Consider the following 60,948-nt stretch of genomic DNA (forward strand, 5'->3'; position numbering starts at 1 on the left):
ACACAGGACAAGAAGTATCACACAAGACACAGGGCAAGAATTATCACACAAGACACAGGGTACAAGACACAGGACAAGAATTATCACACAAAACACAGGGTACAAGACACAGGACAAGAGGTATCACACAAGACACATGGTACAAGATACAGGACAAGAGGTACCACACAAGACACATGGTACAAAATCAGGACAAGAAATATCACACAAGACACATGGTACAAGATACAGGACAAGAAGTATCACACAAGACACATGGTACAAGACACAGGGCAAGAAGTATCACACAAGACACATGGTACAAGACACAGGGCAAGAAGTATCACACAAGACACATGGTACAAGATACAGGACAAGAAGTATCACACAAGACACATGGTACAAGATACAGGGCAAGAGGTATCACATAATACACATGGTACAAGATATGGGACAAGAGGTATCACACAAGACACATGGTACAAGATACAGGACAAGAGGTATCACACAAGACACATGGTACAAGATACAGGACAAGAAGTATCACACAAGACACATGGTACAAGACACAGGACAAGAAGTATCACACAAGACACAGGGTATAAAACTGAGAACTCAGGAGCAGAAGTATCACGCAGGAGACAGGAGACAGGACACAGAGCAAAGGATGTGTGGCAACGAATCATCATGACACAGCACCAGTTCCTCACTGTGGCTTTGGCTTTTGAATATCAACAAAATATCAGCCGATTGACTGTGTTAGTGATCATGATATGGCATGTTGTTGGTAGTCATGGCATGTTGTTGTTAGTCATGGCATGCTTTTGGCAGTCATGGCATGCTTTTGGTAGTCATGGCATGTTTTTGGTAGTCATGGCATGCTTTTGGTAGTCATGGCATGTTGTTGGTAGTCATGGCATGTTGTTGGTAGTCATGGCATGCTTTTGGTAGTCATGGCATGTTTTTGGTAGTCATGGCATGCTTTTGGTAGTCATGGCATGCTTTTGGTAGTCATGGCATGTTGTAACATAGTTGTTGGTAGTCATGGCATGCTTTTGGTAGTCATGGCATGTTGTTGGTAGTCATGGCATGTTGTAACATAGTTGTTGGTAGTCATGGCATGCTTTTGGTAGTCATGGCATGCTTTTGGTAGTCATGGCATGCTTTTGGTAGTCATGGCATGTTGTTGGTAGTCATGGCATGTTGTTGGTAGTCATGGCATGTTGTTGGTAGTCATGGCATGCTTTTGGTAGTCATGGCATGTTGTTGGTAGTCATGGCATGCTTTTGGTAGTCATGGCATGCTTTTGGTAGTCATGGCATGCTTTTGGTAGTCATGGCATGTTGTTGGTAGTCATGGCATGTTGTAACATAGTTGTTGGTAGTCATGGCATGCTTTTGGTAGTCATGGCATGCTTTTGGTAGTCATGGCATGCTTTTGGTAGTCATGGCATGTTGTTGGTAGTCATGGCATGCTGTAACATAGTTGTTGGTAGTCATGGCATGTTGTTGGTAGTCATGGCATGCTTTTGGTAGTCATGGCATGTTGTTGGTAGTCATGGCATGTTGTTGGTAGTCATGGCATGCTGTAACATAGTTGTTGGTAGTCATGGCATGTTGTTGGTAGTCATGGCATGCTTTTGGTAGTCATGGCATGTTGTAACATAGTTGTTGGTAGTCATGGCATGTTGTTGGTAGTCATGGCATGCTTTTGGTAGTCATGGCATGTTGTTGGTAGTCATGGCATGTTGTTGGTAGTCATGGCATGCTTTTGGTAGTCATGGCATGCTTTTGGTATTCATGGCATGCTTTTGGTAGTCATGGCATGCTTTTGGTAGTCATGGCATGCTTTTGGTAGTCATGGCATGTTGTTGGTAGTCATGGCATTCTTTTGGTGGCAATTACACATTGTTGATCTTGGCATGACACGACAGATAGACAGTATTCTATGCGATATTAATTGTTAACGTTCATTTTCGAGAAACAAAGTCAGATACCCTTCTCCGAATGCGTCGCTCGTACCATGATTGTAAATATTAGCGACAAAACCCTTTCCTCATTCCTAAGAAATCTCTGCAAAAAGCAGTCGTTTTTACGATTCCAACTATATCAGGGGCGGTCAGGTAGCCCAGTGGTTAAAGCGTTCGCTCGTCACGCCGAAGACCCGGGTTCGATTCCCGACATGGGTACAATGTGTGAAGCCTATTTCTGGTGTCCGCCGCCGTGATATTGCTGGAATATTACTAAAAGCGTCGTAAAACCAAACTCACTCACTCCAACTATGTCATGAGCATGTGTTTATGAATCCCTATCAAACAGAGATGATACCAGATGTTCGCGAAAAGGTAGCGTATCCTGTCCCACGTGTGACAACCGTCACAAACACATGCAAAGGCAAGTCAATTGTTTACCTGAAAAAAAAAACCCACAGGGACATATGGTTGTCAAAAATGGGAATTGCATCAGACATCATTCTTGTCATTGATGCGTCAAATTTGGAAATGTCCTCCACATGTCTTCCATTGAAAGCTTTACTACGGCCTTGAATGTTGTAACAAGAGTCGTATGGCGCTCTTTGCATCCACGTTGATTGGCTTATTGTATAGTAAACCTGATGTGATCTCGAACGCTGGGTTAGCCAGACACATCACAGAGGTAGCTAATCAGATTAGAAGATCTGATTAAAGGGCTTTTAGAAGACAGCTTTGTCTGAGACAAAATACTATTTCGGCGACTGCGTCAAAAACCTTCAAAACCGAAACATGTCGGGAGAATGATTATTTTTGTGTAGATCGAAAGTCATTGATAATACAATATAGACTGATCCAGTGTTCTGAGAAAAAAGTCATTGATGACACGTTCAAATGCTTTAACAGTTTATTCAAAAGTTCTATGTCACGACCAGGAATAAGCAATGAGTACTATATCTTTTCATAATAACAAATGAGGGAACATAGAAGTGATGACAACATTGCTACCGATGAAACGAATGCATTTTAAATAAACATTTTGCACAAATGATAAATTAATAATATCATAAACAAATGAGATGTCAAGAGCAAAGACACTTAAGGTATACATAACGGCAAGTGGAAATATACATCTTAGCTGTTCTGTTTACAGCCAATGTAATGGTAATGATTATGCTAACTGATAATCAAAAGATGGCTTTATATCCGAAATTGACTATAGACAAATATGAGTGTAATAAGAATGCAGGATGTTACGTGTCAGCGGATCCTGAGAGCCAAGGGAGACAACTATGCATAGGGGTTATCGAGACCCAAATGATATGTGAAACAATGTTATATTTTCTGTATGTGTGGGGACATGGTTGCAACAAAGTGATCATTTATAATGCTGCACCTTAACTAAGGATGACCACGAGTCAACAATATACGTTATATGGAGTTAGTAAGTGAATTGGGTTTAACGCCGCTTTGAACAGTATTTCAGTTATATCACGGCAGGTCAGCTTGGTGTAGGAGGAAATTCCAAAGCATTGTTTTGACGTTTACCATGGTATGGGGGGCAGTCGGGTAGCCTAGTGGTTAAAGCTTTCGCTCGTCACGCCGAAGACCCGGGTTCGATTCCCGACATGGGTACAATGTGTGAAGCCCATTTCTGGTGTCCCCCGCCGTGATATTGCTGGAATATTGCTAAAAGCGGCGTAAAACCATACTCACTCATGACCATAGTATGGCGCTGTAAAAAAATAAATAATGATGATGATGATGATGATGATGATGATAATGAAGTAACGAATGATGAAGAAGTTACAAGTGGTGATAAAGGTTATTGCCTGTATGTCCTTGATGCTGAATATGTTGGTTGACAAAAACAATTAATTCAACAATGTTCGATATGTTGTGATCTGAAGTCCCCAGCAAAATGAGTTGAATTTAATCACTGTCGCCGTCGTGACGTCCGTTGACGTGGCCACGATGTTGGTGGTTCTGTAAGAAGTGGTTAGAAGATGAATGATGGCAATACTATCGGTATAGTTGTAGCTGTCATCGTTGTCGTTGTAGATAGAGAAACATGGGGATAGCTTGGCCTTGAGGCAGTAGCTGCTGTCGTCGTAGTCGTTGTAGTTCTAGAACAAAGGAAGTAGAAAAGGTCGTTGAGGTTTTAATTAATCGTGGGTCGCTCAATGATGCATTCTGAATGCGAATGTGGATGAAATGTGGACATTCAAGTTCACACGGGCGATGTCGTTCCTCAGTCAGCACAACCCCATGCTCCACATGGATCTGGTGTTGTGGCTGCTGTCGTGGTCAATGGCGAGGGATTACTTTCAAGGCGGCGTCCCACACAGACACACCCGACATGGTGCACCTTCAGCTTAGCCGTGTAGGTATGGAACCCACCCACGCACCCAGTCTCCTTCAGGACTCGAACCATGGTGGACACCCTCTCGCATCCGCTGCGGTTGTGCTGGACACAATGACTACATTTACACGTGGCCTGGGGGATTACGGACGGGTAGTGACCGACAGGCATTTCTTCAGCCTCATAATACCACGGACACAGCGAGCGTTCAGACAAGGGAGCGCTGACGTCTTCTGTCACAACATCCGGGCAAGTTGTTCCACCGTATCTATGCATGCTGTTTAAGACCAGGTTGGTGTTGAGTTCACTCGGAAGGTAGCGTCTTAAGGCACCGTTCATTCGGAGGAACGTGGATGTGTTCAGGTGAGTGTTGAGCTCCTCAAACATAGTGTTGATATCTTCAGGAATGGTACAGTTGACTGAAGTTCGCCTGAGCCTGAAAACCCGCCTCAGGGCAAAAGCGTGGGTCATCGACCCATACAGCAATACAAGCATCATTATCTTCTTGCTGAACATGACTAGGGTATCTGAGCACAGGGGTGGTATAGACGTGTGAGTCAATGGTCTAGCAGAATATACTTGTTGCCAAACACACAAGCCCTTATATAAGCGAGTTGGTCCTCATATGTGACAAAAAATCCCTGTTATAATTGGATGTAGGAAGTAACAGCTCGTTCGGCATAGCCACTTGTTAGTCTACAATGACCACAAGGCGGAAGTGTGATATTAAGGAATTGTGGGTAGTTTGTTTATACGCGGACTGTCATAAACATTAAGAGAGACCTTAATGGCCCATAAACTAAACTTTATGGTCCAGATCTGTTAAAGTTATTTACAAAACTTTTTGTTGAACAATGACGGCTTGCTACACCCTTGGCCCACGCATCAGGAAGACTTCAGCATGAAGTGATGTTTTCGCATTGCTATGGCAAATTAGCACCAACAAATTATAACAGATTTCGTAAAAAATATTATTTGTGTTAAATATTTGGTTAATTGAAGAAATAAAATACATGTGTAGTCTGAAAGCTTTTTGTTTTGGATATGGTAAATATTATTTTTGGGCTGAAAGTAAAATAGTGTTAATTACAGTTCTGGCTTTGCGATGAACAGGGTTTTAACATCTCGAAAAGTTTCGAAATGATAGGTATTTTACTTCGAGAGAAATTTACAGTTGAATACTGGACACGAGGGTTTGAGGGACGTGCGTCCTTGCGAGTGAGTGAGTGAGTGAGTGCCCTAACCATACACAATCGAACATTTGTTTTATAAATTTTATATTTATTATTTTACATCGATGTCATATATGTGTATAGATTTTAAATTATTGAAAAAGATCCACACATTTAATAATTATGTTAAGGAGCTAGAGTTTCATTGACAAATTATTAACAAACATCAGAAAATGGCCCATGTAATGATAGCGTGAATATTCGAAGCTCTGCCCAAGTAATGTCTACTAAACCTGAACATACTACGACCCTTTAGACTAGTCACGTGGCCCTGTTGGATCGGGTGTAAAGTCGTAGCACATAATGTGAAAGAATCCGAGATTATATCATCGTTTGACTGAAATACAATCCAACTTGACGTCACATACTGAGTAACAATCAAGCATGACCTCATCTATTGAGTAACAGACACTCCAACATGACGTTACATACTGAGTAACAATCAAGCATGACCTCATCTATTGAGTAACAGACACTCCAACATGACGTCACATACTGAGTAACAATCAAGCATGACCTCATCTACTGATTAACAGAAAATCCAACATGACGTCACATACTGAGTAACAATCAAGCATGACCTCATCTACTGAGTAACAGACAATCCAACATGACGTCACATACTGAGTAACAATCAAGCATGATCTCATCTATTGAGTAACAGACACTCCAACATGACGTCACATACTGAGTAACAATCAAGCATGACCTCATTTACTGAGTAACAGACACTCCAACATGACATCACATACTGAGTAACAATCAAACATGACCTCATCTATTGAGTAACAGACACTCCAAACATGACGTCACATACTGAGTAACAATCAAACATGGCCTCATCTATTGAGTAACAGACACTCCAAACAGGACGTCACATATTGAGTAACAATCAAACATGGCCTCATCTATTGAGTAACAGACACTCCAAACAGGACGTCACATACTGAGTAACAATCAAACATGGCCTCATCTATTGAGTAACAGACACTCCAAACAGGACGTCACATACTGAGTAACAATCAAACATGGCCTCATCTATTGAGTAACAGACACTCCAAACAGGACGTCACATACTGAGTAACAATCAAGCATGACCTCATTTACTGAGTAACAGACACTCCAACATGACGTCACATACTGAGTAACAATCAAACATGACCTCATCTATTGAGTAACAGACACTCCAACATGACGTCACATACTGAGTAACAATCAAACATGACCTCATCTACTGATTAACAGAAAATCCAACATGACGTCACATACTGAGTAACAATCAAACATGACCTCATCTATTGAGTAACAGACACTCCAACATGACGTCACATACTGAGTAACAATCAAACATGACCTCATCTACTGAGTAACAGACACTCCAACATGACGTCACATACTGAGTAACAATCAAACATGACCTCATCTACTGAGTAACAGACAATACAACATGACCTCGTATATTTGTATTCAGAGTGTATAGTTCTACAGAACAAGGTATAATCCTTACTTAACTTACTCGTCAAGTGATTAAGTAATAATAAACTTGCACTTGCAAAAGATTACAATATTCTGATCAAAGAGTTAAAGGGAGGGTCAGTGATTTTATTGCATTATTAAGGCTAAATAATTTAACGGTGGGTCATTGCATGCATTAATATATATATATATATAAAGTATTGAGATGAATTCGTACAGTAACCATATCATCGGTTGATCTATGGGTTTTTAGAGTTCCGCCCTTCATGACTTTCACGAGTAAATATATTGTAAATTCAAGACAATTACCAGAGACAACAGGGACGTATCAGGCATTAACACGCGGATATCGTGATTTTCAAACATTGTGATGCTGGTTTAACCCGCTACTGAAATATCGTGATTCGCCGACCTGCTCCTGAAGTTGTACAGGACACGTCGACAAGGATGCAACGAATCAGAGGCTGGACCACCACTATACGATATCTCAATGGGCAGTTTCCGCCACCCCCTCATCTTGACCAATCCGTCGTAACAATCCAAATGCGCTGTCGGCGAGGAGGAAGGATGTTCTCCTTCGCCAAGTGGTATTTATGAGAACTAAATGTCAGAATGTATGTTGTGCTCCGGACATTGACACTCGGTCTCAGTCTTTTTTACCCTGTTAATAGGTTTTTTGAATTTCCGTATATATAAATGTATTCACAGTGCGTCTTTCTGTTCTTTCTGTAAGTGCTGACGTCAAGTGTTGTTGTTTTTTTCTTTACTTCCGGTTTTATCACGGCGGCCTGTAAATAACCGAGTCTGGGCCGATGACGCACGATCAACCTATTAGCCAAGCCCGACCAATCGATATGGAAGTATTGATATATTAAATTTCATAACTTTAAAAAAACATATAGTGAATAAAAACTATTGATTTCTTATTTTCATAAAAAAATATGGCCTTGTTGTGTTGTACATACTTTTATATCCATGCCGCAACTCGAAACTAGTTAAATGGTTACATGTTGTTTATTGCCGCACTACAAGGATCATTATCGCTATGTTGTTTGTTTGTTTGTTGTTTTACGCCGCACTAAGAACTATTCCAGCTATATGACGGCTGTCTGTAAAAATATTCGAGTCTCGACCAGACAGTTTAGTGATTGATATCATGCGCATCGATTTACGCAGTTGGAATACGATGATATGAATCAAACACGTCGGCGAGCCTGATACGTTAGTCGCCTCTTACGACAAGCATAGTCGCCTCTTACAGCAGGCATGGGTTTCTGAAGATCTATTCTAACCCGGATCTTCACGGGTTCCGGGTATACTCGGTGTTCGGCAAGTGTTCGGGGTAGGAGAGAGGACTCTTGAAAGAGTTTATAAGCGTATCAGGGTGGAGTTGAATTAAGCTGAAGTATGCAACACATTCCGGTGAAATAGTAGTCGCTTTAAAAAACCCGATTCGTAGTCTATCCTATCCCGTCATAGAGGACTTCGAGTGTTGAGTGTTGCAGAAAGTTTACCGCACGGCGTGTATTCCGCTTTGTAATGACCTCGGAAGACAGTGAAAATAGTATTTAATGTAAGCGGGAAATCGGGGAATTTTCCAGCGAATATACTCGGATTTCCGCTACACTGGTCATTCCCTGAAGATTGTATCTGTGTATTCAAGTGACGACGTGTAAAGTTCCTGTTGTAGCCACCTTGTCTCACATTTCGACTATATGTGAAATATGTTCAGTTCGGAATGACACCAATTTGTTGCTACATCAGTGAAAAGTTTCTTCTCGCGTTTTTTAGGTTAACAATTGACTTGGCTGTGCATGGGTTTGTGGCGGGTGCCATCAATTGGGCAGAATACGCGCACCTTTTCACGACTAGTTGATAGTGAATCATACACACATGTTCATGACATTGTCAGAATCGTTCAATTTACATTTCTTCTGATTACTGAAATGACTTCTGTTGATTTTATTTACTAAACAGAGGGTGAGTATCCTGCACAGGTCAACTAGAGTGAAAGAGTTTCTTACTGGGTTACCACTTCTATCATACAGGGCACCCGAGAAGATGAGGGTTAGATGCTTGCTGTAGAAGGCGACTATGCTTGTAGAGTAGCGGCCAACCCTTAAAAAGAGGTTTATTTCAGGAGTAACTCCTCCCCACAGTAGAACAAAGCACAACCACATTTTCATGCACAATTAATGTAGGTATAATATAATGTATGAAAATTTAGTAAATGTGATCCCAAGCATCTTCTATAGGTGGAACATTTGTAGCTGCCTTGTCAGTGTTGGAGGCCTGGACATAGCCTAGGTCATCCAGGGTGTTGCATGAAACCATCTTCTATAGGTGGAACATTTGTAGCTGCCTTATCAGTGTTGGAGGCCTGGACTTAGCCTAGGTCATCCAGGGTGTTGCATGAAACCATCTTCTATAGGTGGAACATTTGTAGCTGCCTTGTCAGTGTTGGAGGCCTGGACATAGCCTAGGTCACCCAGGGTGTTGCATGAAACCATCTTCTATAGGTGGAACATTTGTAGCTGCCTTGTCAGTGTTGGAGGCCTGGACATAGCCTAGGTCATCCAGTGTGTTGCATGAAACCATCTTCTATAGGTGGAACATTTGTAGCTGCCTTGTCAGTGTTGGAGGCCTGGACATAGCCTAGGTCACCCAGGGTGTTGCATGAAACCATCTTCTATAGGTGGAACATTTGTAGCTGCCTTATCAGTGTTGGAGGCCTGGACTTAGCCTAGGTCACCCAGGGTGTTGCATGAAACCATCTTCTATAGGTGGAACATTGTAGCTGCCTTATCAGTGTTGGAGGCCTGGACATAGCCTAGGTCATCCAGGGTGTTGCATGAAACCATCTTCTATAGGTGGAACATTGTAGCTGCCTTATCAGTGTTGGAGGCCTGGACATAGCCTAGGTCATCCAGGGTGTTGCATGAAACCATCTTCTATAGGTGGAACATTTGTAGCTGCCTTATCAGTGTTGGAGGCCTGGACATAGCCTAGGTCATCCAGGGTGTTGCATGAAACCATCTTCTATAGGTGGAACATTGGAGCTGCCTTGTCAGTGTTGGAGGCCTGGACATAGCCTAGGTCATCCAGGGTGTTGCATGAAACCATCTTCTATAGGTGGAACATTTGTAGCTGCCTTGTCAGTGTTGGAGGCCTGGACATAGCCTAGGTTACCCAGGGTGTTGCATGAAACCATCTTCTATAGGTGGAACATTTGTAGCTGCCTTGTCAGTGTTGGAGGCCTGGACATAGCCTAGGTCACCCAGTGTGTTGCATGAAACCATCTTCTATAGGTGGAACATTTGTAGCTGCCTTGTCAGTGTTGGGGGCCTGGACATAGCCTAGGTCACCCAGGGTGTTGCATGAAACCATCTTCTATAGGTGGAACATTTGTAGCTGCCTTGTCAGTGTTGGAGGCCTGGACATAGCCTAGGTCACCCAGGGTGTTGCATGAAACCATCTTCTATAGGTGGAACATTTGTAGCTGCCTTGTCAGTGTTGGAGGCCTGGACATAGCCTAGGTCATCCAGGGTGTTCAAATGTATAGCAGGAGGGCGAATGCTCCAGCTGAGTTTAGGGACATTTCTACGGGGCTCAATCCAAACTGGCAACTTCTTCAACATTTCAACATGTGTCAGCAATGTCGAGAAAGCTGTCTTCTTTGAATTTATAACCAAACATCATCATAAGACTATCACGTTTCATGTTCTTCTAGATCACAATTACCAGCGTGCAACTGCCTTTCACGATTCACTTACAAATACATAACAGAGAATACCCAGTCTCGATTATCTCAGCTCAGTGCATTTACGCTATTGAAGCTTGGGTCCAAAGCAGTATATCGTCAAATTGTGAGTTCAAATAAGTTTCATAAGATCTTATCCTTATCATTATCTCAGCTAATATTTAGTCAACTTATATGATCTCTGTCTTCATATTAGAGGTGGACACACTCCACCGTTTAAACATTTTGGGTACTTGGTGTATCTTACTCTGCTCACAATACGACATCAACACCAAACAAGAGCAGAAACATGTCCGTTCAAACATGAACAGTTCTTCAATCCCTGCCCGACTCTTGCTTGCTGCTGTATTTATCAAAGCAGAGTGATGAAATATTCAGGTAATCAAGTATTTGATGTCTAAATGTGTTTCGATTGGACACCGAACAACAGTTGACATTTCTCGTCTGACTCTTCTTGACTCTAGATATAACGATTGTTATAGATGTTATAGACAGTAGATGTATGTAAACGTACCTCGTGTTGTCTCGCGAGCGGGGGGAGTAACTAGTGAGTGACACCAGTAACTATGTTCCACACTTTTCATGAACATGTTGTGTGGATATTTTGGGATATTGAGTCCCTGACATGTCATTAACGTGCAGAGTTAAAACACACAAAGATTTTGTTCCTTTCAGCGACATACATCCAAAGCCTGTTTACAACTAAGAGTGTTTAACACCTATTTCATACCATAACACATTATTACAGTCTATAAATGTGGTAACATCTTAAAGACACGACCCTTAAAATTCAGTATTGCAGCAGATAACAGAACAAAATATTTTTCAAACTGCTAAGTGTTGGCTTCCATTTGTCCATTGCTAACCACCTATCAGGGCTTATGAACTGCTAAGTGTTGGCTTCCATTTATCCATTGCTAATCACCTATCAGGGCTTATGAACTGCTAAGTGTGGGCTTCCATTTATCCATTGCTAATCACCTATCAGCGCTTATTAACTGCTAAGTGTGGGCTTCCATTTATCCATTGCTAATCACCTATCAGCGCTTATGAACTGCTAAGTGTGGGCTTCCATTTGTCCATTGCTAATCACCTATCAGCGCTTATGAACTGCTAAGTGTGGGCTTCCATTTATCCATTGCTAACCACCTATCAGCGCTTATGAACTGCTAAGTGTGGGCTTCCATTTATCCATTGCTAACCACCTATCAGCGCTTATGAACTGCTAAGTGTGGGCTTCCATTTATCCATTGCTAACCACCTATCAGCGCTTATTAACTGCTAAGTGTGGGCTTCCATTTATCCATTGCTAACCACCTATCAGCGCTTATGAACTGCTAAGTGTGGGCTTCCATTTATCCATTGCTAACCACCTATCAGCGCTTATGAACTGCTAAGTATGGGCTTCCATTTGTCCATTGCTAATCACCTATCAGCGCTTATGAACTGCTAAGTGTGGGCTTCCATTTATCCATTGCTAACCACCTATCAGCGCTTATGAACTGCTAAGTATGGGCTTCCATTTGTCCATTGCTAATCACCTATCAGCGCTTATGAACTGCTAAGTGTGGGCTTCCATTTATCCATTGCTAACCACCTATCAGCGCTTATGAACTGCTAAGTGTGGGCTTCCATTTGTCCATTGCTAATCACCTATCAGCGCTTATGAACTGCTAAGTGTGGGCTTCCATTTATCCATTGCTTACCACCTATCAGCGCTTATGAACTGCTAAGTGTGGGCTTCCATTTATCCATTGCTAACCACCTATCAGCGCTTATGAACTGCTAAGTATGGGCTTCCATTTGTCCATTGCTAATCACCTATCAGCGCTAATGAACTGCTAAGTGTGGGCTTCCATTTATCCATTGCTAATCACCTATCAGCGCTTATGAACTGCTAAGTGTGGGCTTCCATTTGTCCATTGCTAATCACCTATCAGCGCTTATGAACTGCTAAGTGTGGGCTTCCATTTATCCATTGCTAACCACCTATCAGCGCTTATGAACTGCTAAGTGTGGGCTTCCATTTATCCATTGCTAACCACCTATCAGCGCTTATGAACTGCTAAGTATGGGCTTCCATTTGTCCATTGCTAATCACCTATCAGCGCTTATGAACTGCTAAGTGTGGGCTTCCATTTATCCATTGCTAATCACCTATCAGCGCTTATGAACTGCTAAGTGTGGGCTTCCATTTATCCATTGCTAACCACCTATCAGCGCTTATGAACTGCTAAGTGTGGGCTTCCATTTATCCATTGCTAATCACCTATCAGCGCTTATGAACTGCTAAGTGTTGGCTTCCATTTATCCATTGCTAATCACCTATCAGCGCCAGTTAACTGTTGGCTTCACTTGTGAAGTTTCCATCTTTGCTATTTTATTACTTTGTTGTTCTTACAGGAAAATATATATGTTCTCTGCTTCCTCGCATTAATTCACCTAATGAAGGAGTATGTCTGTGCTCTGAAACGTTGTATTCCTCCTCATAAAAAGTTGACCTTTTTTCCCTATACCTTATGTGTGTTGAGATTGAGTCCACAGTATCATCTGCTAGTCTATTTTGAGGGGAAGCAGTTATTTTGATCTTGTTGTGCACATTTTTTGTTTGTTTCTTCGTATATTCTACAGGGCTTTACCAAGCATGCCCAGAACCAGTATTGATAGTTGCATTTGCATTTGTAGCATTTTCTTATACTATTTATGTATTAATTTAGAAATTGACCTTCTCGGTGGTTTAAATAATCATTTGTTTTTAGGGAAGCCTTTAATAATATCCTATATAGAAAAGGTATTTGCAAACGGTGATAGGCATGTGTTGCATTAATCTATTATTAATAAAATTAACAATGTGAATAAAAAAATGCACATTTTGACAAAATGGGGGGTCGGATAACATATTACCAATTTTTTCAAAAATCCTAAAAGTTATGTGATTATGAACATTGTCATCTCATCATAAGACGTTTGGCTCGTTTTGAGATATCAAATGGCTTGGTTGATAATACTAATAATTAATTACGGACAATATATGGAAAATGAAAATATAGCAAAATTCACCAAATGTTGGCTTATTTTTACTTAGAACTCAATTTGTGAGAGGCTATAACTAAAAAAGTAATAATATTTTAAGTCTACAATGTGTTAACGATTACATAAATGATACAAATAAGGACTCAATGCATACACTACCTTTTGGGGGGACTTTATTTGATTTTCTCTATTTTAACAACAGAAAAGTGCATTTTGACCCCAAAACAGTATCTGCCACCAAAACATTTGACTACAACCACCATTTTCTGGTCTGTTGGACACAAAAAGATAAGGAAAACCTAAGTTTGCTTTGTTCTACGATGGGGAGGGGTATGTCGGCAGTTTGAGGGTCTGGCCACTATTCTGTTGTAAAAGGCGACTAAAGGGATCGGGCGGTCGGGTATGCTGACTATTTGACCGACCATCGTCACGTGTGACGTCGCATGCCAATAGCGCCAGAACGAGGCCGCGCGTATGTATATTCACTAATGCATAAATAAGTGCGACGATATATTGGTCACAAAATATTTCCAAAAACAATTTTAACCATTGTTCTTGTGATCATATGAACATTGAATGTACCTTTTCAAACAACTTCTGGCATTGTTAGCATCTACTGTTTTAGTTCAGATTATGTTGGCAATAGTCCATATTCCGGTTTTCCGAGATTCTGACTGCTTCACGTGACACTGGTTACAGTCGAAATTAAACATTTTTGGAATTCGTTATCATTATAAATTCAAGGTCACAATTTGCAGTCAATTTGTAAAATTACAAAAAAATTAAGCGTTTTGTAAATTGCCAAAGCGAAAATATCAGTCATATTACACAATGACTGTAACATACAAACACATAATACTCAAGGTTGCCCGCTTTAAAAGGTAATACGTCAAATTGTGTGCATCTGTGTGGACGCCACAACGTTACTTCCATGTAAAATAGGCCCCACGTGTAACCATAGAAGGACGATCACTGTCATTACCTGAACGCCTGAATACTCTTTCAGCGCTCTTGAAATCTGCCCTCTACATTTGACCAACGTTGTCAAACCAAACGTTATCCTGACGTCGAGGACCAAGTGCATCATGCCTAAAGTAATGTGGAGTTACCGCACGTATCTTTGTGATGGCATAACATAATTGTCGACATTACGACAGTTTATACGGTCCCCATCAATCCTACTACTATTGAGTATTGCTGAAGACTCTTCTGTGTGAGCAAATAAATAACAACTTTCCACCAATACCCCTTTCCTTGTTGCCCCTCGTGAATGAGGTCGATTTAAGACAAATGACTTAAGCTGGATATGCATATATATATCGTCAGAGAATTCAGAAATTGACCCCAATGGACACTCCCTGTATATACGGAAAGGACTAAAGTGATGTTTAAACAATCAATTACGCCCTGGTCCTGTATCCACAGTATGTTAACTCGACAATATCGTGATAAAGACCAACGTGGATGTTAAGAGTAAAGGCTGTATTGAACCGTAGGAGTGTTGTCATATCTCTAGAGGTAAAATGGCTGCAGTAGCGAGGGCTGCCCTACAGTCGGAGATTTAGCGGCCTACCGGCCAGATTTGTCTCTAGTGGTAAAGGTAGTGCAATAGCGAGGATTCCCTTATCTTAACATACATGAGCTCTATATACCAGATTTCACTAATTTACTCACAACTGATACGAAAGGGGAAGTAATCCAGAATTGACATGCAAACGAGGCTACACTACTCGAGCCGAAAGAACAAAATTCCTCGTGTTGATGCTAGGGTTTTTATTTGGATCCCGGCGAAGTACATAGATTTAATAATACCCTTGTTATAGACAATGAAAGCGGTTAGCATACTACATGTCCATCCTTAGGCAACATATATCCAACATATGTCCAACATATGTCCAACATATGTCCAACATATATCCAACATATATCCAACATATGTCCAACATATATCGAGCATATGTCCAACATATATCCAACATATTTCCAAAATATATCCAACATGTATTCAACAATTATCCAACATGTTATCCAACGTCATCAAACACTTCATCCAACATGTATCTGACATATATTCAACTTACGTCCAACATATATCAAAAATATATCCAACATATATCTAACATGTTATCGAACATATATCCAACATATACTAGTATCCAACATATGTGCAACATATATCCAACATATATCCAACATATGTCCAAAATATATTCAATATATATAACATATGTCCAAAATATATCCAACATATGTCCAAAATATATCCAACATATATCTAACATAATATATGTCCAACATGTATTCAACAAATATCCAACATATATCCAACAAATATCCAACATATGTCCAACATATATCCAACAAATGTCCAACATGTATCCAACATTTATCCAACAAATGTCCAACATATATCAAACAAATATCAAAGATATATCAAACATACATCAAATACACGTCAAACATGTATCAAACATTTATGCAACATTCGTCGAGGACACGGAATCTTAGTGACAAAGACTGTAATTAAGAGTTATTTTTCTAAAAGAGGACTGACACCGTTGTGTAATTCTTATATTTGATGTAATAAAGTAACCCGATATTGACGGTATGAACGATCTTGGCGTTGTCTAACAAATTCATAACAACGATATTTAGACTTTCAAGTGTACATCGTGAGTAGAAGACAGAGGGGGACTGAGGGGGGTTATCTGTGTACACGGGATGTAGCTGGGCGTTCGGGGGATGCTGATACCGTATCAGTGTTTCACCTTCCAGTCAATGACACGTCCGGCTGCGTGGAGAAGTACATCTACTGCTTGTGACCCTGACACATCGAGAGCGCTGCCGCCTTCTCTAGGACGCGCAGGGATAGTCGCCACACATCGCCGGCGCTGCTGTCGCTGCCTGTCTGGTTCTGGCGTTGACGCAAGTGAAACCAACCGTTCGTTCTTGCTGCACAGGTTCATAGATGAGGATGCCACGTGTGTTATTTGTTATCATGAGGACCTTGATGGTGGTTGTGATGGGCTCGCACGAGAAGCCGGCCATGTTGTGACATCTTCGACATTCACCCTGGCATACAGCTTGTGACAACGTGGACGGGACACGGCTCGAGTCATACGTCACGTTCAGAACCCACGGACAAAGCGATCGTTGGGATATGGAACCGCTTATCGGTGCTGACAAGCTGGATTCGGGGTGACGTTCGGCGACGCTCCCTGCTCGGAGATATTTGGTGGAAGGTTGGTTCAGACATCTCAAATAGGTTTGGATGTTCTCAGGCCATGGGCACGTGTAGGACGAGGATCTCCCGGGAACTATTGAACCTGTTACAACACACACTATCGCCAATACACCGACAGAGAGTAGCATGGTGGTTGGGTGGGTCAGATATCTCCACAGTGGAATGAGTAAAGAATCTAAACGGGGTCGTATTTATATTTCTCTATAGTGGATTTCCCTCGTGATAAACAGGATAAAAATAAATATTTTAACACGCACTTACAGAAGCCCCATGGAGAAATATCGATTTATATCATACTGTCCTTACTTTCGAAATTAAGCCAGGCGTGACGATGAACAGAAATACTATATTGATAAGAGAGTTTATGACATATTTCCTGTCTTTATATGACAGTTACTTATAATTACTCTGGTAATACCAACTTATTGTGTTTCATCTTGTACCCCATCAGAGATGGCGGAGTCAATGGGGAAGTTATGCTGGGATTCCAGGTTCCTGGCTACCGATGTTATCAAGGGGAACTAAAGGGGTTTCATTGACAGCCACTGCATACTTGTTGTCTGTTTATTTTTCACGAAATAAAATAATTATGGAAATATTATTCCACGCGAAGTTCAACTGAGTAAACTCATTGTGTTCCTTGATAACTTTTGTGATGATATCTAGGAGATATTGTTCTGGCTTCTGGTTGATTGGTCATAGATGCCATGCTTTGATGCATGTCATTATAAAATTTCAACGCAAGAGAATAACCAGTCTCGATTATCTGACGAAACAATTACCATTTGGCGGAAAAGGCTGAATAATAGTAAAAATTATATGGAGCCTGACCACCCGATACTGTAAGTCGCCTCTTAGGACAAGCATAGTCGCTCTTTCCGGGAAGCATGGGTTGCTGAAGACCTATTCTACCCCGAATCTTCACGGGTCTTTATGTGACGTCTTCAGAGAAATTACCAACACGGTGACAAAACAATTTGTTATGTTTTCTCTATAAAGAAAACAGTTCGGTAATACACCGCTTAAAAGTCTGATAGAGAGAGAAAGTGAGATTATAAATCTCAATGTTTGATGCAAATCCGTAAGGGAAAGACAAAAATCTCGTCAAGGCGCTTGGCGATCGCTACACATTCATGGTGTCTAATACAGTGTATAATTAATGGTTGAGTGTAAGTGGTGATATGTGTTGTCAACAGTAGGCAGTAGGTACATTTAAACTCGTTACCTGTGTTGTCAACAGTAGGTACATCTAAACTCGTTACCTGTGTTGTCAACAGTAGGTAGTAGGTACATGTAAACTCGTTACCTGTGTTGTCAACAGTAGGTAGAAGGTACATGTAAACTCGTTGCCTGTGTTGGCAACAGTAGGTAGTAGGTACATGTAAACTCGTTACCTGTGTTGGCAACAGTAGGTAGTAGGTACATCTAAACTCGTTACCTGTGTTGTCAACAGTAGGTAGTAGGTACATGTAAACTCGTTACCTGTGTTGTCAACAGTAGGTAGTAGGTACATGTAAACTCGTTACCTGTGTTGGCAACAGTAGGTAGTAGGTACATCTAAACTCGTTACCTGTGTTGGCAACAGTAGGTAGTAGGTACATGTAAACTCGTTACCTGTGTTGTCAACAGTAGGTAGTAGGTACATGTAAACACGTTACCTGTGTTGGCAACAGTAGGTAGTAGGTTCATGTAAACTCGTTACCTGTGTTGTCAACAGTAGGTAGTAGGTACATGTAAAGTCATTACCTGTGTTGGCAACCGTAGGTAGTAGGTACATGTAAACTCATTACCTGTGTTGTCAACAGTAGGTAGTAGGTACATGTAAACTCGTTACCTGTGTTGTCAACAGTAGATATTAGGTACATGTAAACTCGTTACCTGTGTTGTCAACAGTAGGTATTAGGTACATGTTAACTCGTTACCTGTGTTTTCAACAGTAGGCAGTAGGTACATGTAAACTCGTTACCTGTGTTGGCAACAGTAGGTAGTAGGTACATGTAAACTCGTTACATGTGTTGGCAACAGTAGGTAGTAGGTACATGTAAACTCCTTACCTGTGTTGTCAACAGTAGGTCGTAGGTACATGTAAACTCGTTACCTGTGTTGTCAACAGTAGGTAGTAGGTACATGTAAACTCGTTACCTGTGTTGGCAACAGTAGGTAGTAGGTACATGTAAACTCGATACCCTTTGTTGGCAACAGTAGGTAGTAGGTACATGTAAACTCGTTACCTGTGTTTTCAACAGTAGGTAGTAGGTACATGTAAACTCGCTGCCTGTGTTGTCAACAGTAGGTATTAGGTACATGTAAAGTCATTACCTGTGTTGTCAGCAGTAGGTAGTAGGTACATGTAAACTCGTTACCTGTGTTGTCAACAGTAGGTAGTAGGTAAATGTAAACTCGTTACCTGTGTTGTCAACAGTAGGTATTAGGTACATGTAAACTCGTTACCTGTGTTGTCAACAGTAGGTAGTAGGTACATGTAAACTCTTACCTGTGTTGTCAACAGTAGGTAGTAGGTACATGTAAACTCGTTACCTGTTTTGTCAACAGTAGGTAGTAGGTACATGTAAACTCTTACCTGTGTTGGCAACAGTAGGTATTAGGTACATGTAAACTCGTACCTGTGTTGGCAACAGTAGGTAGTAGGTACATCTAAACTCATTACCTGTGTTGTCAACAGTAGGTATTAGGTACATGTAAACTCGTTACCTGTGTTGTCAACAGTAGGTATTAGGTACATGTAAACTCGTTACCTGTGTTGTCAACAGTAGGTAGTAGGTACATGTAAACTCATTACCTGTGTTGTCAACAGTAGGTAGTAGGTACATGTAAACTCGTTACCTGTGTTGTCAACAGTAGGTAGTAGGTACATGTAAACTCGTTACCTGTGTTGTCAACAGTAGGTACATCTAAACTCGTTACCTGTCTTGTCAACAGTAGGCAGTAGGTACATGTAAACTCATTACCTGTGTTGTCAACAGTAGGTAGTAGGTACATGTAAACTCGTTACCTGTGTTGTCAACAGTAGGTAGTAGGTACATGTAAACTCGTTACCTTTGTTGTCAACAGTAGGTATTAGGTACATGTAAACTCATTACCTGTGTTGTCAACAGTAGGTAGTAGGTACATGTAAACTCGTTACCTGTGTTGTCAACAGTAGGCAGTAGGTACATGTAAACTCGTTACCTGTGTTGTCAACAGTAGGTAGTAGGTACATGTAAACTCGTTACCTGTGTTGTCAACAGTATGTAGTAGGTACATGTAAACTCATTACCTGTGTTGTCTACAGTAGGCAGTAGGTACATGTAAACTCGTTACCTGTGTTGTCAACAGTAGGTAGTAGGTACATGTAAACTCGTTACCTGTGTTGTCAACAGTAGGTAGTAGGTACATGTAAACTCGTTACCTGTGTTGGCAACAGTAGGTAGTAGGTACATGTAAACTCGCTGCCTGTGTTGTCAACAGTAGGTAGTAGGTACATGTAAAGTCATTACCTGTGTTGTCAACAGTAGGTATTAGGTACATGTAAACTCGTTACCTGTGTTGTCAACAGTAGATATTAGGTACATGTAAACTCATTACCTGTGTTGTCAACAGTAGGTAGTAGGTACATGTAAACTCGTTACCTGTGTTGGCAACAGTAGGTAGTAGGTACATGTAAACTCGTTACCTGTGTTGTCAACAGTAGGTAGTAGGTACATGTAAACTCGCTGCCTGTGTTGTCAACAGTAGGTAGTAGGTACATGTAAACTCGTTACCTGTGTTGTCAACAGTAGGTATTAGGTACATGTAAACTCGTTACCTGTGTTGTCAACAGTAGGTAGAAGGTACATGTAAACTCGTTACCTGTCTTGTCAACAGTAGGTAGTAGGTACATGTAAACTCGTTACCTGTGTTGTCAACAGTAGGTATTAGGTACATGTAAACTCGTTACCTGTGTTGTCAACAGTAGGTATTAGGTACATGTAAACTCGTTACCTGTGTTGTCAACAGTAGGTAGTAGGTACATGTAAACTCGCTGCCTGTGTTGTCAACAGTAGGTAGTAGGTACATGTAAAGTCATTACCTGTGTTGTCTACAGTAGGTATTAGGTACATGTAAACTCGTTACCTGTGTTGTCAACAGTAGGTAGAAGGTACATGTAAACTCGTTACCTGTCTTGTCAACAGTAGGTAGTAGGTACATGTAAACTCGTTACCTGTGTTGTCAACAGTAGGTAGTAGGTACATGTAAACTCGTTACCTGTGTTGTCAACAGTAGGTATTAGGTACATGTAAACTCGTTACCTGTGTTGTCAACAGTAGGCAGTAGGTACATGTAAACTCGTTACCTGTGTTGTCAACAGTAGGAAGAGGGTACATGTAAACTCGTACCGGTGTTGTCAACAGTAGGTAGTAGGTATATGTAAACTCGTTACCTGTGTTGTCAACAGTAGGTAGTAGGTATATGTAAACTCGTTACCTGTGTTGTCAACAGAAGGTATTAGGTATATGTAAATTCGTTACCTGTGTTGTCAACAGTAGGTAGTAGGTACATGTAAACTCATTACATGTGTTGTTAACAGTAGGTATTAGGTACATGTAAACTCGTTACCTGTGTTGGCAACAGTAGGTAGAAGGTACATGTAAACTCGTTACCTGTGTTGGCAACAGTAGGCAGTAGGTACATGTCACATCCTTCTGACACGCTGTGTTATAACTGAACAGCTCCCGCATCAAGCTGAGACGCTGTTCTATGAATAAAATAGTTTTCAAAGCGGCCTCGAACCAAACGCACTGGGTATTACAGAATCCTTTGAAATATCTTGAAAGAAAAAAACTGGCACAACTGTTAAATGAGCTGAAATAAAAGATGGAAGATGGAAATGACTACATGTGCTGGTGATGCGGCTACCTGCGCAGATCAGCTCGTGATGCCAGTGATCACCATGGAACTTCATTGGGGAAGTCTCGTTAGATCACAATAGCAATGCGAGAAAATGAAAGCGTACGTAAAATATCTGCCTTTGGTTTGTTGTAACTCCGCACTTAGCAATATTCCAGCTATTTGACGACGGTCAGTAAATAATCGAGTCTGGACCAGACAACCCAGTGATTGACATCATGAGCATTTGTCAGTTGGGATACGATGACATGCATCAACCAAGTCAGCGAGACCCCACTCAGACTGACTTCGACCCGAGTTCTGTTTTAATTCCCTTAGTCCGTGTTTCATGGCAGGGTAAGAACAGGTAATGTTTTAACGGCAGTTAGTATGGCGTGGTTTGGGATGGAACCGCTCACTTCCGGTCTCCCGGTAGACGCTCTATCCACTACACCATCGGAGTCAGTCTTGAAGATATAGTAGTAGTTGTTGTTGTTTAACGCCGCACTCGGCAATATTCCAGGTATATGACGGCGGTCTGTAAATATTTGAGTCTGGATCAGACAATCCAGCAATTGATGGTATGAGCATCGATCCACGCAGTTGGGATACGATGACATGCATCAACCAAGTCAGCTGGACTGACCACCCGATCCCGTTAGTCGCCTCTTCCGACAAGCATGGGTTGCTGAAGACCTATTCCGTCCCGGATCTTCACGGGTCTGAAGATATGATAATAATGAAACTGATTACTGTTCAAGGAGCTGGGAGTACCTGATGCATAGAAACGATCCATGGATAATATTTGAGGCTGTGCTGCAGTTCAAAGGTCATGTGTAACCACGGTTATCAAGACAGCTGTCATCAAATTAGGGTCCTCGGTAACACGGAATCCCTGTTTGACGTGGTTGAACAATCAATTAATCTGAAGGGAAACAACAGTCGGGCATATCGACAATGCATTAATTATTATTTCCTTTCATGTTCACCATCTGGCACTTAAGGGCATCACGGTCCACAAGTCTCTGTCTCTCGTGTTCCTGTCTTGCATATCATCTTGCATCTGATGGTTGGATAGATGCATAGAAAGCTCGAAAAAAGATCAGAAAATCTGTAACGAATTCTTTGATGATGTAAAAGCTTCTTGACACCATGAATCAATGTGATGTGGTGGTGTCATGTAGCGCCTGGTCCTCACGTGGTTGTGTCGTGTAACGCCCTCATGTGACATGGTAGTGTCATTTGACGCCCTCTTGTCACGTGATGTCATGTAATGTCCTGATGTGACGTGGTGAGGTCATGTGACGTCCTGATGTGACGTGGTGAGGTCTGTAATGTCCTGATTTGACGTGGTGAGGTCATGTAACGCCCTTATGTGACGTGGTGAGGTCATGTGACGCCCTTATGTGACGTGGTGAGGTCATGTTATGCCCTGATGTGACGTGATGAGGTCATGTAACGCCCTGACGTGACGTGGTGAGGTCATGTAATGCCTTGATGTGACGTGGTGAGGTTATGTAACGTATTGATGTGACGTGATGAGGTTATGTAACGTCTTGATGTGACTTGGAGAGGTTATGTAACGTCTTGATGTGACGTGGAGAGGTCATGTAACGTCTTGACGTGACGTGGAGAGGTTATGTAACGTATTGATGTGACGTGGAGAGGTTATGTAACGTCCTGATGTGACGTGGTCAGGTCATGTTATGCCTTGATGTGACGTGGAGAGATCATGTTATGCCCCCATGTGACGTGGAGAGATCATGTTATGCCCCCATGTGACGTTGTGAGGTCATGTAACGTCCTGATGTGACGTGGTGAGGTCATATAACGCCCTGATGTGACGTGGTGAGGTCATGTCACGCCCTGGTGTGACGTGTTGAGGTCATGTAATGTGCCTGGATGTGACGTGTTGAGGTCATGTAACGTCCTGATGTGACGAGGTGAGGTCATATAACGCCCTGATGTGACGTTGTGAGGTCATGCGACGTCCTGATGTGACGTGGAGACGTCATGTAACGTCCTGATGTGACGTGGTGAGGTCATGTAACGCCCTTGTGTGACGTGGTGAGGTGATGTTATGCCCTGATGTGACGTGGTGATGTCATTCGATGCCTTGATGTGACGTGGTGAGGTCATGTAACGCCTTGATGTGATGTGGTGAGGTCATGTGACGTCCTGATGTGACGTGTGAGGTCATGTAACGCCCTGGTGTGACGTGGTGAGGTCATATAACGCCCTAATGTGACGTGGTGAGGTCATGTTATGCCCTGGTGTGACATGGTGATGTCATGTTATGCCTTGATGTGACGTGGTGAGGTCATGTAATGTGCCTGGATGTGACGTGGTGAGGTCATGTAACGTCCTGATGTGACGTGGTGAGGTCATATAACGCCCTGATGTGACGTGGTGAGGTCATGTGACGTCCTGATGTGGAGTGGAGACGTCATGTAACGTCCTGATATGACGTGGTGAGGTCATGTAACGCCCTTGTGTGACGTGGTGAGGTCATGTTATGCCCTGCTGTGACGTGGTGAGGTCATTCGATGCCTTGATGTGACGTGTTGAGGTCATATAACGTCTTAATGTGACGTGACGAGGTCATGTGACGTCCTGATGTGACGTGGTTAGGTCATGTAACGTCCTGATCTGACGTGGTGAGGTCATGTTATGCCCTGATGTGACGTGGTGAGGTCATGTAACGTCCTGATGTGACGTGGTGAGGTCATGTTATGCCCTGATGTGACGTGGTGAGGTCATGTAACGTCCTGATGTGACGTGGTGAGATCATGTTACGCCCTGGAGTGACGTTGTGAGGTCATGTTATGCCCTGATGTGACGTGGTGAGGTCATGTAACGCCCTTGTGTGACGTGGTGAGGTCATGTTATGCCCTGATGTGACGTGGTGTTGTCATGTAACGCCCTGGTGTGACGTGGTGAGGTGATGTTATGCCCTGATGTGACGTGGAGAGCTGACGTAACGTCCTGATGTGACGCGGTGAGGTCATGTAATGCCTTGATGTGACGAGGAGAGGTTACTTAACGTCCCGAAGTGACGTGGTGAGGTCATGTAATGCCCTGATGTGACGTGGAGAGATGACGTAACGTCCTGATGTGACGCGGTGAGGTCATGTAATGCCTTGATGTGACGAGGAGAGGTTACTTAACGTCCTGATGTGACGTGGTGAAGTCATGTAACGTCCTGATGTGACGTGGTGAGGTAATGTAACGTCCTTATGTGACGTGGTGAGGTGATGTAACGTCCTGATGTGACGTGGTGAGGTCATGTAAAGCCTTCATTTGACGTGGTGAGGCCATGTTATGCCCTGATGTGACGTGGTGAGGTCATGTTATGCCCTGACGTGACGTGATGAGGTGATGTTATGCCCTGATGTGACGTGATGAGGCCATGTTATGCCCTGATGTGACGTGGTGAGGTGATGTTATGCCCTGATGTGACGTGATGAGGCCATGTTATGCCCTGATGTGACGTGGTGAGGTCATGTTATGCCCTGATGTGACGTGGTGAGGTCATGTAAAGCCTTGATGTGACGTGGTGAGGCCATGTTATGCCCTGATGTGACGTGGTGAGGCCATGTTATGCCCTGATGTGAAGTGGTGAGGTGATGTTATGCCCTGATGTGACGTGATGAGGCCATGTTATGCCCTGATGTGACGTGGTGAGGTGATGTTATGCCCTGATGTGACGTGATGAGGCCATGTTATGCCCTGATGTGACGTGGTGAGGTCATGTTATGCCCTGGTGTGACGTGGTGAGGTCATGTAACGTCCTGAGTTGGATATGTTTAAAACCTATATGATTTAATCTAGCTTCAGAAATGCGATAGGTGCAGCTATCACTTCGATAACGTCATAGACATGAACGGAAACGATCATTTTTACATTGAAAAATAAATAATAATATCTCCTTTTATATATGCCAACGATATGTGGCTAAAGCATTCATCCATAACAACACGTCAAGCTTGAATCAAATGGATATAAACTTAATTCTCTAATGATATGATTACGATTCAGGGGCACGATGCCATCAACCAACTCTCCTAGCCTGACCTGCCGAGCCATCAGCAGATTTATAAAATGACCAACGAACTTGCGGGTGTGCTGATACGGTGTCCAGGTGCTGTTGCTGCTGGTGACGTCGCGGTCACGGGCGTACTGCGGAGGAGTATGGTACGGATGTGGCGGACTTCCTGTTGGGTTCTAACCCGCGGTATTCCTGTTCTAGGCCTGTCACGTGTTCTACCTGTCAACCGGTAACAAAGTGCACACATCGTGCGTCTGGAACAGCCGAAGGTGCTTGCAATATGGGACTGTGACGCTCCCATTCTCGCCATACCAATGGCTCTCTCGCACTCTTCCAGAGATAAACGTGGCATTTCTCTTGGGTGATTTGTGTATTTGACGTATCAAACGGTTGTCTACTTTTTAGTTTGCACGTACATTTTGTGTAGCGTCCAAAAATCATGTTTACCATTTCTGTGGGGTTGTACGGACTGCACAATTTTCGCAGTAATGTCAGGCCTACAGAGCGTTGAAGTTTTGGGGCGAATGTTCAGATAATGCAACGATGGCAGTGGGATAGCACTATAAATAATCGACATCAGTCCGGTCTGGAACAAGCACACACACACACACACACACACACACACACACACACACACACACACACACACGCACGTCGCTAAATACGTGCAATAATCTTGGACGCGACAGAATAAAGCTTTCATTCAATTTTTATTAAGACTGTTTATATTTTGCTTTTATTATAATAAATATCCGTGTATGTTGGATACTAGTTGTATACACAGTAAACTACGGTTATAACGAACTCAAAGGGACCACTAATTTTAGTTTCTAATAACCGTAGTTCGTTATAAGCATATATATATAAGCATATTTATATAACAAATGGCCGGGACTAAAAAATAAGTTCGTTATATCGGTCAGTTCGTAATAAACGTAGTTTACTGTATCACACCAAGAAACCAGACCACGTGACTCGTTAGGATACAGAGGTATTTCTCTACTCTCAGTTCCGTGGAAGATGTATTCAAAATCCCTCATGTAAAATGAAGATGATGGCGACAAGCACAAAACAAGAAACAGAACGGTTTCCGCCCTACACGCAGTAGCCACTAGTATATCTACGGTAGAGCGTCCGCCCGGAGAGCGGAAGGTCCGGGGTTCGATCCCCGGCCGCGTCATACCAAAAGACGTTAAAAGATGGTACTTGTTGTTACCCTGTCTGGCGCTCGACATTAAGGGGCTAAAACAAGGACTGTTCGGCTCGGAGTCAGTATACTGTGTCTGAGTGGGGTATTCATGTTAAACTGCGGCATGGTATCTCAGTGAGCTAGCACTATAAATCGGCATCAGTCCGGACTAGTACAAGCAGCCACACACACACACACACGTGCATGCACGTCGCTATATAAGTGCAATAATCTTGGACGCGACGTTAAACCCAATTTCACCTCACCTCACCTAGTATATCTACAGTTTATATTCCGCCATCAATAATAGAAAATTATTGAAGAAATCAACTTATGTATGCTTCATAGATGCTTTGAAGGCTCTCGACAAAGTAAACGGCCCTGTTAATGTTATAAATCACAAATCGGAATTAATGAAAAGTTTTTTTCTACGCGATTTAAACCATGGGTGAAAATTCAACGGCGAGAGTACATGTCAATGATCCATATTCTGATGTGTTTGGTGTAAATGTCGGCGTTAGACAGGGATGTGTATTGTCTCCAACATTGTTTTCTGTTTACATTAACGATCTAAAGAAAACAAGGGCCTTAACTATGTAATGACGTAGATGGAATTATGGTGAGCTCATGACTTTATACTGAAGATGTCCCACTGTCATTAGTGGACGAATTATCTCTGCAACAGTTGTGTTTACAGTTGGTGAATGTGAGTGAGTGAGTTGGGTTTAACGTTGCGATATAACAGTATTATATAGTTATAACGCGGAGTGTCATCTTAATGTGGGAGGAAAGCCCGAAGTGATGCAGGCCTCAGACGTTTACCACTTCGGTGAAACACTCGAGCACGGGTATGGTGCTGTCATTGTATCCCGATTGCGTGGATCGATGCTCATGATGTCAATCACTGGATTGTCTGGTCCAGACTCGATTATGTACAGACCGTCGTCATATAGCTGAAATATTACTGAGTGCGGCGTTAAACAACAAACAAACAAACAAAACTTACGCTGACTACTCTAGCTTTGATTCAACGACGAAACTGGAATTACACGACGATAATTTCGGACTAACCTGATTCTCATGGTGCTGCGTAGGTATGGAACGTTTATAACACACATTAATTGTATGTACATCCCACGGTGCGGAGATCGTGTTGCCACATCACAGCTCAGACATCGACCATGAGTCAGGTGTGTATCAGTCAATGCCTCATCTTCCTAAACATCCTGCACAGTGGCATTTGTGTAACATTCAACAGCCATTCTAGTCTTCCCGTACAGCTGCTGCCGTCGCTGCCCACATCACACGGAGCGCACGGACATGAGATGGGCGTTGTAAGATCCATACTGTCACGTGTTTACATTGTGCAGGGACGACGGTTGAGAGTAATGACGTGGTAGTACTATTGAGATCACAATCTGGATGATATGATGTGCTGAGACAGTTGTGACAATGTGGTTAAGAGAAGGCAATCTTGATTGATGAAATGTTAACAGTGAGCTGCGATTGACGTCGTTGAGAGTAGTTACATTGTGAGAAAAGAGAAGATGCAGTCTTGAAGAAATGTTAACTGTGAGTTGCGATTGACACCGTTGAGCGTAGTGACATCGTTGAGAGTAGCGACATCGCTGAGAGTAATGACCTTTTTGAGAGAAGAGACATCGCGGGAAGAACCGCTGATGTCACTGTGAGCTGCGATTGACATCGTTGAGAGTAGTGACACCGTTGAGAGTAGTGACATCGTTGAGAGTAGTGACCTTTTTGAGAGAAGAGGCATCGCGGGAAGAACCGCCGATGTCACTGTGAGCTGCGATTGACATCGTTGAGAGTAGTGACACCGTTGATAGTAGTGACATCGTTGAGAGTAGCGACATCGTTGAGAGTAGCGACATCGTTGAGAGTATCGACATCGTTGAGAGTAGCGACATCGTTGAGAGTAGTGACATCGTTGAGAGTATCGACATCGTTGAGAGTAGTGATCTTGTTGAGAGAAGAGACATCGTAGGAAGACCCACTGATCTCACTGTGAGATACGTCACAGTGGAGAATTCAATGTCCATCTCATATTGCTGAACGTTGTGAGAAGACAGATCAGTACCACACAAGTTCTACATCAAACGTCGACGATGACATCACGATGCAAATCGCCACTAAAGTGGTTCTACATCATGGCGCTTTACCAACTTGTCATTGTCTGCTTTCTAACATTTGTTGTGATGTCTTGGACGAGACACCAAGATGTAACCCGATTTGTCGTCCGAATGCCTGTACCTGCCCGTGACGATAGCGCACCGCTACACAAGAGGCACGCTGCAGATCTTAACGTCACAATATTGTTGGAAAATAAGACCATTTGTCATGGCTTGGACTCTGTCTCAGTGTTATTTATGGTCCACACGGCGCCATCGCACACCGCGCAAAGACAGGCCATCAGGGCAACGTATGCCAACAGCTCCCATCATCAGACGCATTCAGTGAGGGTGATATTTCTGCTTGGGGTACAACGTCGACCTAATAAACTCAACATACAAACAGCAATAGATATAGAACACCGACTTTTCGGGGATATAATCCAGGGAAACTTCATTGACGCTTATACTAATCTCACGTACAAAGGCGTCATGGGATTCAAATGGATTACCCAACATTGCAAAAATGTGGACTACGTCATTAAAATTGATGATGACGTTTATGTAGATACTTTCAATTTTTTCGCTAATTTTTACACACAGAGGCAAAAGAATATGATTATGTGTCATAGCTGGCCAGCGTGGTCTCTGCTGGTTGAACGACGTAGCCGATGGAGAGTGTCCAAGCATCTCATGAGACGGTATGACGCATATCCGTGGGACTCATGCAGCGGATATGCTGTTGTCATATCCGGTGCTCTTGTCCCTAGGTTATACAAAGCCGCCCTCATGGCGCCATTCTTGTGGATTGACGACATCTATCTATTCGGGCTGCTCCCGGACCTTGTCGGAAATGTGACACGATTGCATCTCGAAGACAAGAGATACAGCAACAGGTCGAGGCGGGAGGTGATACAGTGTTTCAATACGTCGGAGTGTCAGCTGGTCATATCATCAGCACAGGTGCCCTACATTCACGAGCTATGGCGGGCCAGGCATCGAACCCATCTCTCGGGACACCTGGTGCCGGTAAGGACGCATGTATTTGTTAACGGTAGCGTTTACATTTGGGATTTCAAAACAAAGCGGATGGAAATCTTCATGAGCGACCCAAGAGAATATAATATTCCAGAAATACGCACACTTTTAAAGCATTAAAGGTTTGTCACCTAAAGATTACCCCTGGCTACAATAAAAACTTACTCCTCTAAAACTGTGATATTATAGGCACTGCGACATCAATTCTCTCGCTGCTTTAAAAAATTGAATGTTGAAAAACATTTTATGAAACAAAATGTTTTTACATTCTTGGCATTTATCAAACGAATATTATTTTGATTCTTTGCTGTTTTTAAAATGACAGATCTACAAAGAGAACTTAATGTAACGGTGTTTGGCCACGCGTGTGTGTTTCTATCAAAATCGAGCAATTCCTTTGAAAACGATCCAAGTCGTGTTTGTTTGTTTGTGTTTAACGCCACACTCAGCAATATTCCAGCTATATAACGGCGGTCTGTAAATAACATATTTATTTGGTATGCATTGCTTTCGAATATTTTTCAAGGATGAACTTTTTAAGGATGAACATCAGGCGAAATGATACAGCTCTTCGATATTGTTTAGATTACAATGTGTAGATAATCTTTAAGATTTTGGAATTTAATGGTGTCTCCCGGTATCACTTTTAAGCCTCACACCAGAACATCCAACACGATTAACATCGGTAGCAAATGTACACAAGCTCGAATTGATTAAATATTTCTCTGCTTCTAGGCTTATCTTAAAAAGTGTATAATATTCATATCTAGTGCAAGATGATAAAATAGAGCTCAATTCTTGGCTCTACATGACTTTCAAACGGGCTTGAAAAAGGTTAGGTGAGGTGAAATTGGGTTTAACGTCGCGTCCAAGATTATTGCACTTATATAGCGACGTGCATGCACGTGTATGTGTGTGTGTGGCTGCTTGTACTAGTCCGGACTGATGCCGATTTATAGTGCTAGCTCACTGAGATACCATGCCGCAGTTTTAACATGAATACCCCACTCAGACACAGTATACTGACTCCGAGCCGACCAGTCCTTGTTTTAGCCCCTTAATGCCGAGCGCCAGACAGGGTAACAACAAGTACAATCTTTTAACGTCTTTTTGTATGACGCGGCCCGGGATCGAACCCTGGACCTTCCGCTCTCCGGGCGGACGCTCTACCACAAGACCACGGAGGCGGTCTTGAAAAAGGTTAAGAAAACCTCGTGGTAGAACCAAGCATACCTAAGACCTGAGTGAGTGAGTGAGTATGGTTTTACGCTGCTTTTAGCAATATTCCAGCAATATCACGGCGGGGGAAATGGGCTTCACACATTGTACCCATGATGGGAATCGAACCCGGCTCTTCGGCGTGACGAGCGAACGCTTTAACCACTAAGCTACCCGATCGCCCCTCCCAAGACCTGCACTAAGCAGACGAAGTCGAACAGTACTTGCCCAGTTCTGTCTACTCCTGAATCAAGATTAATTAACGTTTTGTATGCCTCATCTATTGATTCTTCTCTTCGAACCTAGTTATTTCCAAATAAACAAGACTGCTTGCAAACACAGACGAGAAACACCACAATCTGTCGATCCCATTCACTGGGCGTAAACAATCCATCCCAGAAGAAGAAAGGAGAATTGATCAGTGTATATCAGTCAATTGTAGTTTTATCGCCGCTTCTGCTGCAACCACGCGTTTGGCATGTATGGTACTCGTGTCAGAACGGCTGATGCATGCGCAGATGCGGTCCTATTTCGCTCATGCTCTGCGTGCGTATTTGAACATAATCCCCTCTATCGACCTTCGACCATCGCCTATAAGTTGGAAACACGATCGTCGCGTAGTTTAGACGTGTGTGCATACACAACTAAAAAATGTACATGATGATTCATTTTGGTGAGTGAAAATTGTTTAATGCCGCAGACATTTTCTAGTTTGTTCCCGACGGACTGTTAATAATTGAGTCTCGCAAAGCAGTGGTCGACAACATGAGCAACGATCCATGGTGTTGGGGCACGATGACATACATTGTAAGCATCAAATCCTCATGAGTCGATTCTTACTGGTTTGTTTGTTTGAGACAGAATTATGATTCCTTCAATGCTGCAGGACAATCACACTTCTGTACATCAAAGAAGGAGCCAAACCATCATCTTTATGGGAAATTGAGAGATTTTATTTTGGCAAAACCGGAATCAAAGTAATCTTTTTCATTGTGCTATTGAACAGATTATTTTATAACTCTTAAAACATAATATCCCCCCTCCCTCCCCCCGCCTCTTCGACAGAATATGGAATGATGAATCCCTAACTCATTGTGTCAGTGGACGTTTATAACTCCCCGGTTGGGATCCGGGGAAAGAATTGTTCCCTAGCAACAGATTTTGTCCTTGTCGATTGTATGGACCGAATGGTATGGCGTGGTGGACTTGGTGGTGTCATCGTACTACAGTAGGGGCGGTGTGGTAGCCTGGTGGTTAAAGTGTTCGCTCGTCACGCTGAAGGCCCGGGTTCGATTCTCCACATGGGTACGATGTGTGAAGCCCATTTCTGGTGTCCCTCGCCGTGATATTGCTGCAGTATTGCTAAAAACGGAGTAAAGCCAAACTCACTCACTCAATCAGATCAATCAGATAGACAGATTACTTACAGAGTATATGGTTTCTCGACATTGTCAGTTTTAGAATAGTAGGACATCGGCAGTATGAGGAAAAGGTTGTGTATTTTATTTTTAAGAATGCGTAGGCTAGCGAATGGCTCCTTGTCGAATACCACACGAACAGCACACACGAGTGTTCAAAATGACGTGTGCCATCTGGCAAAGACATGCTATCTATTTCAAATCTACACGTTTATTAAAAATCGATGTGTATTGCAAGCAGGGAAGCCGCAGTCATATCTGTGTGTACAGGACTGGCGATGTTTAATGTTATACAGCTGAATCAATGAAAAGCACAGCTCAAGAAGAGAAATCAAATGAAAGGCATACACATCCCTTTTTCTACGAGGGTTGATTGACAAGTGTTGAGCTTTACATAGAAGGCATAGTGTAATAGTGAAATATTTTGTCGTGGACACTATGCGAGTCCAAATATCAGTCTGCAAGTACTTGAACACGACACGTTCCTCAGGTTTGTCCATTGTCCAGGGGTTGTGAACCCCTACTTATTTCACTGACTTGTCACTGAGTTTCAATTTGCTCAGTTGACTCAGGTATATTTGTGTGGATTCCCTCTATGACACCGTGCAATGCCCACAACAATAGATTTGACTATTAAACAATTCCTACTGTGTGAGGCTCCGTTAACTCTCGTTTGGTATGAAGTTTTAAGGAGGTTCTTTCAATCCTAAATCCCAAATAATACTGTATCTAAACTATAAACAAGACTGTAAACACCAGTCAAACCAGAGGTAGCTTCGTCGTAGTACTAAATATTTGGGTTAGGGTTAGGGTATTCCGACTTACAAATCGGCTCTTACTTCATGCATGGAGTCCTGGGAGTCTCATCCTCGACTGTCCAGGGTATTCTTTCTCCATTTCATTATGATATACACCCTGGGCCTAAGAGTAGAATCTAAAGTGGCTGCAATGATCGTAAGCCTATGTTAAAGTAGGGGGGTCGTGGCCACCTGAGCGCTAAGATCGCTTTGTACAACGGCACCCAGGGCTCGAATTTCATTTCTAGGTGTTTTACAACAGGCTGTGCAGCAGTAAGGCATAACTCAGATAAAGGAGCTTTAGAGAAGTTTCATCTGACTCTTAAGAATATGATGAAGACTTACTGAGAAGGATTGGGATGAAGGCTTTGATATGTTGTTGTTTGCTGTGAGGGTTCAGGGTCCACATGCACAAACCAGTCTTTGTTACAGTTGATCTTAGGCGCCTACAATACAACTTTACAAGAGCCATACTAGTGTTCTTTTCCACTTGCACAAACCGATCTTAGTGCAATTGTAAGACGGCTTGTATTTAAGATCGCGATCTTCAATGATGGAGGTACGAATAGCTTAAACTCGACTCCTGTCTAAAGTTGTCTGCCTGTCTTGGAAGCCATTTTGATCAGTTTATTCGGAAACTTCATCGATCTTAGTAACTTAAGATTGGTCTCTAGGTGTTAGCCATCTTGACCATGTCTTTGGCCATACTGTTCGTAGACCTTTAAAACACTTGAAGGGGCACTGGCTTTATGATAGGTCTGAAATGAGTTTGCTGGAGTATGTCTCATCATTTCGGGCAAGGCTTCCAAGAGCTTGTGAAGTTGCTGGGGATAACTTGAAGAAGTCTCAGGACAAAAAGAAAGTACATTATGACAAAAAGTCTCAAGAGAGAAATTACAATCCTGGCATTAAAGTCATAGTGTTTTTGTCAATCCCTGGTCGACCATTACGTGCTAGATACCACGGTCCGTATGTTATCGACAGAAAAGTCAGCGATACTGACGATGTTGTACAAACACCAGGCCGTTGTAAACAGACACAGTTTTGTCATGTCACGTGATTAGATAGTATCATGTCAGAAATGACAATGTACATACTCAGTGAGTTTCACCCATGGATGTTGTATCCGACTGCGATACAGGTAATAATTTTGACTCTTTCAAGTTTGATGGCGTTGCTGATTATGTTAGCCCTAAGCTAAACAATTCTTAAGTTTTATCCAACTTGGATGCTAAGTTAAGTCGTTTGTCATCTGAGCAAAAGGCTGTAATATCAGAGTTAATTCAAGGGTTGCTCACTTGTGCCATTGTCGTACAGATTTAGTGTGTCACGATGTAGATGTGGATGACGTTGTGCCCGTAAAGCTAAATCTCTACCAAATGAATCCAATCAATCTGAAGCAGGAGATTCGTCACCTTCTGGACATTACTGAACCAAGTCCGTGTGACTGGAGCTCACCTTGAATACTTGTGCCGAAGCCTGATGGTAGTTACATATGTTGTACTGGCATGAGACGTGTGAACGCTGTTTCTAAAACTGATTCTTACCCAATACCAAGAACCAATGACTGACTGCTTTGACAGAATAGGTCAAGCCATGTACGTCAGAAAGAATGACCTATTGAATGGGTATTTGCCGATTCCACTGACTGAGCATGTCAAGGGCGTACAGCTTTTGTGACTCAAAATGGACTTTACGAATATAAAGTGATGCCAAGAATGTTGGGCTCAAGAACGGTCCAGCCACCTTCCAGCGGGGCATCAATGACATTACAAGGGATCCTTCTACGAGAGACTTACTGAAGCCAAATTGACTGTAAATTTAGTTTAAAGTGAATTTGCACACGCCCATGTACAATTTTGAAGGCATGTCATAGGCCAAGGTCAGGTACAGCTGATATAAGCAAAGGTGGAAGCTATGTGAAGATATAAAGTTTCACGAAACAGAAAGGAACTTAGGAGATTTCTGGGTATGGCTGGTTACAACCGTAAATTGTGTCAACATTTATCACATGTTGCAGCCCCTCTCAACAATGTGCTGGGCAAAAAGGGGAAATTTGTTTAGGACAGCAATTGTCAGGCTGCTTTTGTGAAAATTAAAGCCATTCTTATGAATTCTGTTATCTAAGCACCAAACTTTGAACGTTCTGTCACGCTGGCAGTAGATGCTGGTGACATTGGTGCTGGAGTTGTCCAATTACAGGAAGAGGCATCGGGTCTTGATCATCCTGTTGGTTATTATTCGCCCGAATTTGACAAACATCAGAGAAATTATTCCACCATTGAAAAAGAAACTCTTGCCTTATTGTTAGCTTTGCAACAAGGGTATTTGGGCACTACTTTGTTTCCTACCCCTAGGAATATTTCTGTAGACAGATCATAATCCACTAGAAGAACAAAAAACAACACCTAATGCGCTGGAGCCAGTCTTTGCAAGAATTTTATTTAGAAATCAAGCGTATCAAAGGCAAAGACAATCTTATTGCTGACGCATTTTTTCGAGTTGGTTGAATGTGATCTGTTCTGACTGCAATCATGATGAGCATTTTTGTGATCATTTCTCATAATATCAGGTATAATGTTTATTAGTTGTTGTACATTTATTTGCAAAGAAAGTGCTCACTTCGTTCAAACTTTCTTTCTCCGAGTGTTACATAACATGTTGAACAATGATAGTAACTGTGTTACATTCTTTCTATCTAGATTCGGTAGACGCTCATTGCATTGTATTTGGACAGTGATTAGTGGTCAGGAATGTAGTACTATCTAAAGTAAGCAGTCGTCAGGAACTTACTATATTTAGATACTAGTGTGGTGTGTTAACGTCAAGTATACCGTAGACTTAGGTGAAATATTCTGTGATGTTCTAGTGCATCTAGACTGGTAATGGCACTGTGTAAACAATTCCAGTAGCTATTTAGACTGTATATATAGTGGGACAAGAGCGTGTTTAGGCATCTCTCACGCATTTCATCACATCAACCAGCGTTCCTGTGAGGATCATTCAACATCCCTGATTCCCTGCATTGGCCATCTCGGAAGCTTGACTACCATCACCACTGGCTGAATATATATTATTATCACTAACATTTGCTATCACCACTGTATTCTTGTAGTTGATACTGACCACTGCGATCATATTATATATTGCCATTGAATATTGTCCTTTCATTGTATTGTGTAATGCCATTGTAATTGCTGTGCAGTTATTTTGTATTGATTTGTAAACCTACTTAATTTTGTAATATATTTGCTAATTGTAAACCATTTGTAGGTTGTTTGTACTTTTACGTACATATTTCTGGGTTAACGTATTATTTCAATTTGGGAATCGACACGTGACAGAAATTTGGGGCTCGACCGGATTATAAATTTAATATATCACAAATTATTTATCAAAATTATTGGATAAACATTTTATTGTCTCAATTTGGGAATCGACACACAACAATAGTTGGAAACAATTGAAGTATAGAAATTAAAATAAACGTCACATTGAAACAATTATCTTATTGAAACTGACGTGTGAATATCTCATTGAAACTCATGTGCGAATATCTCATTGAAACACATGTGCGAATATCTCATTGAAACTGCCATGTGAATATCTCATTGAAACTGATGTGCGAATAGCTCATTGAAACTGATGTGTGAATATATCATTGAAACTTTTATGTGAATATCTCATTGAAACTGATGTGTGAATATCTCATTGAAACTGATGTGCGAATATCTCATTGAAACTGGCGTGTGATTATCTGATTGAAACTGCCATGCGAATATCTCATTGAAACTGGTGTGTGAACATCTCATTGAAACTGGTGTGTGAATATCTCATTTAAACTGCCATGCGAATATCTCATTGAAACTGGTGTGTGAATATCTCATTGAAACTGGTGTGTGAATATCTCATTGAAACTGGTGTGTGAATATCTCATTTAAACTGCCATACAAATATTTCATTTAAACTACCATGTGAATATCTCATTGAAACTGGCATGTCAATATCTCATTGAAACCAACCCGTGAATATTTCATATACACTGATGTGTAAATATATAATTGAAACTGGTGTATAAATAAATCATCTAAACTGCCGTGTGAATATCTCTTAAACTATGAACTATGATCTCACGTAAAACTGCCTCTGTCATTACTCATCTTCTGCAACGCGGTGACAAATAACAGACATATTTAAATTACGCGATGTCATTTAGTAGATTCTGAAGACGACCTTAGCTCTACAACTATGGTAAGTCTAAGTTAAAGTAAAGGATTAAATCTATCAATCTTCGTGCTAAAATAGTTTTGTGAACCGGGCCCTAAGTAAGTGAAATATATCCATTTCAGTATTCACAAGGCTGCCCAATACAAATTATAACGGCAGCTGGACGATTATTACAATGGCCAGCAGCACAGAGTCATGTGCGGGTCACTGGCTTCTAATTAACACTGGAGAATGGCCGGTAGGCCACAGAAGCCTAACATCGTCGATGAGGTGCGGGATGCTGCAGGTTGACCAAAGCGGTATGGTATTCGATACGTGGCAGCTGGTCAGTGATTTGACTGGTTAAAGTTAGAATGTGTTCTGTTGGTCGAGCCTAGACCCTCGGACAGCGGCTAGGCAGGTTTGCCCTCTTACGCCCCCGAGATGCTGCCTGGCCATGTCTGTCTCGTTACCATAATCATGATTTTATATCCATACATGTAGATCGTATATATCTATTATTATGGTAACGGGTCAGGCAGCATCTTAGATGCGTCAGAGAGATCACATATTTTATGGTGTACCCGAATTACAAAGAGTCAATGTCTCAGTTTCACACAAGTCACTAATTGCAGCGTCTGGGCTGGAAAAAGTACGAGAGTCCCCCTTTAATGTGAATACAGAGGAACCATGGCGGACTCAGCCTGTAGCGTTCAGCAGGTGCGGCAGAGGGGATGACGTGCTGGAGAGGGACAAGGGCGTGGTCGCTTGGATGAAGCCGGGCGGGAGGGTGTCGAAGTTGAAGAAGGCGTTGCCCCACGTTGCTGTCGCCAAGATGATGACGGGGACAGATATGATGTTCATGAGGAAGCCACATGTCACCTGGATATACAACAGCTAAGTTAAAGGGGGAATACATACGTTATACGTAACCGCAATTCATTGTTGACAATAACGGTCCAAATGTGGCAAAGTAATTGTCTGAATACATTGCGATTGAAGTCAAACTGTCTCACTGCCTCCATGGTGTAGTGTATGGAGCGTCTGCCCGGTGGGCGGATGTCGGAGGTTCGAACAGCGTCTTACAAAAAAATGTTAAGTGGCCAGCACTTGTCCCATCCCCTGTACGTCGAGTGTCAGGCAGGGAAACAACAAGTACCATCCTTCAACGTATTCTAGTATGAATAGGCCAGAGGTTCCAACCATCTTCCGCTCTCTGGACAGACGCCCGTCAAGTATACCACCACGGAGTCTTTATACAGGCATAAACATCTTATATGTCGTACATGTATACATGCATTTACATTCAGAAATAGTGCAAAAAGTATTTTGCCAAAAAACCACTATTGTTTGTACAAGCAGTTAAGTAGGGTCTGAAAGACATTTTGAAACAGGTCGTTTATTGAAGATGTCACGTACCATATCGATGACCCGCACTTGTCCGGACGAAAATACTATTGCATTTGGCGGCGTTGCTACTGGCAACATGAAGGCGAAAGACGTTGCTAGCGCCGTAGGAAACATGAAGAACAGGGGATTGACGTTCAAGTTGACGGCCTACAAAGAAGACACAATATTTTCAGTAAGGCTGGACATGCAAAGTTCCTTGTATTTGAGGCTCCGAAATTTCGTTTGGTTCCGAGTTTCTTGTTTCTTTCAATCCTCAATCCTCAATAATAAAAGTAAGGATAAGATTTATCTGAACAGGGGAGACGTTTTGGTGTAGGTTCTAATACCGTTATCAAGCAAGTGATGTACAGAGTATGGCTGACGATAATAATACAGTTTCAAAACTGACTGTAAACACCAGACAAACCAGAGGTTGATAGCATAAGGAACAATCAACAAGGGAGGTAACCACGCCGTAGTACGTTTAAATAATCACCAAGGTCATACATGTTATCCGGGGATTAGGGATGGGGTTGTCCTCATTTTAAGTTCTTACTGCTCTTACTGTGTGCATGGGGTACTGGGAGTCCTCGATATTCCAGGGTATTCTATCTCCATTTCATTATGATATACCGCCTGGACCCATCAGCCACCACAGACGTCACTTTCTACATCTCTCTCATCACAAACTGCACAATAATTTCCATCGCTGAAGAGAGTCATTTGATTGGACGGCTACTTTTGGCCTCGCGCCATTCCAACGGGACTCATAACGAAGCTTTAGTAGAGGTCCAGGGTATTTATTTACCTTCAGTGAACTGTGATATTATATCCTGGATAACCGTGGACGTGTGAATCTATTCTGCCCAAAAATCTCCCGAATAATTTTTCTTACGATAAATTATTTCTCTTATCTGTAGGCATTGTATATTTCAACAATGCTTACAGATATGGGAAATAAAATTATCGTAATAAAAGTTCTTCTATATAAGCAGTACACATTACAATACAATACATGGCTCATTTAAAATGAACAATTATACCAGTATACCTTGTATGTTGACACTTGTTTTGAGGTTAGTATTAAATATTGTTGTTGTTACTGTTAATCCTCTACTGTTAATCCTCCACTTGCGATATATATTCTGCACTATGTCCCTCATTCAGTCTTGCTTGACAACGGTATAAGGATCTATACCGAAACGTCGCTTTTTACAGTATTAAAGAAGTTGTTATCCATAAAATTGTGTCTATCTTGTCATCCGCCAACTTCTAAGTAATGCCTATCAAACAAGTTAAATATTACTGTATGTCAATTTATCATGATATTTCCTTTTACAGAGGATATTTATAACTCAGACATGCTAAACATTAGAATCATTAAATAGAGTATGGACTGATGACCAGATGTAAAGTACTGTGCAGGGTTACAATTATACAAAAGCAATGGCTTTAGCTGTTCCGTAGTATTTAAGTATTTCTCTTTGGTTCTTCTTAAAATGTGATCTTTATCATTTCTACGTATACTATGTCTGTAAATAATTTGTTTTTCGATTAAAGTTATGACATTTACTGTATTGTTCCATTTTCTCTTAAATCCAATATTATTCTTTGTAAATTGCACCTTCCATATACTTACAGAATGAGCACATTCACAAAACATGAGTTATTGTTTCATTTTTTTTCTTTGCAGATTGAGCATATTGGAGTCTATATATCCAATATTGTGTAAAGTGCTATTTCTTGTAAGGATATTATGAATTACTTTATTTTGAAACCATCCTAGATTATTACTTTATATGCAATAAATTAATATTTTCCAGAGATTTATTGTCATAATGTTTCTTAAACAGTTTTTCCCACTTTATATGAGTATTTGTTCTTGTAAAGCATAGATCGAATAATATCTGATAGAATATACAGCTTCCCTTTATATTATTTTTTAAAGTGAAAGACATTAAATAGTAGAACTGGGCATGGGTGTACCCTTCTAAAATTTTGTATTTTCTTTTTCAAATAACATTCTCTGATAGCATTTTTAATACCTTGGAATGTTATAAGATCAGTATTAATCTCATACTATTCTTTAATTTCCCAAAACCTATAATCTAAATCCCTGTATATCTCATCGGTTTCCTTAAAATCGATCATTTATAAGTATTACACCTTTCCAAGCCCACTTTGTAAAGCAGTTTGGTTTGTCTCCTAGTTTAATATCATCATTATGCCAAAGAGATTGACTTGCTAGCTCCATATCATTTTTTGCCTTTTTAAAACATTCATTCAGATATGGAGCCCTTGCTTTTAGTACATCACTCTAAAATATGCTTGAAGTATTAGGAATGACATGCTTTGTGACCTAAGATGACTCTGTCAAAAACAATTTGTTAATATTGTGTGCCCATGAAGATGCCAGAGTGGAGCACTCTGTGTTTAATCACCGGTACATTAATACATGTACCTCCTATTTAAGGGATAACAAAATGAAATTTCTTATCATATTTAAAAAAAAAAATTCCCATTCCATACAAAGTGGAAACAATTTTAGAGATTGCAATACTACACTTCTGCCTACTGGCAAAGTTCGAATGGCCAAAAAATTCATTTCTTTTTCTTATTTTAAAACGTTATATCTGAACTATAAATTAACCATTTCTTGGAGTAAGATATCAAAGTCTAATTATTTCACTTTTGTCTGTAACCAATCCACCTTCCATTCATTGCATAGTTTATAGCAGCATCTGCTTTTGGATCCAACCCCAACTAGTTTTAGTGTTGTCTGTATTGACAATAAGTCCAGAAAATCTAGCAAAGCAATGTAGTGTATTCATTACTGCATGGTCATTTTCCAAATCCATCTAATGTTAGCGTTGAGTCGCCTGCAAATCTTCCTTCCCAGTATCTTCTTATCCTCTCTTATCATTAAAGGCCATTATGTCAGCGCATACGAAATAAACAATGGTGAAACTATGTCTCTTTGGCGATAACCTGTGATAGCAAATTAAAGAAAGAGCTTCCAGATCAATGTACCAGAACACTGCATTGTATATCAATAAAGCAGGCTTTTATCCCCTTTTAAATACTTAGGCGGAAATTTAAGAAAAAAATGTAGTACGTTTTTAATAAAACGTCAACTGTGTCAAGACCCTTTTCAACGTCTATCAATAACAGGAGACCCAATATCTGATAAGATCAGTGTCGTCTATCATATCAAACATTAATCTTGTTTGTCCTATACATCTGCCCGGCACAAAACCTTTCTGATCCTCATTAATGTCACTGTTTTACATCACATTTGATATAAAAGTTGATGCAAATTTGTGAGAAACTTTCGCAGAGATATTAGCCGCCAATTTATAAAAAATAATCTTTTGTTGGTTTTCATTTTGACAGGAAATGATTTAATTGAATGTTTCATTATATATATGCTAAGGTCATTCCAGAAAAAAACCTTAAAAACTCTGTGGTGAAACTCTGTTCGCAATGCTTTTACAGTTTCTTCATCTGTGCATTATCCTTCCAAACGCTGTGAAACATTGTCTGATGATTTGCTACTGCAAACAGTTCTTTCTCTCTTGGAAGTCTTTTCGTTTTCTTCGTTGATGTATAGTACATTGTTTTACCTCTTTTTCCTATAGTAACATTTCCCAGAAGAGTTGGCCATTCATTAAATATTTTGTTCCTGCCTAGTAGTTTTATCATCGTATTGATGAAGTGTTGACTGTCTTATTTTCCTTAACATTTCTAAATATTATTTCTCATATAATAACGATTTGTACATTGTGTCACCTGAGACGACAAAATGGATGTTTTCTTGTAACTTCTTGAACAAAGATAAAAAAGGCATCACACACAAGGGTACTTTGAGAATTCCTAAACCGATGACCCCCCTTGAATTATCAGTTCTTTATAATTACTGTAAACTAATTCTCAAACAGTGGTGACATCCTTCACCAAAACCGCCTGAAAAATGGCCATAAAAAAAGGGCACGGTACTTACCAGCTGTGCCATGATTGGCATGATGAGTGTTGCGATGGCGCTGTTGCTGGTCACCTCTGTGGCAAAGGCAACAATGTAGCAGAGAATCAGCAACATCAAGTAGGGATCAATGTGGGAAAACACCCCCAGTTTCCCGCCCAGCCACTCGGAAAGTCCGGAGTCCTGCAATCGAGATTTCGTAATTAACGATTTTTTCCATTACTTTCTATTCCATGTAATATGTCCTGACATTTCAAGGAAGATATTTGTTGTCGAAACAAGAATTCCTCTTGGTGATAATTGTCCAGGCGTGTAACTCCCCTAGCCGGTATATGTCGTTGTAATTGTCAACGATGGTAACTTCCAGGGATGTGCTTGTCCTGCTCATCCTATGATCAACTAGAGGCATCTTTCTTATTTGTGAGGCTCACGCCAGAGAAGACCTAGTCTCAAGGATGAGGCAGAGATCTACTACAAGCTTCCTAACTGTGAGGCTCTCGTAGAGTAGCCAGACCGTAGCATGAGGTGGATATCTACTACAAGCTGTTTTTCTGTGAGGCTCTCGCAAAGAGTAGCCAGCCCGTAGCATGAGGTGGATATCTACTACAAGCTGTTTTTCTGTGAGGCTCTTGCCAGACTTTAGCCAGCCCCCAAGATGAAGTAGTGGTCTACCACAGGCTGCCTACCCGTGAGACTCTTGCCAGGGAGTAGTCAATCCCCAGGATGAGGTAGAGATCAACTACATCGGGTTTACCTGTTATGCTCTCGCAAGAGACTAACCAGTCCTAAGGATGAGGTAGAGATCTACTGTAAGTTGTCTACCTTGGAGGCTCTCGCCAGAGAGTAACCAGCCCCAAGGATGAGGTAGAGTGACCACGGCATCTTCTCATGGACATCCTGCCAGCGGAGGATGGGCCGGATCTTTAGTTTGGTCAAATCTGAGGAATGGAACATGAAGTGTACAGTATTTCATCGACCTACTAAACAACCCAGAACACTGGTGTCACAAGGCGTTTGATTGCGTGAATGTATATTGTCCTGCAAATATAAGCAAACGGTATACTGGAATTTTACGTTTATATCATCGATATCAATATAGATAAAATATCAATTATGTTTTCTTAATAGTAATAATAATAATATTGAAAGTACTGCTGCTGGTGCTACTACTACTACTACTACTACTACTACTACCACTACTACTACCACTACCACTAATACTACTACCACAACTACTACTACGACTACTACTACTTCTACTATTACTACTACCACTACTACTACTACTACTACTACAACTACTACCACTAACACCACTGCTACTACAGCTACACAAACACCTCTACTACCAGTACTACTACTGTTACTACTATACGTCACTATTGTGTGTTACTTATCATCCCTGAGAAATAGCACGTCTACATGTCTTCATTACTCACTAACCTCCAAACCATTTTTCATTGAACGTGAAATGTGAATAAGAATTCCTAATTGAAAACAAAAATTAATGATGTTTTCGAAGGGTCTGTGAATTGTTTGTGGAAACAATTTGTTCCTAGAAACGCTGGACAAAATCGTGATGGATCTTCTGAAAGTTAGACAATGTCATTTCAGCTCCAAAATATTGTTTGGCTCTTCTTAACAGACGAACTATATTATGGTTTTGACTGAAATGTATTCTGGCAATAATCATGGCACTTCTCCCCTTCCCTCGCCATCCCCCAGAATAATAAATGGTGGGTCCCCAGGTCAGAACTGATGATGTGAAATCACCGTAGGAAGTTCAAGATAGTGGCTTGTCAAGAGATGTGAGCGAGATATACTGATAACCCGAGACATAGGGACTGTCGGTGTAGGATCAACAGCTTCTCACCTCCAGGCATTCGTACGCAGAACACATTAGGGACGGTGGCAGGACACACAAACAACAGAAGGCTGATGAAAATGGCAGGTGTTGAATCCGAAACGAATCTGAAAACGTGAGATGACAGTGACATGAGGCATTTAAGAATATAACATGACGTTTCCGTTCAATACTCATGCTTAATAGTATAAGCCATTATCATACACAAATAGCGTAACAGTTTCATAGAGCTAAGCATGTTAGAAGAAGAAGAGGACGAAGAAGAAGAAGGAGAAGAAGAAGAAGTATCCGAAACGAAGCTGAAAACGTGAGATGACGGTGAATAATGAGGTATTTTAGAATATAACATGACGTTTCCGTTCAATACTCATGCTTAAAAGTATAAACCTTTATCATACACGAATAGCTCCACAGTTTCACAGAGCTAAGCATCCCAGCTAACAATTTCACGTTGTGACAACGTTGTGGTAACGTTGGGGATGTTACGTCCAAATAACCTTAATCTGTGGACTCCCATTTATGTTGGCACAACGTCATGGCCTAACGTTGTGTTACGTCATATTCACGTCGTCAGCACGTTGTGATAACGTTGTATTTTACGTTGTGGGGACATTGTATTTTTACGTTGAGGGAACGTTGTATTTGACGTTGTGGTAATGTTGTATTTTACGTTGTGGCAATGTTATAATAATGCGTCCACCTACAACAGTATTCTGTGTACTACCATGGACGTTGTCACAACGACGTGAAACAACTTTGTGTTACAAGGATGAAATACGTTGTGACAACATTATCTCATGACCATTCCCCACTAAAATGTTTTCTTAAAACAACCCAAAAACATGTTCCGGAAATGTTTTTGAATATGCTTTATTCATGTGAATGTGTATGATTCGAGATAAAACCAGGGCGTCGAATAGCCCAGTTAACAGTTAGATCGTGTTTTGCTGACAATGTTCAAAATGTAAAAACACCACTGAGCTGTTAACTAGATACATATGACTATAACAAAGTCAGACACTATGACCCTTTAGGCTTGTACTGCAGGAAACAAAATAAGAATGGCAGACGTGGTAAGGAGTTGACCATTTGATATCCTTGGGTGGGTCGGGGCCTGAAATTTTATCGAAAAAATATATTGTCACCGAAAATATCCAGGTCCCCCAAAATATTGAATGGTCGGTCTCTAATCAAATCTCTGTAGTATACTTCAACTTTCAGTCATGCGACGTCACCATTCAACAAAGAACTCCAAAACACATTTGTGTTGACTTTTTAATATGTTTAGATATACACTTTTCGAATTTTTTGAATGCCAGAATCTTCTTTCTTTGGTGTTCACTTCCACACTTCCACTTCCCTGAAATACAAACAGCTTAATTAATCTCGAGCAGGTATTTGAAAGATATTATATGACGAGAAACATTCATTTGGAGATAAGGCTTTATCAATATTCAAACAAGAATGTATTATGCAAATTTTAATATTCATTCTGAGACATCAAGAATCAGGTTGAATACAAAACGTGGTACATTCTTAGCATTCATTTAAAGCAAAGAAAACACCAATTAACATGGATATAGACAACAGAATGTAACTGTAAACACATGTACTTACGTTAACATAATTCACAGCCCAGGGTTTATTTGGTGTATTCCTCAATGATTCAACATTCATCATTTTATCTTATGGAATGGTCGTTTCCCCCTTGCTGCAACGAAAACATAAAAAAAGTCAAAATATAACTTTTTCAATAAGCATACATTTAGATCTATAGTCTATCAAAAATGATATCATATAATCTCTCAAAAAAGAAACGCAAACGAAAATGGTAATTTGATGCAGCAATGTATTGGTACGGGGTGGGTTTTTCAAAAATATTTGTTTTGTTTATGATTTCTCTGGTGTTTTTGTCTTAAAACGTCATATCCAAACGCGGGAAACTCGGGGATCACATCATGTCGTGGATGGGTATAAAAGATCGATCTCCGTCTTTTTCCATTAGCGTCGATTCTGGTTCAGCGATGAATCGAGATTTCTGTTGGAACGACGCGATGGAAGAATGCGGGTGTACAGACGACCTCATGAACGTTTTGCCGACGCCTGTGTCCCCCAAGTGGACAGATTCGGCAGGGGCAGCGTGATGATGTGGGGAACCATATCCTACACTGGAAGAAGTGAGTTGTACTGATCCAAGGCAACCTGACAGCGCAACGCTACTGCGATCAAGTCCTTCGTCCACACCTCCTTCCCATTATCAACCGCCAGAGGGAGCTATTTCAGCAGGATAACGCCAGACCTCATACGGCACTTGTCACGAGGGCCTTCCTCCAGAATGAGAACATCAATGTGCTGCCCTGGCCCTCCAGATCACCAGACTTAAACCCAATAGAACATCTTTGGGATGCCCTGGATAGACGGGTGCGACAGCTTAACCCACAGCCCCAGACACTCCAGCAACTAGCACATGCACTACAGGCAGAGTGGGCTACACCGTAGCAACATCAGATTCAGAGACTAATTCGTTCTATGCCGAGACGATGTCGCGCAGTTCTGAACGCATTTGGTGGTCATACGAGGTACTGACTTCAGCGCCATCAAACGTCGATGTGTGATTCATAAACTGACTTTTTCCGATATCTTATTAAACAGTGATACCTTGACATTTACTGTGTAAAATTTCTTCGAATTCCATTTGCTATTAACTTGTCCACAGTGTATCAAAAGAAAAAGAAATCTGAAGTTAAAATTCTTATATGCGTTTCTTTTTTGAGAGAGTATATATTGTATAATTGTCTAAAATTTAGGAAAAACTAAATCTAAAGTCCCTATGTATAACGTTCGATCGGACATATCTCCGGCAACAGATATAAGTAACAAAATTATGAGTACCATCATAAAAAAACACCTAATGTCATTTGGTTTCCATATACACCAGTCTGACAAACCGGTCAGGCAAACCAGTGATTGTTATAGTGAGTCACGTCTCAAAACCTCTGTCCGAGTACAATGACACACAATCATGTTTGTACAAACATGGTTTATTGGGGACCTTTTCTAAGCCGGAATCCAAACGGGAACAGATTATTAAACAGTCATTGTACCTAATTACGACTCACATCCCCATCGCAGCGCTGTTTACATAGATCATATGACATTTATTTGTTACTACGTATTATGAACATAATACAGTTCAATATCGTTAAATATAATTCTGTAGTATTGTAGCCTATATGGCAACATATGGAGATCGAACACCGAATGAATATGGTTGCTATCAATATTATTGTATTTTTCATTGGTGCACATTGGCTACACCTATCTCACCTTAATAATCCACAAACGATGACCAACTCACTTACAATATATGGTGATATTAAACTTTTGACTATCGACTAGCTTATCATCACCAGCGAGGACAACACCGCAAACACCCCGTTATAGTGCGCGACGAGAGACTCGTTTTACCTTTGCTCGTTTTCATTAGATGGAGTCGGACGTAGATCTAGTTATAGGAAAAAAGATGAATCGATTCTTTTTTGGAAATAATAAAAATACACATGATAAGCGCCTTGCTACAATAACACTTTATATACAACACCAACAACCAGATGATCCACAGTTAGGCTACTTCAGTCAGTGCTAATTAGGCCAATTCGGAAATTGTATCTTTCGGTCTCTCCCCGAAAATACAATTTTTCATAACATCATTAAGCGCTTTAGACTAGGGCTTAAACTAGCAGCCTACAGTTAGTCGATTGATTTGATACCCTCTTTTTGCTGTACAAGAAGAATCTACACAACCTTTCCCATGGCCTGAATGAACCGCATTGTTTCACAAAAATCAAAGTCAATAGATTAGTACATGTACAGTAAACTTTATATCGTAATGATTTCAGAAATAACAAGGAAGAAATGGCGATAACTGTTAGTGGTCAGTAGGCGATGCATACGTTAGGCCTATGTACAGATCTGTACGCTTACGATCGAAACCCGAACATAATATAACGGCCACAAAACGCTACCAGATTCAATTCTTGTCAAACATATACTGCTTGCCCTTGGTGATTACTCTTGGTATCCATACAATAATAATAATATGGAAAAAAGTCTTGGGCCTCCTTCACCTCTATAAACATAATGTTCTGTGTATCAAATATAAATATCAACACTGACGCTCAGTGAAAGTGACCGGAAAACTGCATTCTAAACCCCGCCACTTCTGAATAATACGATACATTTAAATCATTTGACTGTCTGCATGTACAGAATCATATCAACAAGCGACTGCATTTGAAAAATTAGCTTACCTCATCCGAATTCACAGATCAGCTGTCCAGTTCCAGTTGCTGCACAATCACTTGGTTGTAATATGTCCAGAGTGAGCTTGAACTAATGTGGCTGGTGACAACAAATCTTCCGCGATAATGTGATGTCATTCTGACGTCACTTCACGAGGCAACAAGCTAAACTTTTCAGCATCCGCTCTCACGCCGCAAAAAATGCGCGCCAATTGTTTTTAACTGTACGTTACCAATCCACAACCTTTCCACATCGTTGTGACAACTTCGTGTGTTGGCTGGGATGTTAGAAGAAGAAGAGGACGAAGAAGAAGAAGAGGAAGGAGAAGAAGAAGAAGAATCCGAAACGAAGCTGAAAACGTGAGATGACAGTGACATGAGGCATTTTAGAATATAACATGACATTTCACAGGAAGGAGTCCTAAGTCGGAGAACTTGTACCCAATCCCATTCACTTTTTGTGAATAAAATATATTTAAACCAAACTCCTCGACCCCTGAGGTTAACTTCGAAGCTTACTTTGGTCTGAAAATCTCTCCCCATCCGCCAACCTCACCGAAGTCTCGCGTGATCCACAACACCACGAGAATTCCGAAGAAGATCATAATACACCACTGAGCGAATCTGGAAACCAAAGTAAGGGCGAGTAAGCATTCAGTGAATGAGGAGGGAGTTGGGTTCGACGTTGATTTCTGTACTTCAGCTGGTGTACAAATAGAATTATTACACACATCGCTGAAACAGTAGGTCCGGAACGCAACACGGGTAATTAAACTACTTCTCACAAACACGACTCGTAAAACACATGTAGCAACGAGAAATGAAATTGAGTGAGTGAGTTGGGTTTAACGCCGCTTTTAACAGTATTCCAGTTATATCACGGCGTGTCAGCTTAATGTAGGAGGAAAGCCAGAAGTGATGCAGGTCTCAGACGTTTACCACTTCGGTGAAACCCACGAGCACGGGTATGGTGCTGACAAACCTAGAAACATAATCGGGGCAAACCGGGATTCGAACCCACAATCATAGGTTTCTGGCGTGCCCAAGGGACGCAACTCTGCACTGCGAATCGCGGCGCCTTAGACGACTGGGCCACCCGTGCCCCCCAGAAATGAAATTGAAGCCATTCATATGTTGCAAGAGATTCGCGGTGTTATAAAAGGTTAACCTTAATGGAGATTGCAGTGGGGGAGAAATAATCAAATACATACTCTGCAAAAAAGAAAGAAATGCAAATGAAGTAGCTGCTGGTGTTCATACAAACATAATAATAGAGATGAATTGGTCATTTCTGCATGGATTGGGGCTGATTTGTGTGGAAAGAATGAAACACACCAACATGACATGCACGTGCAGCAGCTCTTGTTGGGCTATAAAAAAAAACCCTTTGGGTTTATATTTCCGTGCTATCACTATGTTACAGCAAGTAAACAGCAAAAACATTCCACGAATGACGGAAGCCCAAAGCAACAACCCCATCATCATCAGCTGTAGCCAGGCATTTCCACGTTGCATCAAGCACCATTACAAGACTGTGGAACCCTATTCACACACGGCACAACACGTGATCGTGTCACGACTCGAGCACAGGACAGATTCATACGGCTACGACACTTATATGAAAGATCCACCACAACTACGGCAGCTTGAAAATCTACCGTTCCATGTGTGCCATCTGTGGATTATTTACATGATATATAATATATACATCTAACGTCACTTTGGTGCTTTTTTGCAGAGCATATCTAGTCACTGGATATCAGCTAACAATGGAACAGCTGCTTTCATTAAGCGGAGAAAACTCCAAGTCACTTCTGGTAACACTAGATAACAAAGGAAGGTTTGTGATGTTAGTTGTTTGTAAATGTGTATGCTCCAAAGACTTTCAGAATCATTTGTGGTTTGATTTAGCACAACACGAATTGAACTGAACAAGCAAGAAAAGTAAACTGGGTAACGATGCTAATCTCTATGCACGAACTATCATCCAGAGTTTTTACAAGTTGTGTCTGTAATGAATTATGAACATTCCGACTATTCATATTTGAAATGAATTAACGCATGTGTGATGACTGTAACACTCCTATGGAGGATTAGAGATAACACTAATGAACAGAGGTCTATCAGCAGTCCTTAGACCATATTAAAATACTTTTCATGCGGAATTTACAGTATACATCTCAAACAGAGATTATGACAGTACCTCACAAGCGTGAATAGTCAATAACATTGTTGTATAAACAGGCAAAACTCCACTCCAAATTGAGAAAGTAGATTAATAACTTTACTTCATATACACTGTAAAATAATAGTAAAAGCTATTTCTAATAGATTTAAAAATGTACTTCCCAATTTATCCACCCTGCCCAGACAGGTTTTGTAAACTTTATATATATTGGTGAGAATATGTCATTTTTTATTGGATCTTTTAGAATCGTATGATTGAGATATTGCTTTGATTGATTCACTAAAATTTGGCTTTCGACTCCATAGAATGACATTATATGCTGAAATGTTTCAAAAAGCTAAATGTTTGAGTCAAAATGTGTGAATGTTTTTCCTTCATACATGATGAAACTAGTGTTGTGTTATTAACAAGAGTAGAGCAATATATTGGTTTCCTTTGAACAGATGTGTCAGACAAGGATGCCCTTTCAGTCAATATCTTTTAACATTATGGCCATACAGAATCATCCATTATCAAGAGAAGTTAATTGAATTGAGATATTGTATTTTTGTTGGATGCATCCACACCAGCTCCAGGGACAGATCGTAAATGAACATAGCCAGTCTAAACATATTTATTGAATTTCAATTAAAAAGAGAATCTCTATGCCTTGTAAGTTTGTAGAATCATCACAGATAGACAAGATAAATGCTTTTGTTATAGATCTTTCACTACAATAAGCCGAAGGAACTGCAGTTTAAGATTATGCGTAACATTGGTCTATGTAAGATGAGGCTTTTTAAACTCAACATAAGTAAAATACCAGATCGTGATGTTTGTGAAACAGAAGATGATATAACCTATTTCTTTTTGGCTGTGGTAATGTTGCTGAAATGATGAAAGATTATGAAACATTCCTCAGAAAGTATACATAGCAACCCCTTCAGTCAATACATGGTATGGTTCATTGGATAAGACTGATCTTGTATTGGATTGTCTGCAAGTTGCATTACTGATTTGAAGTCAATAAAATATGATAAAAATCCATATCACGACCTTAACAGGTCATTAATTGATCTGCACATATATAATATAGTTCATTGTATATTACAGAAGACCCGTAGTCCCTGACTATGGTCATGTTTATCGTGGTTGAGTATGATGGGAATGCAAATAAATGAAAACGTAAAAAGAACATAGATGTAACAACATACGATCCTTCTATCTCTTGAAATATATGAATGGTTACAACACAACTGGACTGTCGTGTGGCATGAAAACATTATCCAATGTGAACGTGTGAGACGCCTTTGTAATTAGACTTGCTGCTGCTATGCTGTCTTCTTGATAGTGCAAGTACTTGCGAATTGTTCGAGGTAAACATACGGGACGGGTCCAAGTTTCCGGAACTCGTGTCGTATAACAGCTTTAACCCTCTTCCTGGCGTCGTTGTTTGCAACACCAGTGAAACAGTCACAGAAACCTCTGAAATAAATGTGTGCGTGAGTTTGGATTATCGTGCTTTGAATGATAGTTGGTTGTTGGACTCGTGAAGGTCAGTGTTGAACAGGTCTTTAGCAACCCATGCTTGCCGTAAAAGGCGACGATGCCTGTCGTAAATGGCGTGATATGGCTCTCTGACTTGGTTGACCAATGTCATCGTATCCCAATTGCGTGATATCAATCACTGGATTGTCTGGTCCAGATTCGATTATTTACAGACCGCCCTAATATAGCTGGAATATTGCTGAGTACAACGTTAAGCAACAAACAAACAAACAAACAAAAGTTGGTAGTTGTGGCAGCTGGTTCTGTGTAGAGAGTACATGTCACAAATCAGAGGAAGTTAGAATCATTAGAGTACAATGTAGGTGGACGGGGGCCCGTGCTTAACTCCTAAAGATTTCTAGAGCTCCGGTTCTACCTCACACTGAAATATAGGTTACATGGTGTGTCGTCTTTGGCAGACACTTAGTTCAAAGTATGCCTCTCTTCACACAGCCGTTAATGGATACCCGGCAGGATGAGATTGTATTGTTACTGTAAACTTTCTAGCGCATCTTACTCCACAGGAGCAGACAATAACATTGTTTGTACACATTGATCCAATGACCAGGCAATGATATGTATCCCTTAAAAAGTCGTTCAACGTTAGTTAGAACCAGTTGTGCTGCCATCAGTACCTGCATCTGAGAAAATAGATCTGCATCCAGATCCAGAGAAGGACGAGCACGATGAGGGAGAGAGGGACGCCGTACACCAACCACGTGCTAAACGTGATGGGAGACGTGGCGTTGTTGTCGGCGAAAATTCTGAAATTTAAGGATTCCAGTCGTTATTCCTTGAGACCGCGTGAGTGAACACAAGTTTAACTTTGGAGGAACGTACAAACGACAACTATGGTAGATGTACGGTACTAATAGACTCCATTCCTCAGAGAGATATAGGAGTCAAACCTAAGACCAGTTGATCCTGGGAACTAAGGGACACAACTCTGTATGGTGAGCTGCGATGCCAGAGACCAGTGGACCACTTATGAAATTCCATGTGTGGGTATCCAGTTTCAATACGTAAAAATACATAACATAGAATGCTCGGCAAAAGAAAGTATGCACATGTATACCAAACGATTTGACAAAACAAATGACAAACGTTGTCAAAACAATGCTGAAAACAGCCTCCGAAACAATGCAAACTTAAGTTCCAAAACCCAACTATGATACCCGTATGCCTTACCAATACATCACCATCGAATAACCATTACTTGTCTGATTACGTTTCAGCCACCATCGGGGGCACGGGTGGCCCAGTCGTCTAAGGCACCGCAATTCGCTGTGCAGAATTGCGTCCCTTGGGCACGCCAGAACCCTATAATTGTGGGTTCGAATCCCGATTCGCCCCGATTATGTTTCTAGGTTTGTCAGCACCATACCCGTGCTCGTGGGTTTCACCGAAGTGGTAAACGTCTGAGACCTGCATAACTTCGGGCTTTCCTCCTACATTAAGCTGACACGCCGCGATATAACTGGAATATTGTTAAAAGCGGCGTTAAACCAAACTCACTTACTCACTCAGCCACCATCAAACATGGGCGTATACGACAATACTGTCTGTTGTCCGGCAGTTTAATACAATCAGACATATATGTCTGGAAACCTCTGTCATTATAGAACGGTCCATAAGTTGATCTTGTATACTTACATATCAGACTGCCCCTTCAACACGAGATTTGGGCCAGTTCCCGTGAGACTTGCGATGCCACCAATATTCGCAGCATAACAGATACTCAGATACATTGCTTTGCACATGCGCAGGTGTTTAGCTTCTTCTTCCTGTGTTGCCTTGGCACGGGCAGATCTGGAACAATGGCAGGTATTTAGATCAGTGCATCGGCCAACATCCCCTTAGAAAAGGGATGCATGCCGATGTCGTTTACAAGCACATCCTGGTAAACAAGGGACAATAAATCACACAACTACTGGGTGAGGTGAGGTAAGGAAAAATGGGGTTTTACATCATGTTCAAAATCGTTGTACTTATAAAGCGGAGTGCATGCACGTGTGTGTGTGTGTGTGTGTGTGTGTGTGTGTGTGTGTGTGAGAGAGAGAGAGAGAGAGAGAGAGAGTGTGTGTGTGTGTGTGTGTGTGTGTGTCAGACAAGGTATTCTGACTCCGAGTCGACAAGTCGTTGTTTTATCCCCTTTATGCCGTGCGCTATGCAGGGTAACAACAAGTACCACCATCTTGTAACGTATCACGCGGCCGGAGATCGAGCCCCCTACATTTCGCTCTCCGACTGGACACTTTACCATCAGACCACAGAGGCGTCACATCCTTAGTGGGAATAAAAGAAAACTGACCTGGATGGTTTACGCACGCTATTATTGAAACAGTATATAAATGTTCTTTCAAACTGCGATTTTTCTCCAAGGTGCCTTTTACGTTTGACATTCACAATTTGCAGTAGCAAAGTTACATACATGTATTCACAGTTCAACAACGCGATTGCCACGTTGAATGAAAAATCTATGTGTGATATGTTGTAAGAAAGAACAGGTTGTTCCGTAACTTTGCAGCAAACAATAGGAAAGACGTCTTGTCAATGTTACTGTGAAGACACTCCAGCGATTGAAATCATAATCCACGCCAGCGGGGTAAGAAGATGTTGGAGATCCGTATGCGCACTCAGAACACGACTTGCAAACATTAGGAATATGAAAATGAGAAAAGTAAAAGCTGTTATATCACTGGAATGACAGCAAATGCGACTTGTGCTGCCAGTGTAGCTCTGGGTATTTGACTACAGGCTATTGCGAAGACTGGATGAAGTTGAAACGCGTGTCAGTGGTTACCCTACATACCTGGTGTATTGTCCCTACCCTACCCAACCCCAACCCCAACCCCAACCCCACATACCTGGTGTGCTGTCCCTACCCAACCCCAACCGCAACCCCACATACCTGGGGTGCTGTTCTGGTGTTGCTCCTAAGGGTTGAACTTTTGTGTCGTTACTGACGTCCACCTTCGTCAGGTCCTCGACAGGCTTCTTCACGTCATCGCCGATGAGCGTCATCTCGAGTTTGGCGCAACCATTTGCTGTTGATGAAGCTGCAGAAAATTGAACGTGAATGTCATTGTGCGGTAATGATGCTTATAAATAACGACAATCAAATGACTGGGTACACCCCTGTGAAGATAAAAGTTTCTCATACTGTAAACATACTGTAAACAAAAGAAGGTACACCAAAGAAGCATTTATGAAAGTAATTGACCACTGCAAAAATGTATGAAAACAGAATGCAGGTAAGTATGTTGAACTATATTTCATTACAATATATCATTAAAAAAATCAGCATTATTAATATTCTTACATAGTGCAGAAGCACTATACATAAAGTACCAGAAATAAAGCTGAAATACTGGCGGGAAAAAAATAATTCTGCTTCATATTGGTTCCATAAAACTAAATTTATTCTGAAATTAAATATTGAGTTTTTTAATACATATTTACATGTATGAAGACATCTCTTCGTCTTTCAGGGCACGATTCACAATTTGCATGTTAATGCTATGCTCGGTGCACAATTTGCATGTTTATGCTATGCTCGGTGCACAATTTGCATGTTTGCGTGTTAGTTGGGAGGATGATACTCACACACGTGGTTTGTGAATGAGAACAGCGCGCAATGATTCTTCAGCTATCAGGTGCTTATTAACACAATGTTGTTTAATCCTACATAACGCTTACGCAATGCCACGGCTTGCTGAAAATCAGCATCTACTGAATATTTTTACATGTGGTGTCCTACGTTCCCACACAGCAAACAATGCCCCTTGCGAATAAACGCGAGTATATTTGAATACCCTTACATTGCCCTTCCTGGTCGCCATGACCGGAAGTCTTCAGTTGCTGCAGGACTGCCTGCAAGATGGGAATCATCATGGCGGTGGTGGCGGTGTTGGAGATCCACATGGATAGGAACCACGTGACCGCCATCAAGCACGACATCAACCTGAAACACACACTCATGACGTATCAGATTGTTTTCGTCAACCGCTCTCTCATGGTTACCTTTTTAACAAATATTCCTACCATTTCGGTTCTGCTCCAACCAACATCAACACTCCGATTGCTATACGTTTGTGAAGATCCCATGTTTCTATGGCAACTGCCACTGTGAGACCTCCAAGAAATAACGCTGAGGCGTCCTGAAAACAAATATATATGGAGTTTTAAACAAAAATATTTCTAATGTTCTGCTGGATGCTATTTTGTTTCTTTAAATAAATCAGAAAACATTAATCTTCAGAATATCTGATTAACTTATACCCACGCTGAAAAGGAGAGACATCGCAAGCTGGAACCACACCTCTTCATACTTGGTCACATTCCTGTTCATGATGTGACTGGGCTATGGCCAGGAATACTCTTAAAACATTAACGGTGTAATTAATTTATATACTGAACAACACAAGTTCCTGTGACATTGAGTAAGATTTAATGCAAAGTTATGTTTTTTACCAAATCTAAATTGCGTGATTTCTTAAAAAACCCATGAACATTCCAAAATGCCAATTTAAAAATCAATAGAGTGTGTGTCCACCTCTGGTTGCGATGCAAGCAACACATCTTCGTCTGATGGAATGGACCAGGCGTCGCACAAAGTCCTGTGGGATATCTGTCCATATCTGCTGGAGCATGTTTCGAAGTTCCTGGAGTGAAATACGTGGTTGACGTGGAAGGCGCCGATCCATCTCATCCCACATGTGCTCGATTGGTGAGAGATCAGGGGAGCGAGCCGGCCGGACATTCACGTTGTTTTGTTGAAGTGTATCCTGAACAAGTCGAGCAATGTGAGGCCGGGCGTTGTCATGTTGAAAGGTAATGCCTGGGCCATGACGACGCAAAAACGGAAGAACAACATGGCCGATGATCTCGTCGCGGTAGCGCTGTCCATTGAGATGTCCCTCTACCACTATCAAACGGGTCCTCTGTCTTGCTGTAATTCCACCCTTACCATAACGCTGCCACCCCCGAACCGATCTTCTTCCGTGACACAATGATTGACGTTCACCTCGACGTCGGTACACTCGAATCCGTCCATCGCTGTGGCTGAGGTGAAAACGAGACTCATCAGTGAATAGAACTTGTCCCCACTGCATGGCTGTCCAGCGTAGACGCTGTCTGCACCACTGTAGACGTGCTTGACGGTGGTTTCCTGTCAAAATGGGACGTCTGGCGGGTCTTTTGGTGACAATCCCTGCACATCTGAGGCGACGACGTACGGTTTGTGAAGATATTCGCCGAAGGCCAGGGATGCTTCTTGCAGTCACTGTTGCTGGCTGGAATCGATTTTGTCGAATATTGGTTACGCGTGGCCTGCCACTCCGAAGATGGTTTCTGACTGCAAATGGTGTTTCTGTGGACGTTGAATTGTCTTGTAACATCACGTTGACTCGATCCTGCTTCAAGCAGGCCAATCGCTCGCAGACGCTCATTTTCGGATAGGCGTGGCATTTCGTAATGTTGAATAATTGCGTCATTTAGTTGTTTTTCTAAGTGGTTGTTGTCAGCACGATGCTAAACAATGCATATGGAATCCGGTTAACGCACATGTTTTTATACCCATTCTTGGGTAGTGAAATGCATGGGGCTTGCATAAAAGTCAACTTTTGCATGGAATGCATGCTTTTCTGTAGCAGTGGCGTTTTTGTGACTTGATTCCATACATGTACTACAATATTGAAAACCAAACTTGTTTGAAAAATACACTAAAATATTGGTGTCACAGGAAGTTTTGTTGTTGAGTATATGCTACCTACTCTATCTGGGTGAAGCACTGACATTGTAATTTAGTCATCTGCTTTCTTAGTCTTTCTATTCAAATGTCATATGTCAATAGCTGCGCGAAGCATTGGCGGTGTTCATCGTTCATCTGTTTACTTAGTCTGTCTGTCTTTATGTCATATGTCAATAGCTGCGTGAAGCATTGACAGTGTTCATTGTTCATCTGTTCACTTAGTCTGACTGTCTTTATGTCATATGTCAATAGCTGCGTGAAGCATTGACAGTGTTCATCGTTCATCTGTTTACTTAGTCCGTCTGTCTTTATGTCATATGTCAACAGCTGCGTGAAGCATTGGCGGTGTTCATCGTTCATCTGTTTACTTAGTCTGTCTGTCTTTATGTCATATGTCAATAGCTGCGTGAAGCATTGACAGTGTTCATCGTTCATCTGTTTACTAAGTCTGTCTGTCTTTATGTCATATGTCAATAGCTGCGTGAAGCATTGACATTGTAAGTCATTAATCTGTTTCCCCAATCTATCTGTTTTTATGTCAATAGCTGCACGAAGCTGTTGGAGTTATATTAAAGGTGTACGATCAGCACCATGTCAACATTTCCTCCAACATTAGGCTGACACACCTTGATATCACTCACTCACTCACTCACTCACTCACCCACTCACTCACTCGGTATGTGGTTGCCAAGGATGCTTGTTGCTGACACTGAGATATGTTATTGGCTCTAAGGTATTTGGCTGACATTGAGATTGATTTGTTGCCGACGTCGCGGGTACTCACGTTGAAGTATGTTGCGGACACCGTTTTGGCTGGGAGCAGTCCCATCATGGGGAAGAGGAAGATGGGGATGAGAGACGTGACTGCGATGGGCACGGCCTCCGTGATCCAGAACACGGCCATCACCAAGATCACGTAGGCGCAGTTGGTTTTCTGTAAGGACAGAACGTAATCCAAACATGGGAACTATAACACTGATACTACACACAGCATTGTGCCGTGACATATGTCAGGGATCGGTTTTCACAGGTCAGTTCCTGCATAACTTTTACAAACTACGTCAATAAAGTAAGAGGTTTACAATTATGAGATTCTATACATCATCCAAGCTGCTGAAGATACATACCGGGTCATCAGCTACGAGAGGTAGTGGCAACAAGATAATTGGTGTCAGCAGGACAATCACCACGTTGCGGATCCCCCACAGTTGCCGCCATATTGACGGTCTCTCACACAGTTGCTGATCAACACAACCCCTCGAGCTGGGCTGCTCAAACTTAGGTACCAGGGGGTCTTGCTGGTCGTCTGGGGGTAGGGTGTAGGTCGTGGTAGAGGGCGGGTCCATGCTGGCACGCCACAGGTTGATGCAACCCTGTACGGAGCTCCACCCTAGGACGAGCGTGAGGAAGATGGCGCCTCTCTCGTTCCTGTGGAGACAGCGCCGCAAGGGTTTGGTTGATCCTATCAGTTGCAGGATCCGCTTGGTGTTGTTCGACTCCTAGAATCTCCCTCTGTGTGATCATTGGCTGGTAACCCCATACTTGGATCCACCTGAGTCACGTAGGGCATTCTTGCAACATTAAGATGTCGTTTGAGATATGACTAAAATAGTGTGACATAATCATTATCATACATAAAGCGAGAAAAACCTGCCCAAATCCAATAGACATCTCTGCATAGAGCAGAGTCGATTGTACGATTCAGACTATATCCGGAACATGTGCTTATGAGTCATTATCCAAAAGTGATGATACGAGGTGTTCGCGAAAAGATAAGCGCATCGTGCCCCACCTGTGGCACCCGTCACAAACACATGCAAAGGCAAGACAATTGTTTACCTGAAATACACAGGAAATAGTCAAAATAGGGAATTGCATCGCACATCATTTTTGTCACTGATGCGTCAAATTTGGAAATGTCCCCCACATGCCTACTATAAAACGTTTTGAAAGCTTTACAGAGGCCTAGTCCTAATCATAAGAA

General features: G+C 41.5%; 2 protein-coding genes across 2 annotated transcripts; one reads left to right on the forward strand and one right to left on the reverse strand.

The window, feature by feature from the left end:
- The first annotated feature begins 28,567 nt into the window (after positions 1–28,567).
- On the forward strand, positions 28,568–30,943 carry LOC124151859 (UDP-GalNAc:beta-1,3-N-acetylgalactosaminyltransferase 1-like). Its single transcript, XM_046524525.2, has one exon. It carries the CDS (start codon positions 29,285–29,287, stop codon positions 30,443–30,445), a length of 1,161 nt encoding a protein of 386 aa, XP_046380481.2. The 5' UTR covers positions 28,568–29,284; the 3' UTR covers positions 30,446–30,943.
- Positions 30,944–36,170: 5,227 nt separating this feature from the next.
- On the reverse strand, positions 36,171–60,515 carry LOC124151872 (solute carrier family 13 member 2-like). Its single transcript, XM_046524542.2, has 14 exons — positions 60,092–60,515; positions 59,749–59,898; positions 57,257–57,372; positions 57,034–57,176; positions 56,124–56,271; positions 54,866–55,021; positions 53,848–53,976; positions 53,051–53,149; positions 50,017–50,121; positions 45,206–45,303; positions 44,155–44,270; positions 43,354–43,515; positions 39,384–39,521; positions 36,171–38,846 (listed from the first exon to the last, which is right to left on the reverse strand). The coding sequence occupies exons 1-14, from the start codon at positions 60,308–60,310 to the stop codon at positions 38,664–38,666; spliced, it is 1,962 nt and encodes a 653-aa protein (XP_046380498.2). The 5' UTR covers positions 60,311–60,515; the 3' UTR covers positions 36,171–38,663.
- Between the last annotated feature and the right edge of the window lie 433 nt (positions 60,516–60,948).

This window comes from Haliotis rufescens, unplaced genomic scaffold (genome assembly GCF_023055435.1).
Source record: "Haliotis rufescens isolate VD_foot unplaced genomic scaffold, xgHalRufe1.0.p SCAF_15, whole genome shotgun sequence".
Classification (NCBI taxonomy): domain Eukaryota; kingdom Metazoa; phylum Mollusca; class Gastropoda; order Lepetellida; family Haliotidae; genus Haliotis; species Haliotis rufescens.

Coding starts and splice junctions, on each gene's coding strand:
- LOC124151859 (XM_046524525.2), top strand. CDS start 29,285: ATGACATCACGATGCAAATCGCCACTAAAGTGGTTCTACATCATGGCG.
- LOC124151872 (XM_046524542.2), bottom strand. CDS start 60,310: ATGGACCCGCCCTCTACCACGACCTACACCCTACCCCCAGACGACCAG. Junction 57,177..57,256: donor GTTGGAGCAGAACCGAAATG/GTAGGAATATTT, acceptor TGTGTGTTTCAG/GTTGATGTCGTGCTTGATGG. Junction 44,271..45,205: donor CTGCGTACGAATGCCTGGAG/GTGAGAAGCTGT, acceptor TCCATTCCTCAG/ATTTGACCAAACTAAAGATC.